The sequence below is a fragment of the Cicer arietinum genome, chromosome 6 (assembly GCF_000331145.2).
Source record: "Cicer arietinum cultivar CDC Frontier isolate Library 1 chromosome 6, Cicar.CDCFrontier_v2.0, whole genome shotgun sequence".
NCBI lineage: Eukaryota > Viridiplantae > Streptophyta > Magnoliopsida > Fabales > Fabaceae > Cicer > Cicer arietinum.
Window position 1 is genome coordinate 24,137,650 of NC_021165.2, and position 70,917 is coordinate 24,208,566.

At 30.8% G+C, this 70,917-nt stretch overlaps 5 protein-coding genes across 8 annotated transcripts in view; 3 read left to right on the forward strand and 2 right to left on the reverse strand.

Annotated features, from left to right (window-relative positions):
• The window catches only part of LOC101510247 (uncharacterized), a 4,564-nt gene extending 2,609 nt beyond the window's left edge, over positions 1-1,955 (reverse strand). Inside the window, exon 1 of the mRNA XM_012711835.3 lies at positions 1,727-1,955. The gene's annotated coding sequence lies outside the window, so the exon portion shown is untranslated. The remainder of the gene's footprint in view (positions 1-1,726) is intronic.
• Positions 1,956-3,952: 1,997 nt separating this feature from the next.
• On the forward strand, positions 3,953-5,301 carry LOC101513361 (uncharacterized). Its single transcript, XM_004515478.4, has one exon. The coding sequence runs from the start codon at positions 4,111-4,113 to the stop codon at positions 5,089-5,091; it is 981 nt and encodes a 326-aa protein (XP_004515535.1). The 5' UTR covers positions 3,953-4,110; the 3' UTR covers positions 5,092-5,301.
• Positions 5,302-28,827: 23,526 nt separating this feature from the next.
• On the forward strand, positions 28,828-32,674 carry LOC101508967 (F-box/LRR-repeat protein 16-like). Of its 4 annotated transcripts, none has more exons than XM_027330875.2 (2): positions 28,828-30,709; positions 30,963-32,674. In XM_027330875.2, exon 1 carries the CDS (start codon positions 28,942-28,944, stop codon positions 30,661-30,663), a length of 1,722 nt encoding a protein of 573 aa, XP_027186676.1. In that variant the 5' UTR covers positions 28,828-28,941; the 3' UTR covers positions 30,664-30,709; positions 30,963-32,674. The 4 variants fall into 4 exon arrangements, with proteins under 4 accessions (XP_027186676.1, XP_027186678.1, XP_004515522.1 ...); XM_027330877.2 differs by having other exon boundaries at positions 32,090-32,674; XM_004515465.4 differs by having other exon boundaries at positions 32,112-32,674.
• Positions 32,675-32,971: 297 nt separating this feature from the next.
• LOC101509925 (transport inhibitor response 1-like protein Os04g0395600) lies at positions 32,972-35,206 on the forward strand. The gene is made up of 2 exons (XM_073370531.1): positions 32,972-33,179; positions 33,398-35,206. The coding sequence occupies exons 1-2, from the start codon at positions 33,123-33,125 to the stop codon at positions 35,075-35,077; spliced, it is 1,737 nt and encodes a 578-aa protein (XP_073226632.1). The 5' UTR covers positions 32,972-33,122; the 3' UTR covers positions 35,078-35,206.
• A 22,140-nt stretch (positions 35,207-57,346) lies between these two features.
• LOC101508650 (pectinesterase-like) lies at positions 57,347-59,821 on the reverse strand. Its single transcript, XM_004515464.4, has 2 exons — positions 58,642-59,821; positions 57,347-58,461 (listed from the first exon to the last, which is right to left on the reverse strand). The coding sequence occupies exons 1-2, from the start codon at positions 59,654-59,656 to the stop codon at positions 57,725-57,727; spliced, it is 1,752 nt and encodes a 583-aa protein (XP_004515521.1). The 5' UTR covers positions 59,657-59,821; the 3' UTR covers positions 57,347-57,724.
• Between the last annotated feature and the right edge of the window lie 11,096 nt (positions 59,822-70,917).

The window sequence follows — 70,917 nt, forward strand, 5'->3', positions numbered from 1 at the left end:
ATATATATATATATATATATATATGTTCAAACACACACATAAATATATACAGAATTATGTTTAGCTTTTAGCAAATAGGAGCACATGTGTTGACAATGTTAACAACAATGCAGTTCTCAACGATATAAAAAACTTGTAAGAGATAGCTAAAAGCGAGTGATGCAGCATCACTGGGTATTACAGGGGGAAAATAATTCCATTCGAGTGTGCGGACAAAAATTATGTGAGTTTAATAGCACAATTTCTGCCAATGTAGGACTCAATCCCAGAAATCTGGGGTACAAAGACAGTGTTGCCCTCCCCATGTCTCCTAAATATTGAAATATAAGGTATATTGTTTAAGAAATAAATCAAGTTGAGTTATCAGATCAAAAGCAATATAACATTCAAGAACAAAAACACTATGAAAAGAACTACAGAAAGTTTCAAAGTATACATAAACAGAAAGACTAGCCAATTTGTTGGTTAAATACGCGAATCAAAATTAACAGTGAAATTCACCTACAAGTTAACCTAATCCCTTTTTGACCTAAAGGATATGAATAACAAAATATCAAAACCTCTCTAGACCTAAAGACACATACTCAAAATGAATACTAATTCATGCAGTCATATATTTATGAATATAAATTACAAACCCATTCAGTAGGGTTTAGGGTTTAGGGTTTAGGGTTTAGGGCTAAGTGGTGTATCATTTTTTGACAATTTTGTGACCCAAGGGATATCCAATTTTGTGAAGGGGTGAGAACGCATGCAAATAGACCACCACACACACGCCGCCGTCCGACTCGACTCGGTCGGTCTGGGTTAAGGCTAAGTGGTGTATCATTTTTTTAGAATCTAAAAAATTAAAAAATTATTTAATTTTAAATAAATGCGTGCATTTGCCTCTCATTGATACGTTATACACGTATCTGCCCTCCACCGAGTCAACATCTGGTTAGTGGATTCGTACATCTGATCAGTGGATCGGGTCAATTCCTTCCTGAATATGCGTTTCATTTTTTAATTTTTGCTCTGATCAAAACCTAGAAATTTCGTAGTGCAGTTTTTTATGGATCCGGTTTGATGGATTGCACATTTTTCTGTTCTTCAATTGCAGAGTTTCTATATAAATAGAGGATTCTATTTAGTTGAAAAAACACACAAAAAATTCTCCGAAAATCAAAGACTGTTCTCTGCTTTCTTTCGAGTGATCATAGTACTATATTACGAGTGGCAACCTTATTGAGTGTGTAATTCTAAAACAGTATTCTCCAGTGCAGTGTAACTACAATACAGTTTGTCTGTGCTGTTTTGTTTGGGGGAGGTTCATGGTTCATAGTCTGTCTTGCACGATTTGGGCAGTACCGCAACTCAACCCAGGTGGCATAAATTTATTTCGAAACTATAGTTGAAACTCAAAAACAACAAAAACGAGGCCAATTAACCATAAACCTACTAACCAAATCAAAACGAAGAGAAAATAATCCTTTATATCAAACACTTCATATGCATTTTTAATAACGCAGAGTCAGCATAAAAGCCATTTGTAGGGTTTAAGAGGGAACTTGAAATTGGACATTCCATCAATGCAACCAAATGAATTAGCAATTTCAATATTCAATCGCGTGAATGAAAAGCAAAAAACAGATTATGATTCATACATATACCCAGGGTTTTTCTCAAGAGCAAATTGTGAAAAAAAATTGAAAACGTAAATAGGAAGAAGAGAAAAAACCGACACATGAAGAAGAAGGAGGCAGCGGAAGCTTGGACTCCGTCCGCCGGCGGTGGAGTTGGACTCAGAACGGTGCTGGCCTCGCGTGGCACGAGCTTGGGAAGTTGAGAGAGAGAGAAGGCGGCGCCGGTTATCGACTGTGGGAGAGAGAGGGTCAGAGAGAGTGTCTTTGGAGTAGGAGGTGCAAAAACTAAAACTAACACGCTTTTCACTACTACCTTTCCATCCTCTTCTTCGCCATAAAATAAATCAATTTTTGTTGTAACAAAATAAATCAAATTTAAAAGCAAAGTAAATGAAATTTTAATTTTTTTTATTTGAAATGGGTTATAGGTGATTTAAAATTCTATTATTTTTTTTAAAGTATAAATTCAAATAAGACTTATATATTGATGTTATAGATTTCGAATTGAACTCTAATAGATAACTTTTATGTTAAGAAATTTTTTGTTGAATTAAGTGTTATCCTCTCCGATTGTTGAGTGTTTTTTCTTTATTTTTAGAAATTAAATATTAAATTTTTATAAGACAAATTAATGAAATATCTTATTTTTAAGTAAGAATTGCCACCCAGCCCAAAAATTTTATTAATATTCTTTTTATGAAACTTTTTCTTGATATATTAATTTGTTATAATAATCTTTTAGTAAAAAACAAAACTCGACATTTATATACAGCATTTCTTTATTTTTCTGAGTTATTTTCGTAATCTATTTCAATAAATAGGTGATATATAAAAACAGAGGTATACAAAATTACATAGATATTCCATATATAATGTTTAACAGATTGTTAAAAAAAAAAAAAACAAATAAATAACAGATGTTGACGAAATACAACTAACTAAATATATAACTACAGAAACACAAGTGATTTTTTTTTTTAAAGTTTTCGTGAAAGAAAGGTCCATAAACTAAAAGTAATATATCCTTTAAGATTTCCAATATATTACTACAGGTCAACACATCAAATAACTATAACTAAATTAATTCGTCAAAAGAGCTGGTATGTTATGATGGCCTATAGGCTATAATCCATATTCTTTTAATATTTTTTTAAAAAATACAAGAATAAATAAATATGATTTTGTGTGTATTTTTATACATTATTTACATATAAAATAATAATTTTATCTGAGACGCGTCATATATTAAATATAAAATTTCTTTTAACATCTAACTGATCTAAAACATTAATATTATTTTTTATATACTTTTTATTGGTTACTTTCATAAAAGATAATAATTATATTTAAGACGTATTCTATATTAAATATATAATCTTCTTCCACCAATCAAAATTTTATTTTATTTTTAATTTATCTTTTATAAAATTATATTTTTAGTTAGTAAGAAACTAAAATATTCCAGTTTTTAAAAACTTACCATGGAATGGGTGAGCTGGAAAGCATAATAAAATTATATTTTTATTTAGTAAAAAACTAAAAATTTTGTAAAAAAAAAAGCATAATAAATCCAAAATTTAGAATCCGTTTGTTTTAGATTTAAAAAATAATAATTTTACTTTTATATTTTTAAAAATTATTTTTATAAAAACTAATTTAAAATTAATAAAAATCATTTTAAATTCATTTATTTTAACATCCAAAATTTGAAGTCTTTGTTTGTGGAAACAACTTCATAATTGTATACATTTTCTAAAATCAAGCACTAACATATTTAAGACTGGGGATGTATTTGCAGTACAATAAGACATTATTAACTGATTTGGAAAAACAACGGCGCTTCATGGTGGAATTTACAAAAGGTGGTTTAATCTGTCATAATTTTCTATACAGTAAACTATCATTTAATTGGCACCGAGTCTAACGAGTGTTTGGAAAATACACATAACAATAAACATACAAATTGCAACTTCTATGATCACAAGAATGCTACCTACACACATTGTTCTTAATATTAAGTTTAATAATTATAATACAAATAAAATTTGAATCATTACCATAAAACTTTCAAAATATTACCAAATGCATCTATCCATCATCCAATTCAATAAGAGTTTCATTTGGATTCATCATTTTTAATGCGATTTTGAATTTATATTGTTATTAATATGCTCTATAATTTAAATTAAATTATAATTAAAAAAACTAATATAATTTTTAGTGAGTTTTTAAAATTTGAGGGTGTAATTGAGATTTTAACATAGTTCAAAGGATGTGAATGTAATTTGCCTTTCTTTTTTTTTACATCACACTTATTGAATCTAACTTCATGTCTTTCAATCTTCATTTCTTTGATAACATTTAACAAAACCTACCCCTTCAAAAAACCCTAACCCCTCTTTCACAGATCGCAGAACAACCACCACCGCCGGCATCGATAACATAACTCACCGGAAATCTAAATCAACACCGACTTGATTCAACAATGAAAAGAAAAAGAACCTCTCTCCAATCCTCCCAACAATTGCCTTCTTCAATGTCTACAGATTTTTATTTACCTGATGAATGCTGGGAATCTGTCTACAAATTCCTAATCGACGCCGATACCGACGCCGACAACAACCGTCACTACTTGAAAAAAAGAAAAAGAACCTCTCTCAAATCTTCACAACAATTGGTTTCATCCACAAAAACAACTATAGCTACAGATTTTTATTTACCAGACGAGTATTGGGAATGTATCTTCAAATTCCTCATCGACGACGGCGACAACAACAGTCGCTACTTGAAAACTCTCTCCCTCGTTTCAAAGCAGTTTCTCTCCATCACTAACCGTCTCCGATTCTCTCTCACTCTCTATCATCCAACACGCTACTTGAAAAAATTCACCAATCTCACTTACCTCGACCTCACGTGCTTCTACGGTGACCTAAACAAAATTCTCCTCAAAATCTCTCGTTTCCAATTGAAACTCAAATCACTCAATCTCTCCAACCAATTCACTATTCCTCAAAACGGATTGCGAATTTTCTCCCAAAATATTAAAACTTTAACCTCTCTCATTTGTTCCAACATGAATTCTATCAATAGCACTGACCTCTTCCTCATCGCTGATTGTTTCCCTTTCCTCGAAGAACTCGACCTCAGTAACCCTTCAAACTTCAAAGATGATGACAGTGACTGTCTTCACGGGGTAGAAATTCTTTCATCCACACTTTTGCAACTCCGCAATATTAATCTCTCTAGTCATAATTATATCAACAACCAATCGCTTTTACAATTGTTTAAAAATTGTGAGTTTCTTGAAGAAGTTACCATGTTAAACTGTCGTAACTGCAATGGCGCAACCATTGACATTGCTTCTGTTCTCGGTGAGAGACGATACTTCATATTTAAATTATATCTCGGTGATGGTATCTTCAAGGCCATTATTGATAGAGATTATGGCTCCTCTAGCAACAGCTAGTTTGTTGAAAATTGAATAGCATGATTTAAAGTTCATAATATTCTTGTGATAAAAAAAATTGAAAAAGTTGTCTTTCAAGTGGCTCCCCTACCTAGAAGAAACTCAGGTTGGATTAGATGATACATCTTAAACTCTGATTTGAAGTTCATTTTGATTGTATGTTCTTCTTGCACTTGTCTAAACTTTGTAACAATATAAGTTGATGTTTAACGAGTCTTTGCAGTTATAATATTGCTGGTTAACAGAAATAATATTCTCATAACAGGGAATTTAGCCGAAAAACCAGTTATACATATATTGTAAATTTATATAATTATAAAGTTTTAAGTAAAAAAAAGAAAATAAACAAGTGTTTTGTGGAAGGATTCTTAGATATCCTTTAATTTTGTATTACATTCCAAACTTTTGAATTGATTTTATTTGCAGATGATTTCGATATAGTCTTTATCATTAGGAATTGGATCTAATGTAGTGATGGGATTGAGCTGGATTAATTTTGATGGGCTGTTCTATGTTTTAATATTTCAGTTAACCATATATGGGTTACAAAACATTTTACTATGATAAATTTGGTTCTATGTTTTAATATTTCAGTTACCATATATGGCTTACAAAACATTTTACTCTGATAAATTTGGGTGTACTTTTGAATTGGAAACTTGATTTAATTTTTTTTCTTCTGCACTTTGTTATTTAATGTTCTCTCATTTTGTGTTAATTGCTTTTTATACTCCTTGCATTTCTTGTGCATTACATCTGCTTATTAATTTGTATATTTATATGCTTAAGATTTTGTATATTTATATGCTGCTAAAAGAATAAATAGGTTACGGATTTATTTATGACACCGCGTTAAAACGAGACTTAAGTTATATTTTATTTAAAAATGGTTTTATTAACATCTAAGTATATTATTTGAGTCTCTAACAGTAAGAAAAGAATAACAAACACAAATAATGTCCCCAATAAATTTCAACGATTATTTGTAATAACTTTTAATTATTACTTGTAATAACAAAACAATAAAGTTATTGCTTAATTTATCTGGGATGAATCTTGATTTTTTCATTATGTGAAGTCTTTGTAAAGTAGTGATCTTTGTAGCAATTCATTTATGAATCTTGATTTTTTCATTATGTGAAGTCTTTGTAAAGTAGTGATCTTTGTAGCAGTTCATTTCACAACTTTTAAATGCATGTTAAAAATTTATTACAATTGTAAGTTAATTTTAGAGGTTTAGATTCTAAGAACTCATTATTGTTGAAGAGGATCAAACGATATATAATGTGTGTCACAGACTAAATAAGAGAAAGAAAAAGAAAATTGGTTGGTAAAAAAAAATAAAGTTTTTAAAAGAATTGTTTTGAAATTTCTTTTTAAAATGTTATATAAATTTTTGTGATTTACTTTTTAAAATGTTATATAAACTTTTGTGATTATTGAGTTATTATTGTCCAAATGTATATTTGAACTTATGAGAAGGTATCATGCTTTCTTGTTTCATGAAGTAAAGTAACATGCTTTTTTGTTACATGAAGGAAAATAACATGTTTTCTTATTACATGAATTAATCTGACTAAACATTATACATCATATATATTGTTATGTGTAGAGTATATCAGGTATATTAGTGGATGTATGATTAAAATTTATTTTGTCAATTTTTTTAATTATAGACTTAATTTTTAATATTAGAACAAATAAAAAAAGAAAAACAAAAAAACTAAAATATTATTTAGTGTTTCTAGAGAATTATCAACCAACCTAGTTAGTACCAGAAACCTCTATTTTGGTTTATCCATCAACATTTTCCCATTTTCTTTACAATTCTTGAAAGGATTTTCTCATTTGGATTCGGTAATTCCGTTTTCACATCAAGTAATGGCTTCAATTTCACAATCAATGATGGCTGCAACACTTCGTCAATGACTTCGTTTTCACTCAATTGATGAATGAATTTTAGAGTGATTACATAGTTATATATTATATACACAGTCAGACGCGGAGTTATCTTCTAGTCTACCTAATTAAACTCAAATTAGACAATTCAAAACAAAGTCAATAATATTAATATATTGTGAAAAATAAATATAAAAAGAAGTAAGAAATTAGAAAGCGTTGATTTAACTGGTATATGTAAGTAGGGGTGTGCAAAATATATATAGTTAATTAGAAGATATATTGTATTGCATTAAAAAAAATCAAATCATTTAAATAGTTCATAAATTAAACTATGTATTTAAAACAATTTAGTTAATCAAATTTAATTCAAAAATAACTTTAACAATTTTAAAATACTTTTAACTTCAATTAAGATTTTTTTCTTACAAAATTTTAAAATTTGTTTTTCTAAAAATAAATATACAAAACATCGAAAAAAATATTTTCAAAAAAAAAATTTAATTATTTTTTTTGAAAACCTTTTAAGAAAAAAATCGAAAACATTTTTTGCCTAAATTTTTTTTGATTTTTTTTTAAATAGAAACTTTTTATTTGAAATATTTTATCGGAAAATTTTTTACATCTATTTTTTTCTCGAAAAATAATAAAATAAAAAAGTTTCTATAAAATTCAATATTTTTTTATCAAAAGAATTTCAAAATTCTTTTTCCGAATAACTAATTTTAAATTGATTTTAACTAAAAATTTGTTCAAAATGTTAAACTGGTTTATATTTATAAATCAGTTTCAAACCGTTTTAGAACGGTACTGAACTTGATTTGAAAGTAGTTTTCAATAACTAAATCAAACCATTAATGTAGTCCAACGCGGTTCAGTTTTTGCACCATAAAATTTGTCAAACGGGTTGTCCGACCCATATAGGACTGGCCCTAACGAGTTGCGGACTTCTTCGGACCAGGCCAAAAAGCCTGTTTTAATATGGATAAAAAAAATACTATCCGAGCCCGACCTTAGATGGGTTGCGGGATGCGTGTGTAATCCTCATATAGTTTATAATTTTTTTTTGACTCATTATATTTTTAATTTATTTGCCACTTATGCTATTTAAAAAAATTATGGTATACTACTTATGCATTAAGTATGAATCAATATGAATGTTCACCCATTAAAAAAATTATGATTTAGTCTTTATGCATGGATTAAATGTGGATTTTCCAACTAACACAAACTCAATTCAAAATTTTCAAAACAACACGTGATGACTCTTCATCATATGTATATTTTTCATTGTTTTTAGTTTTATTTATCTTCAATCATTAGTTAATTTAAGGAGTTATTTGATATAATTTGTTGATTTTAGTTCTTAGATTTAATAAAATGCTTATGTTCTTATTTTCTTATTTAAGTAGAGATTTTTCGTAATTTTGCGTGGTTTCTTTGTATTAGTGCAGTGTTGAATTTTGGTTAGAAATCAACATGATCTATATGAAGTATTTCAGCCATATATGGAGTTGTAGGTGTCCAATTGGAGTAAAACTAAGTGAAAATGAAAGCTACAATTCATAGCTACAACTTTCATGAAGACAATTGAACCAAATTCGGACTCAAAAGAGGAGAAAATGCACTAAACGCCAAACAGAAGATGTTGTGCGCTTGAAGCGCGTCTGAGACGCATTTCTGCATATATGAATCTGCCATAATACGCTTGAAGCGCGCCTGAGGAGCCTGGAGCACATTAAAATGTGTTTTTCTCACTTCCGAGGCATCTTTTTGATACTGGGAAAGTTTGGAGACTTGTGACATAGCATAGAAACTTAGAGACGACTATTTATAACACTATTAGAGGAGTTTTATCAAGAATTATTCATTAATCATTCTTGTAATTCTTCTTTAATCTTTATCTTTTGTATCTCTATTGTGAGTAACTAAACTCTAATTGTTAGGGATGAGTGAAACAAGATGAAATCCTTATTTGTCTGATTTGATTTTTGATTATATGAATGCGTTTATTGAATTATTTTTCACATCTATGTGCTTAATGTTTTTTATTGCTTGATCAACTTTAAAATATTTTACGATTCGTATTTTGAAACAGAAGTGGACTTTACGAATGCTTGAGATGAGAAATTCATGATATTGTAGTCTAGGGATACATGTATGTCATGAAACCAATTGAATTAGTTGTAGAGGTAGTAAATTAATAAGATAATTATTATATTTTAAAGCTTACTTCTAATCTTAAATTCACGAATTATGGGTTACTTTAGAATTAAAGGTTTTGTAACTAAGACACTAAGGCAAGAATAATAAAGAGAATTCGGTAATAATTCAATAAAGATCCGTTTGGTAGACATGTTAAGGAGACAAGATATGATACACTTATTCTTTAATCTTTTGTTTGATACATCACTCGGATATGATACGCTAATCAAAATTTTAAACATATCTTGTTTCAGCCTTATTTTGTAATCCTTAGTTTAAGGTAGGTTAAAACAATTTGTTTTCAAGTTAACAAATATTTTCTCATTTTTTGCCTTTCTCTATTCACGTTGCTCTCTCCTTCTCCACCCTAACTACTCGTGTTCATTTTCCCTCCCTTTCCACCGTGCTCTCTTTTATTTCTCCTCTCCACCGTACTCTCCCTTCTTCTCCACCGCCACCATTGTGCTCCTCCCTACTGTCGCGCTCTCCTAAGGTACATTTTTTTTCCTGATTTTTTCTCTTTTCATATTTGCTCTAATTTCTTTTGATTTTATTATGTTGATGAAATAATTTTTTGATTTCTTCTGATTTTATGATTGTTTTCGTCTGTTGATATTAGGTTGATTTTATAATTGTTGACGTTGGTTTGATTTCCTCTTTTCAAATATAATTGTTGATGTTGGTTTGATTTTCTCTTTCCATATTTGCCTTGATTTATTTTATTCTACAATATGATAAAGTTATGATTGTGTTTCTGATTGTGTTAATATTAAAAGTTTGAAAAAATAAACTTTGATACAGAGGATTTTCGATTGTTTTTTGTTTGTTTGTTCATATTTTCCCTTTTCTCTATCATATTTGATGTTTGAGTTTTATGTTTTTTTTTATATATAGTTACTAATAATAAACTTTGATTGATGTTTCAACAAATAAATTGATGGAGTATAATTATTATTTTCCCCTGCCATATATATTCTGTTATTATGTATTGATATTCTATTTTGTCTTGATGGATAATAATAATAATAATAATAATAATAATAATAATAATAATAATAATAATAATAATAATAATATTGATACTTTTTTATATAGGTAAATATGAATTCACGAGAACAAAATGATGTGATGCTATATTTAATGTTAGAGAAAATGTTTTTAGAGATATATGGTTGAACTTTGTTTAGCAATGTTTATGATAGTGAGTCATTCTTCAACGTGGTTTTATGAAAATCATAGCATTAGAAATCGACTAATGGATAGAGAGGGATTAAGGGGGCGAATTTTTAGAGAGTTTAATCAATCGAGATGATGTTACATGTGTTAATCAAATTTTCATGGATATTAGATTATTTTGAAAGTTGTGCGTTCTCTTGCGTACTGAGGGTAGGTTGAGAGAAGATGGACTAGTAACTATTAAAAACAAGTGACTATGTTCTTACACGTATTGACTCATCTATCTAAAAATCGTGTTATTAAGTTCTTATTTAAACGAACAGGACAAACAATTAGTAGGTATTTTAATTTAGTGTTGAATGAGGTTTTACGGTTATACAAAATTCTTCTTAAAGCACCTGATCGTGTCCCAGAAGATTGTTTGGAGGAAAAATGTAAATGGTTTAAGGTAATTTTATAGAATAAATTTATATCTTTGTATTTTTGTGTGTTAATTTGGATGAAACATTCATGAATTTATTTGGATATTGCTTATAGAATTGCCTTGGGGCACTAGATGGAAAACATATCCAAGTTAACGTGCCAACTATTCATAAAGCAAAATATCGTAATGGAAATTTTAATAATGTATGTTTTTTAATAACTTAATTTCAATTAACGTTTTAGTCTTTTATTTTTTTTCCCCGATTTGGTCTTTTATTTTAATTTTAAGTGAAAATTTGATCTTTTATGTTTTAAAACATCAACAATGTTATCCTTTTTTTTTTACCAAAATTCATAATTTTATCAAAAAATTTAAACAAAACCCATAAAATTAATTATATTTTGTAATAAAAAACAAATTTAATCAAATTCGTAACTCAAATCTTCAAATAAACTCATATTTGTCATTCTTTATTTGATGTTGTTGGAGATAAAAATATGAGTCTATTTAAAGATTTAAGTTATGAATTTGATGAATTTACATTATATTGAGGATGATAATTAGTTTTATGAGTTTTGTTTTAACTTTTTTATGAATTTTTGCAAAAAATAAGGATAATATTGTTGACATTTTAAAACATAAAATATCAAATTGTCACTTAAAATTAAAATAAAGGACCAAATCGGGAAGAAAAAAAAGATAAAGGACTAAAACGTTAACTGAAATTAAGTTAAGGGACCACGGGTGGTATTTAGCCTATATTTTTTGTTTGTAGCGCAAACAATTTTTTTTCCATAAATTATTTACATTTTTTAGCATCTTTTATTTATTTATAAAAATATATATATGAATGTTATTTTGAAAGAAAAAAATGAAATAGATTAAAAGGACAAATTTGTCATTTTATCAAAATATAAATCATATATATCATTTGGTTATGTGTTGTGTATCAAACACTAAATATGATAAACTAATTTTATCAAGTTTGTTATCATGTGCACATCAAACACATGACATGATAACCCTTTATCATGTCCATATCCTATCATGTCTCTATCTGCTCTTTATCTCTATCGTATTCGGTCCATCAAACGGGCCCTAAATGAATTCAGTAACTATGATCAAATTTAAAACCAAGGTTGGACTCAAAGTGAAACTCATCCCTAACATTTTTCTCATTATAAAAGTTCAATTTTATTATCTTGTTATTTCAAATATTATTTCAATCAATTCGGAAACTTTTGTTCAATTTTAGTAATTAAACATAATTCGATAGTAAAACGCAATCCTTGAGTTCAACACTCAATACTACCGTTTTAATTATTACTTCCAACGATTCAGTACACTTGCTGAAACGCTATCAAGTTTTTGGCGCCGTCGCTAGGGATTGTCATATTACTGTTGAGTTATAATTTATTTTACTTAATTTGAAATTTTTGCTCTCCAATAAAATTTTTGTTTTTCTTTTATTTTAAATTTTGAAAAAAAAAAAACAATTTTTTGGTTTTCTATTTTTATTTGTTGAGCTTGTTAATGTGTGTGCTAGTGGTTTGTTTCTTCTTTGTTTAAGATAATTATCCGTTGTAGAGCATGGAAGATTGTAATGATGATATTCTACTACAATTATTGGAATACTGTGATACTTGTCTCATATCTGTTGAATTACACATAATTGGGGAACAAATCTTGCACTACAACAAAACCAGGAATTTGTGAGGGCCAAAAGCCCTTACAAAGGGCAAAAAACAGCCACAAATGGGCTATTTGTGAGGGCCAAAGGCAGCCACAAATAAGCTGGTCACAAACTTTTGTGAGGGCTTTTGCAGCCACAAAGTGTGGAAAACATGTTGGCATTTGTGAGGGCTTTTGCAGCTACAAAAGGCTGCCTTTGTGAGGGCCTTTGCAGCCACAAAAGTCTGCCTTTGTGAGGGCATAGGCCGCCACAAAGGACAGACTGATTTTAAAAAATTTAGCCTTTGTGAGGGCCCAGGCCGCCACAAAATCCCTCCTTTGTGAGAGCTTAGGCCGACACAAATTACCTCCAGATTAAAAAATAAATATTTTGTGAGGGCTTAGGCCGCCACAAAATATTACGTATATTAAAAAATTAATTTTTTTAAATTCAAAATTAATTATGTATTATAATTTTATGCTTCCTTTGTGGCGGCCTATGCAGCCATAAATGCCAACGTACACTTGCTTTTGTGGCGGTCTATGCAACCACAAATGCACATCTCACTTCAGTCATTTGTGACGGATTTCCCCTCACAAAAAATGACATTCCATTTAAAAAAAACAATTTGTGAGGGCTTAGGCCGCCACAAAATATTACGTATATTAAAAAATTAATTTTTTTAAATTCAAAATTAATTATGTATTATAATTTTATGCTTCCTTTGTGGCGGCCTATGCAGCCATAAATGCCAACGTACACTTGCTTTTGTGGCGGTCTATGCAACCACAAATGCACATCTCACTTCAGTCATTTGTGACGGATTTCCCCTCACAAAATTTATTTTTTGTGGCTGTAAACGCCCTCACAAAATTCTTAAAAATTTAACTGGATTTTGTGGCTGCCTAAGCCCTCACAAAATCACAACGTTGTGATTTTGTGAGGGCTTAGGCAGCCACAAAATCCAGTTAAATATTTACAAATTTGTGAGGGCTTTTTCAGCCACAAATAAAGACCATTTTCAATTTTGGTATTTGTGAGGGCTTTTTCGGTCACTAATTTGTGAGGGTTTTATTCGGCCACAAAATATTTATAAAGTTGGCCACAAAATAGTGTTTTTCTTGTAGTGTTGAGAGATACATTTGTAAAATATAACCCTCAAATGCGACCTCTTAGGTGTGACATTTGCGGATAAGAACATATGAATGACACTTGTTTTGATTACTATGTCAAACACATGTCAAGACTACTCAAAATAATACTCAATCCCAAGAAGCCTAACTAAATGTCCAAAGAAGCAAACAATATCAAGATCAATCTCCAAATTGATGAGCTATGAGCAAAGACAGCTAGGACAATAAGGACACTGTTGTTGTACCTTTTTCAAAAAACATATCATGCTTATGAGATAAAGGACTGACATTAGATGACTGTTAAATCCTTCAACCACATTTTTTTATATACTACACAAATCCAAGAACATTCTAGTTTGCGAAATAAAAAATTTCTCTTTAAATCAAGATCATTTTGGGTTGCGAAAAAACTATCAATCTTCATCACAAATTATCAGCCTTCATTATGAAAGCAACAAAATTATATACAGAAGATCATTTTGGACATATTCATTCAAAGAGGATCACCAAAGGCAAAGCAAAACATCAAGAACAAACAACAAGATCAATCTCCAAATTGATGATTAAAAAGTAAAACAAAGACAAAAATACCAACACTACATCTCTGCAAAAAACAACACGCGTACAAAGCAGAAAAACATGATAGACAACAGCTGTCAAAATCCAGCACTCATACAAAACAGAAACGAAAAATGTTCTAGTTTTATAAAAGAACATTTTAATTATTCTCTTTTAAAAACAGAATTAAAACAAATAATTTTTCACAATCTAAACCACAATTTAAAGAGTATCAAGACTGCTCAAATAAGTGGTGAAGCTCATAACTCGAGCTGAATGCCCAAGAAGGAAAATAACCTCTATATTGATGACAAGATTGATCTCCAAATTGATGAGTTGTGAGCAAGGATACAAGTACTTTGTACTTACATTATTCTGTAGAAAACTCTGTATAATTCTGATCTAAAAACAATACCAATTGACATTTGACAACCCATTCACTCACTCATTCACATTTCCATCAGACTCAAAAGAAAAAACATTCTTCGTTTGTCAAGAACGTTCTGGACAACAATATAATTACATGTTTAATTATTTTAAAACATATCTACCACTTGGGAAGTGTCTCCAACGACTATATTCATTTTAAATTGAATATTCAAAGCATTTGATCATCTATAAATTGAAGATCAATTGGAAGATAAAGGTAAGAGTTCAATTTCAAATCTACCAACACTTGTTCAAGTAATAACAAGTCAAAAACTCTTCAAGCAAACTTCAGCTCTCTTCACTATATCTTTGGATAATCATATACTAGATTTGTATTTCATTTATCTCAAACAAGTGTTGAGAAGTTTTAAGATCCCCAACACTTTTACCATACACATCATTTGTAACTCAAATCTATATTTTATGTGAAATTGAGTGTGTTTGTAAAAATTCTTTCAAAGTTGAAAGGTGTTTGTAAAAATCCTTTCTAGGTTGAAACATGAAGATTGTAATTGATCAAGGTGTGCTCAAGAGAAAATATGTGAAGTATAACATTCTTGGTTATGAAACACAATGAAAATCTCGCGGTTGTGAGTATTGGACTAGGCCGAGTAGGGTGAACCAATATACTTTTTGTGTGTGATCTTTATATCCCTTATCGTTAATTATTTGCACACACAAATCACACTTCATTATAAATTAATTTATTTTTTATTTACTTCTAACTTATCTAAAGCATTTTGGACATTTTGTTTCAACCAAGATTGATCTTGAGTTAATTTAAATTAAGCACATGAATCAAAATTTTAAATGGCTCACAATTCAAACTCCATTTTATTGTGATTGACATTACTACTTCATATACTAATCTACCCTCTTTTTTTGGTATAGTAGGAAGTTGCCATTTGCAAATGAGACTTTCAAAAGGAAATCTACTTTTGCAATGACGATTTAGTGTTGATTTATTTTTGTTTTTGTTTTAAACATAGAAGTCGCCTTTTGAAAAATGGACTTATACATCCATTTTTTTTAAACTTAATTAAAAAAAGTATATTAAGATTCACGCATAAGAAACAACAACACAAATTTTACAAAAATTGCCATAAAATTAATGTCGAATGTAGCCTTTAGTACCACATTGCTGAGGTTTTCTCATACGTATGGGATTTTGACGATGTCTTGGTACATTATGAGTTTGTTCTTCTTTTGCATCTTCATCTTCTTGAGGATGTCGAGGGAGAAGTGCTACAAAAGAACTACTTCCACCTTGGGTCCAGTTGGATATTTGATTTAACGGAGTATATGCATTCCTAAAGCTTGGAATCTAGAAGCTTTGTTGATACATTTTATTAAGTAATTGGGTAGCTGACTCAAGTGTATTATAACAAGTATTGAATGTGTTATACAATAAATCCTCTTCACTTAAGGCAAAAGATAGTCAACAATTGTCTTCTTGTCGTGGTAGTCGGTTGCCAAAATTAGATTGTTCCATCGATGTGAACCTGTAGGATTGATGTGGTATGTGGAAATAAGTATGAGGATGCGGTTGAGGGCCAGACTGTATTGGTATATAATATTGGTTTATTTTTGTTCGAGGTTGGTTTTTGGAACAAATGTTGGGTAGATTGTGGTGGAGGTTTGAGTGGATTGACACGAGGATGAACCAATTGGTTATCTATAAAAATAAATCGTTTGGAATTTTGCAAAACCAAACCATGTATTCATAACTTGGTTTAAATTCAATATTTAGAGGTTGGACATGAAAAATATGACTCTCTCATTCATTTCACTATTGTTCTCTTTTTAGTAGAATAGTGCCCAACTATAGTCAACTTGTTTATGCAAATCTACCTTATGATACTTTTTTTTGTTCCTTTGTGGATGTGGTATTTCTTGCAGAAGTCCAAATTGTAGCTTCACTCTATCTGTTTGATGCATTTCTATTATGTAGAAACAAATCAAACATGTGTTGAGCCAAAATCCCAAATTAAGTGTTTTCAGGATAATCAAAATAGTTAATTCATCATTAATTATGACTCTGATCATATTTCTATTTAACTCGTGTTTTTGAGGGATTTATGCAAAGATATGTGATTAAATATATTCATGCAAAGATCATATGTCTCTGTGCGAAAGAAATCAAGAACATCATTGTGAAATAGCAATGTCAATTTACAAGAAAGGCGGTTTGAATAATAAATTCAAAAATTTAAAATTTCCTATTAAAATCTTTAGAAAATAACTCAAGAATAATCTTGGTTATGAAAACAGAAAACGGAGAACGTTCTTGGTTTTGGAAACAGAAAATGAGAACGTTCTTGGTTAGTTAAAATCGCAGTTTTAGTTTATCTATTTAACTTTATAATCAAAATGACCGAAAGTAAGTAGAGATAAGGAAGAGATACCACACAAAGATATATCCTAGTTCACTCAACTCGGGCTACGTCCAGTCCTTAGAACTGTGAGATTTTTCATTAAGTGTTCAAATAAAGAACGTTCTTGGTTTTACACAATTTTTGTTACGATCAACCTTGATCTATAACAACAATTCCTTTCCATCCATAACGGATTCAATCAGTCACCTATCAATATAGATAGGATTTTATAATTCACATTTTAACCATAAAAGGAATTTTACAACAATACTCAAAGTATAAACAACCCTTATAGTTTTGAGTTTACACACTAATGATTTAAAGAGATTGATTGAATCTGATTATGCTTAACTCGTGTTTGAGAATAGATTCTTGATAAAATAATTCAATAATACGATCTGGATATATTAGAATGAATTCATAACTGATTCTTTTGCAAATGAGAAGCTTTCATGTATGTAAGTGTATGTGATTGATGGATTTTCTTTAGCACTTGAAGTTATGCGTTTTCCTTGAGCTTGTGGTTCCTTTTATAGGCTTCAAATAGGTTTATGACAACTATTTGACCATTGAAAAGGAGCCTGATGTGATGTGTCATACTTGAACAAAGACTAGACTTTTGGAACTTTGAATGTTACTGTTTTGAACGTTTTGCATTTCTGCTTCTATGTTAATAATGTCTGATCTGTAGCTTCTCATTCTTGACTATGATTATTTTTTGTTTATGCATACAAACATCCCAGAGATGTGCTTAATCGGTTCATATTAAGAATTCCTTTTGATTGGTGCAAAACAAATTGGAGAATGATGAAATAAGGCTGGATAATGATGTAACAAAGCTGGAGAATGATGGTCAGTAAGCTGGAGAATGTTTGTATCATTTTGGACTGATGTCATCATACTGGAGAATGATGTTGATCATTCTGGAGATAGTTATTAATCATTCTGGAGAAAGATGTTTGTTGTTGAAGATCACGTGTAACATATTGGAGAATGTTTATCACTCTGGAGACCGATGTTACACTGCTTTAGAATGCTCATTTGACACTTTTGTTTTGAGTTGTGCCTTTGATCCTTTTGAGTTATTATTTTGCCCATGTGAGAGTTGTACATACCTAGTATATGATCTGGAAATCCATTCGTGATTTACAATAACTTTCCTTATATTAAAAACTGATGAGATCTTGCTTGTTGAAAATGACAGGAACGTGGAGAATGTTCTTGGTTAACATTCTTGGTTTAGTTTTGTTCATTTTTGGCTCTTTCTTTGAATTGATTTCTCTTTCATTTGCTTTGTAGTTAACTTGAATTATTACACCCAAAAGCACATGTTAAACTAACACATAATTTAGAATCATAATTAGAGTCCTTAATTACTTTATTATTTGTTTACATCAAAACATTAATTTGTGATTTTGCCTCAACAATCTCCCCATTTTTTATGATGAAAATTTTGTTAATTTAGATGTTTAATTCTGATTCTAATTTCAATCATATAGAGCTGAATAGCTCCCCCTCAGAATATGCTTCAATTTTATCAAAATATCATTTCATTAATTGCATCTAAAAGCAGATTTACATATAATCAGTTTGGCATAGATTCAAATAGTTTTGAAACATGCAGAAGAACAATTTACAAAAGGACTTTTTAATTACATATTAGATTAAATTGAAGCTAAACTGATCTCCCCCTTTGTCACATGAAAAAGGAATTGGAGAAAAAATGTAAAGTTAATCCTATTTAGAGATGGAGGGAGAAGATCCTTCAGATGACGACAATCTTGAAGGTTCTGGGACAACATGGAAGGAAGGAGGAGGAACCAAAGGAGGAGGATCAATCCCTAGCTTTGGAGCAAGCTGGGTTGTCATCCATTCCCATAAAGTTGCAAACTCCCTATCCTGATGGATTTCTTGAGCCATTATAGTATGTAGGGCAGTCGTGATAGATTGGCTGGTGGAGTCCTGCTAGACTTTTTGTCACTTAGCTTGGTTTTGTGAGTTGTCCTTGGGTGTTTTGGGAAGAGTGGAATGAGATGGAGCTGAAGTAGTGCAAAAGGATGAGAGAGTGGCAATGGTAGGAATGGCCATGAATGGTGATGTTGTTGGACGACTGGATGGTCCTGAAGTGTCAGGAAAGTTCAAAAATTGATTGATCTCGAAGATGGAGGAAGTAGTCTTTTGAGGGGAAACGAAAGTCTGTGACATGAGAGATGAAGTGTGAAATGGCAGTTGTGCACACATGTCACTGAGTGGGTTATAGGGAGGAGGGAAGTTGGATCTGTTTGAATATCCTCTTACGACAATGTATTTTGCTTTTGACATTTTTTCTTCTAGATTTTTTACTCTAGCACTTGTTAAAGTGTTTACTCTATAGAGACCTTACTCTGATGCCCATTGAAGTAGCAATGTCAATTTACAAGGAAAGGGGTTTGAATTGTAAATTTACCTATTTAAAAATTCCTGTTAAACTCTTTAGAAAATAATTCAAGAATGATCTTGGTTATGAAAACAGAAAATGGAGAACGTTAATGGTTTTGGAAACAGAAAACAGAGAACATTCTTGCTTAGTTAAAATCACATTTTTAGCTTATCTATTTAACTTTATAATCAAAATGAATGAAAGTAAATAGCGATAAGGAAGAGAGCCACCCAAAGATATATATTGGTTCACCCAACTCGGACTACATCCAGTCCTCACAACTGTGAGATTTTCCGCTAAATGTTCAAACGGAGAACATTCTTGGTTTTACACAGTTTTTGTTACAATCAACCTTGATCTGTAACAACAATTCCTTTCCACCCAGAAAGGATTCAATCAAGTCACCTATCAATCTAGAGAGGATTTTACAATTCACCTTTTAACTTGATGACTCTTCATCATATGCATATTTTTCATTGTTTTTAGTCTTATTTATATTTTATTCATTAGTTAATTTAAGGAGTTATTTGATATATTTTGTTAATTTTATTTCTTTGATTTAATGAAATTTTTATGTTCCTATTTCCTTGATTAAGTAGAGGTTTTTCTGAGTTTTGCGTTGTTACTTTGTTTTAATGCAATGCTAAATTTTGGTGAGAAATTAACATGACCTATATAGAGTATTTCAGCCATATCTAGAGTTTTAGAGGTCCAATTGGAGTCAAACCAAGTGCAAAGAAAACTAAGATTCATAGTTACAACTTTCATGAAGACACCAGAACCCAATTCAGACTCAAAAGAGGAGAAAAATGTAGAAAACATCAAACAGAAGAAGTTGTGCACCTAAAGCACAACAGATGTGCCTGAGGCGCATTTCCATGCTGAAGACTTTGTCGGTTCGAACTTTAAGTGCAAAAGCTGCGCCTGGGGCGCGTGACACTTGTCTTATATCTGGTATATGTCGCATGATTGAGGGTTAAATCTTGAGAGATACATTTTTAAAACATGACCCTCAGATCCCTTAGATGCGGCCTCTTAGGTGTGACTTTTACGGAGAATGACATAGGAATGAAACTTGTTTTGATGATTTTGTCGCACTATTAAAATATGAAGATTTTTTGGTCAAAGAAGCAGAAAACAAAGAGTGTTATATTAAAAAGATCAATTGGGAACAAATTCTATCTCCTAAAACTCTATCCAAAGAATCAGATGACAAAGACTTTCACATTACGAATGTTTTGGTTGAATTTATGAAGTATAACATGTTTTCAATTGAAAGATTTGAAAGTCAATGTGAGAGGTTATATGAGAAAGTGATTAAGTTTGAGAAGATGGCGGAGAAGTTAAAGATTGAAGATGATTTCATTGTTGTGGTAGAAGAAGATAAGCAAGAGGAAAATACGAACGAGGAAAAGAAAAAAGAAGAGATTGATGAAGTTCAAGATTCAATCGATGTCTTGTTCATCAATGTTCAATTGAGAAAGACATGGAAGCAACATTTTTTATTTATCAAGTTCATGGAAATTCTAGCAAATAAAAAGAAGAAGAAATATGGTGTGCTATTCCCGTTATATAATACACCTTGACAATGATTGAGGCGTCAAGCTAATGAATTTAAAGAAGCGTTTAGTGGGAGGCAACCCATAGGTAGAGGTAACTTTTATTTTTGCAATCTTATTATTATTTTTATTTGAATTTGTTTCTTTTTAATTGTGTGTAAACGTGCACTATGATGAAATTTTTTTAACAACTTGAAGCTAGTCTTAAACTATTTATTTCAGATTTTGAAATTTAAACTATATTTCTTTGCTCATATCATTGCTTAATTCGATAAGTTTCACTAATGCATGCATTGTTGATTACTCTTTGGTTGGCGAAGTCTCACTTGCCATTTTTTTAATAAAAAAACTATATAAATTTTGTAGTGGCATGTTTGACATCATTTAGATAGTTCATACTATTTCTTATTATCCTAGATGTGAACCTTTGAGCCTTAATACTTTAATTATTTGTTGTGTGATTATCCAGACATGTGTTATCTCTTCAGAACTTGCACTAATTCTCACTTGCATCATTTGTAATTTATGCATACACTAAGGCAATTTTTTTGGGTCATTTGAATCTTTCTAACTACCCTATGAATTTTTCATCCTTTGCTAGCCCCTTTGAGCTTTGCCTTTTTATTTCGGTTACTAGTCACAGTACAAGCCAATGATCTGCCTCTTCATCATATGCATATTTTTCATTGTTTTTAGTCTTAGTTATCTTTTATTCATTAGTTAATTTAAGTAGTTCTTTGATATATTTTGTTGATTTTAGTTCTTTGATTTAATGAAATGTTTATGTTCTTATTTCCTTTATTAAGTAGATATTTTTCATAGTTTTGCGTTGTTTCCTTGTTTTAATGCAGTGCTGAATTTTGGTGAGAAATCAACATGACCTATATGAAGTATTTCAGCCATATATGGAGTTTTAGAAGTTCAATTGGAGTCAAAGAAAGTGCAAATGAAAGCTAAGATCTATAGTTACAACTTTCATGAAGACATTAGAACACCATTCTAAATCCAAAAAGGAGAGAAAAATAAGAAAAAATCAAACATAAGAAGTTGTGCACCTAAAGCGCAATAGCTGCGCCCGGGGCACATTTCCTCCCTTTCGAATCTGCCGAGTCGTGCTTGAAGCGCAAATTTCGCGCCTGGGGGGCGTGGCACGCGGCTGAATGTTTAAAAATGAGTTTTTTTTTCTTCACTTTTTAGGGATCTTTTGGACTATTGGGAAGTGAGGAGACTTGTGCCCTAGCAAAGAAACTCAAAGACAATCGTTTCTAATACCGTTGGAGCAGTTTTATTAGGAACCATTCATGAATCTTTCTTGTAATTCTTCTCTTATCTCTATCTTTTTTATTTCTGTCATGAGTAATTAAACCCTATTTGTTAGGGATGAGTGCAACAAGATGAAACTCTTATTTTTCTGATTTGATTTCTAGTTATATGAATGAGTTTATTGAATTATTTTTCTCATCTTTGTGCTTAATGCTTTTTATTGCTTGATCAACATTAAATTGTTTTGAAATTCGTATTTTGAAATGGAAGTGGATATTACGAACGCTTGAGATGAGAAATTCATGAATTTATAGTCTAGGGATAGATGCAAGTCATGAAACAAATTAAATTAGTTACAACGGCAATAGTTTAACAAGAGAATTCTTGTATGGTAAGACTTAATTCTAATCTTAAATCCACTAAAGAATTAGGGGTTACTTTGGAATTAAAGGTTCTATCACTAAGACATTAGGGCAAGAATAATAAAGGGAATTCGGTAATAATTCAATAAAGGAATTCAGTAACTAAGATCAAATTAGACACCAAGGTTGAATTTGAAGTGAAACTCATCCCTGACATTTTTTTATTATAAAGGATCAATTTTATTACGATTGTTAATTTCAATCATTATTTGAATCAATTCAGAAACTTTTTATTCAATTCTAGTAATTTAATACAACTCGTTAGTAAAACGCAATCCTTGAGTTCGACACTCGGTACTACTGTTTTATTATTACTTGCAACGATTCAGTACACTTGCTGAAACACTATCAAGTTTTTGGCGCTGTTGTCGGGGAATTCCATATCACTATTGAATTTAATTTATTTACTTAATTGAAATTTTTTGCTCTGCAATAAAAGTTTTGCTTTTATTTTATTTTTAATTTTGAAAAAAAAATTATTTTTCTTTTATTTTCTATTTTTATTTGTTGAGCTTGCTATTGTCATGAGCTAGTGGTTTGTCTCTTCTCTGTTTGAGATAATTATTCATTGTAGAGCATGGAAGATTATAATGATGATATTCTACTAGAGTTATATGAAGAGTGTGATATGTTGTCTTATATCTGGTATATGTCACATGATTGATGGACAAATATTGAGAGATACATTTTTAAAACATCACCCTCAGATTTCTCAGATGTGGCTCCTTAGGTGTGACTCTTGCGGAGAAGGACATACGAATAAAACTTGTTTTGATGACTTTGTCGCACTAATAGAATATGAAGATTTTTTGGTCAAAGAAGTAGAAAATGATGAGTGTTATATTAAAAAGATCAATTGGGAACAAATTCTACCTCGTAAAATTCTATCCAAAGAATCAGATGACAAAGACTTTCAAATTACGGACGTTTTGGTTGAATTCATGAAGAATAACATAGTTTCAATTGAAAGATTTGAAAGACAATGTAAGAGGTTATTTGAGCAAGTGGTTAAGTTTGAGAAGATGGAGGAGAAGTTGAATATTGAAGATGATTTCATTGTTGTGGTAGAAGTAGATAAGCAAAAGGAAAAGATGAATGAGGAAAAGGAAAAAAAAAAAGATTGATGAAGTTCGAGATTCAATCTATGCCTCATCAATGTCAAATTGAAAAACACATGTAAGCAATATATTTATTTCTCAAGTTTATGGAATTTCTACCAAACAAAAAGAAGAAGAAGAAGGATGATGTGTTCTTCCTTTTATATATGCCACCTTAACAATAGTTGAGGCGTCAAGCTAATGACTTTAAAGAAGCGCTTCGTGGGAGGCAACCCACAAGTAGAGGTAACATTTATTTTTGCAATCTTATTTTTGTTATCTGAATTTGTTTCTTTTTAATTGTGTGTAAATGTGCACTATGATGACGATTTTTTAACAACTTGAAGCTAGTCTTAAACTATTTGTTTCAGATTTTAAAATTTAAACTCTATTTCTTTGCTCATATCATTGTTCAATTCGATAAGTTTCATTAATGCATGCATTGTTGATTACACCTTGGTTGTCAAAGTTTCACTTGCCAATTTTTTTTTATTTACTTAAAAAAAACTAAATAAATTTTGTAGTGATATGTTTGACACTATTTAGATAGTTCATACTCTCTCTTATTATCCTAGTTGTGAGCTTTTGGGCCTAAACACTTTAATTATTTGTTGTGTGATTATCCAGACATGTGTTATCTCTTCAGAACTTACACTAATTTCGACTTGCATCACTTGTAATTTATACATACACTGAGACACTTTTATTTGATCGTTTGAGCCTTTTTAACTATCCTATGCAAATTTTATCATTTGTTAGCCAATTTGAGCTTTGCCCTTTCTTTCGGTTACTAGCCACATTACAAACCAAATACCTAACTTTAATTCAATCACCTTACTTGGAGTTAGGTAGAAAAAAAATTTGCCTCGTCTTGATAAAATTCTATGTTTGGGGTCGCTAACGGGATAATCACCTTTTAAGTTTGGGGTGGTGGTTCTCAAAAAAAAAAAAAGTAAAAAAAAAATCAGTTTTTGTACTTTGATAAATAACATCTTCTTGGTTCTATTGTCAATGTTTGAGAATCTCCACAATAAAAATGTGAAGAAAAAAAAGTGGTAGAATAATTTAAAAATGTGTACCTAACTCCAAGTAGTAAAACCTACTATCTCAAAATGTCCTACCCTTACCTAAGTCACATTATAATCCGAAAGTCCTCCAAAAGTGTATGTGTTTGTTGCATTGTGATTGCTAACTAGAATTTTTTCAAGCCTATGGTAGCGTGATGCATGTTCTAGGATTTGGGTGATAAATTCATAACCCTTGCTAAACACTTGAGAGAAATTTTGGCGAGATTGTGTGAAGAAATAGTTGAACTTTATGAATGTATGCTAGTGTACAAATTGTGTTGTTTTTTTGTAAACAACCATGGAGTATGATAAATGTTTTGTAATAGTTGGGACTTTGAAATTGAGTTAGATTTGATTTGAGAAATTGAGTTTAAATTTGCTTTTAACTGTACCAAATTTGAAATTAATCATTGCTTGGGGACAAACAATATATTAAGTTTGGGGTTGTGATGACTCTTCATCATATGCATATTTTTCATTGTTTTTAGTCTTAGTTATCTTTTATTCATTAGTTAATTTAAGGAACTATTTGATATATTTTGTTGATTTTAGTTCTTTGATTTAATGAAATGTTTATGTTCTTATTTCCTTTATTAAGTAGAGATTTTTCTCAGTTTTGCATTGTTTTCTTGTTTTAATGCAGTGCTGAATTTTAGTGACAAATCAACACGACCTATGTTGAGTATTTCGGCCATATCTGGAGTTGTATAAGTCCAATTCGAGTCAAATCAAGTGTAAATGAAAGCTAAGATCCATAGCTAAAACTTTCATGAAGCCACTGGAACCCCATTCAGACTCAAAAGAGGAGAACAATGCATAAAACGTCAAACATAAAAAGTTGTGCGTCTGAACCACAACAGCTGAATGTTTAAAAACATGTTTTTTTTCCAATCTTTTGGTTCATTGAGATGTGGGGAGACTTGTGCTCTAGTATAGAAACTCAAAGACGTCCGTTTCTAACACCATTGAAGCAGTTTTATGAAGAATCATTCATGAATCTTTCTTGTAATTCTTCTCTAATCTCTATCTTTTTTATCTCTGTCATGAGTAACTAAACCCTATTTGTTAGGGATGAGTAACAAGATGAAACTCTTATTTTTCTTATTTGATTTCTAGTTATATGAATGAGTTTATTGAATTATTTTTCTCTATCTCTGTGCTTAATGCTTTTTATTTCTTGATCAATATTAAATTGTTCTAAGATTCGTATTTTGAAACGAAAGTGGACTTTACGAATGTTTGAGATGAGAAATTCATGAATTTGTAGTCTAGGGATAAATGCATGTCATGAAACCAGTTAAATTAGTTGCAAATGCAATAGTTTAAAAAGAGAATTCATGTTCGATAAGGCTTTATTGTAATCTTAAATCCACTAAGGAATTAGGGGTTACTTTGGAATTAAAGGTTCTGTCACTAAGACATTAGGGCAAGAATAATAAAGAGAATTTGGTAATAATTCAATAAAGGAATTCAATAACTAGGATCAAATTAGACACCAAAGTTGGATTCGAAGTGAAACTCATCCTTGATATTTTTCTTATTATAAAGGATCAATTTTATTATTGTTGTTAATTTCAAATATTATTTCAATCAATTCGGAAACTTTTTGTTCAATTTTAATAATTAAATACAACTCATAATCTTAAATCCACTAAGGAATTAGGGGTTACTTTGGAATTAAAGGTTCTGTCACTAAGACATTAGGGCAAGAATAATAAAGAGAATTTGGTAATAATTCAATAAAGGAATTCAATAACTAGGATCAAATTAGACACCAAAGTTGGATTCGAAGTGAAACTCATCCTTGATATTTTTCTTATTATAAAGGATCAATTTTATTATTGTTGTTAATTTCAAATATTATTTCAATCAATTCGGAAACTTTTTGTTCAATTTTAATAATTAAATACAACTCAATAGTAAAACACAATCCTTGAGTTCGACACTCGGTACTACTGTTTTATTATTACTTGCAACGATTAAGTACACTTGCTGAAACGTTATCATAACCATAATAGGATTTTTAGAACAATACTCAAACTATAAACAACCCTTATAGTTTTGAGCTTACACACTAATGATTTAGAGAGATTGGTTGGATCTAATTATCATTGAAAACTAATCTAAACAACATATGATTCTTCTTTTAATTTTGGGGAAGGGAAACAAAGGATACATATGTTGGGTTTTTTTTTTAAATAATCATTTTTTGAAAACTATTTACTAATACATTCTCTTTTCAAAACTATATATTAATCTATCCAATTTTTTGGTATAGTAGGAAGTCGTCATTTGCAAATGAGACTTCCTAAAATGAAATCTACTTTTGCAATGACGATTTAGTGTTGGTTTGTTTTTATTTTTGTTTTTGTTTTAAATATAGAAGTTGTCGTTTGAAAAATGGACTCATACATCCATATTTTTTTAAACTTCATGAAAAAAAAAATATAATTATATAATTCGTTAAAATTCACTCATAAAAAATAACAACACAAGTTTTACAAAAGTTGCGAAAAAATTATTGTTGAATGTGGCCTTTAGTAGCACATTGCCAAGGTTTTCTTATATGTACAGAATTTTGACGACGCCTTGGTACATCATGAGTTTGTTCTTCTTTTTCATCTTCATCTTTTTGTTTTTGAGGATGTCGAGGGGGAAGTGCTGCAAAAGAACTACTTCCACCTTAAGTCTAGTTTGATATTTGATTTAGCAGAGTATATGCATTCTCAAAGCTTGGAATCTAGATGCTTTATTGATAGATATTATTAAGTAACAGGGTAGTTGACTCAAGTGTATTATAACGAGTATTAAATGTGTTATACAATAATTCATCTTCACTTGATGCCAAAGATAATCGACAGTTGTCTTTTTGTTGTGGTTGTCAATTGTCAAAATTAGACTGTTCCCTCAACGTGAACTCGTATGATCGATGTGGTGTGTGGAAATAAGTAAGAGGAGGCGGTTGAGGGTCAGACGCTGTTGGTATATAATATTGATTTGTTATGTTTAACATTGGTTCTTGGAACAAATGTTGGGTAGATTGTGGTGGAGGTTAGGGTGGATTGATACGAGGATCAACCAATTGATTATCTACGAAAACAAATTGTTTGGAATTTTGCAAAATCAAACCATTTATTCATAACTTGATTTAAATTCATTATTTAGAGGTTGATCATGAAGAATATGATTCTCTCATTCATTTAACTAATTGTTCTCTTTTACCGTAGAATAGTGTCCAACTATAGTCAACTTGTTTATCCAAATATAACTTATGATATTTTTTCATGTTGCTTGGTTGATGTGGTATTTCTTGCGGAACTATAAATTGTAGCTTCACTTTATTTGTTTGATACATTTCTATTATGTAGAAACAAATCAAACATGTGTTGAGTCAAAATCCGTTACCGGCGATGCTACCTCATGACCTTCTAGCCCCCTATCCATCTAGTGGAAATAACAAGTTTTTGCCTTCCGTGAGATTCAAGCCTGATACGCCATTACCGTTACCGGTGCTACTCATGATCTTCTCACCCCTATCCACCTAGTGGAAATAACGAGTTTTTGCTTTCCGTGAGATTCAAGCCCGATACCCGGGAGATAAGTACCGCCTCGTCCACTACCAATTGAGCCACAAAAAGAAAAAGAAAAGTATAACTTTTTCTAAAAAACAATTTGATATTTTTTTTTTATTTTTGAAAATTAAAAAACAAATATAGAATTGTTTGTAACTCACTTTAGTTTCTCTTAATTTTATTTTTCTATTAATTAGGTGAAAAATATTATTAATCGATTGTGTAAAAAAACTTTATATTGATTATGTATATAAATTAAATTAAATTAAATTAAATTAATGAATTTAAATGATTTACTATATTTAACTATATTTTTTATAAACCAACTTAAACAAAAAATAATGATTACTTCTATAATTATCAACATAAATCACCTATTTTAAAGAAAATTACTTAATTATTATTATTTATTAAATAATGAATTAATGAAGTAGACAATTCTGGATCTAATATGAACCGGTGCCAAATGAAATGTCTCTTATTAATTTCAAAAGAAGAAAGATGAAAAGATAATTAAGAAGATGAGTGGAAGATAAATGGTTTGAAGTGGCGAGTGAAGAGAATTTCGCATTGACTCACAATGGCAACAACACATTTACAGTTACCCGATGAGTGTTGGGAATCCGTGTTCAAATTCCTAACTAACTCCGACGCCGGCGACAACAACCACCGCCACTTAGAATCTCTCTCCGCCGTCTCCAAACAATTCCTCTCCATCAGCAACCATCTGAAACGCTCCTTCACAATCTCCGATCAAGCTCTCCCTTTCCTCTCTCGCCTCTTCCACAGGTTCCCAAACCTCACCTCCCTCAACCTCACGCGCATCTCCAACGACACTAACCTCGACGCGCTTCTCATCCAAATCTCCAATTCCCCCTTCCCCCTTAAATCCCTCAATCTCTCCAACCAACACACCATTCCCTTAAATGGATTGCGAATTTTCTCCAAGAAAATTACGACTTTAACCTCTCTCACTTGTTCCAACATAACTTCTCTACGCAACAACGACACTCTCTTCATTTCCAATTTTTTCCCTTTTCTCCAACAACTTGACCTAAGTAACCCTAAAGATATCCAAATTACTGATATTGTTGTAAATTCCATGTCAATTAAGCTTCCTAAGCTTCGCAAGGTTAATTTCTCAGGTCATTACTATATAAACGACACATTGTTTTTTCATTTGTGTAAGAATTCTGAGTTTCTTGAAGAGGTTGTGATGTTTAAATGCTCATTTATAACAAACCATGGCATTGCTTCCGCGATTCGCGAGAGACCGGGTTTGAGGTCTCTCTCCTTTAATAAATTGAGGTTATTTGGTGGAAATGATAATTTTTTTGACTCGTTGGTGATTTTGAAGGGTTTAACTTGTATTGATTTGTCGTATTCGTATATATCGGATGAATTTCTTTCGGCTGTCGCGGAGAAAGGTCTTCCTTTGAGGAAGCTTGTACTCCAAGGTTGCTTTGGCTATAGTTATGTTGGAATCTTTTGCTTATTGTCTAATTGTCGATTTTTACAACATTTGGATCTTCAAAATGCTGAATTTTTGAATGATTGGCATGTGGTTGAGTTGTCTTCGTTTCTTACTGATTTGGTGTCTATAAACATTAGTAAATGTAGTGGACTCACTGATTTTGCTTTGTTTACATTCGTTACGAAATGTGCTTCACTTAGTGAGGTCAGAATGGAATACACGAGTATTGGGAAAAAGTGTGTCGAAAATTCTTATACTTTGATGAATTTTGTTGTGAATCCTCAATTAAAGTCTCTCCGTTTAGCTCATAATACATGGTTGAGGGATGAAGACATCAATAAGTTTGCTTCCATTTTCCCCAATTTACAGCTCTTGGATTTGAGTTCTTGCAATGGCATATCTGAAGTAGATATTGGTCAAGTTTTAAGGAAATGTAGTAAGATTAGACATTTGAACCTAGCCTGTTGTTCAGGACTGAAGCTACTTAGAATGGACTTTCAAGTTTCCACGCTGGAGGTGTTGAACTTGTCAGAGTCTGGAATTGATGATAGATCACTCGACATGATCTCAAAGAGTTGCTTTGGGCTACTACAACTTGACTTGGCACGTTGTTTTGATGTCACAGAAAAGGGAGTGAGGCAAGTTGTAGTAAACTGCACAAAGCTGAGAGAGATAAATTTGCATGGTTGTTGTAAAGTGGCTGCTGATGTTGTTGACTCAATTGTATTTATAAGACCTTCATTGAGAAAGTTAACGGCTCCGCCTGGTTTTCATTGTAGTGACAGCAAGAGGAAACTCTTCTTGCGTCATGGATGTCTTGTTTGTTAGTATGTTGGAAGTGCTCTCCTGAAGTTTGAACTCTGAACTCTGAAAAGTAAGATATTTATGTTTTAGGAATTACTTATTTGAGATTTTTTCTTTGAAAATGTCAATATACATTCATTGTATTTCTTATCTCTCTGTGCATCATAATTGCCTAAGTAATTGTCTACCGTAATATTTTTATATAGTGCACAATGTAATGCAAGTAGTTAGGTGTTATACACAATTTTAAATTGCTTTGCTTTTCTTTGCTTTCCCTTGAATTATATCACCTGGATTTGATTCTTGTGTCACACTTATTGCAGCCCTCATCAGAAGCTTGGTTTTTGCCCGCTTGTCATAGCACACTATTCTCTGATGTTATTTTTTTGAGTTTACCATAGGTCATATCAACTTTCAAAAACCTACTTTATGTTAATTCTTTTTGGACAAAACTTATAAACATCAACCATATACTCTTTCAGTCTTTCTACTTTTTCTCTGTCATAATATCACCTTGGGATTATGTATTCCACGAAGCAAGTAGGTGTATATTGAACCCATTTTCTTACATGCAAGAGTTTTCTGTTTTCTTAAGAACTTGTGATATATGTAAGAGAGTAAGAGGTAGTGTGGGTGTGCATGTGATTATGATTTGAAATCATGGACATTTTTGGTTGAACTAAACTAATTGACTACTAGATTTTGTAGATGAATGTGGATGTGGTGGTCTTTGGTTGGAATTGTTAGTCAAGCTTGATCTATATTTTGATTGAACCTTCAAGTTGTCAAAATTGGCTTTGCGACTTTGGTTTGATGTTGATATTATTCTACAAATTTAATTATTGATTTTCCCCTTCCTTTCATTAGATACTTTAGAAAATATCCTCTTATACTTATTCATGCACATTTGTGTATGGATCTTGTTTCGTGTTTAAGATTAGAAGTTAGGATGCATGCCTGCACAGTGTAAGTCTGTAAGTCCCTAGTTAATCTTACAGGAAGGCAACAACATGGTCCAAAATAAAATGGATGGTTTGCCATTTATTGTTCATTGTGCAGAAAGTTCAATAGAAAGTTGATTGTTGTTGTTGTTGTTATTAAAGGCAAAGAGAGTGTTTAATTCAATTTCAAACCCCAAAGCACAAGGTGTGCACATGGGAGAAATTATCACAATTCACAATAACTATATTGCATGACATGACACTCCCAACCCCACCATAAGCACAATCAAAAAATGAACCTGCTATTGTTTCTTTTTTGCTTTCATTTTAGTGTTTAATTAATTTTAATTTTGTCAATAACAAGATAAAATCTATTACCATCCTTAAGTAGTAGATAATGCACATTAGTTAAAATGTATCAGAAAATCTTTTTGTTTTGAATTTACATGCCAAACTTTTGAAATGATTCATTTATGCTAATACTGAATTCTATGTTGTCATGTATTAAGGAATAACTCCTGTATTCCCCAGGTTGTAAATCAGTATGGAATAACAAAATGTAAGGAATAGTTGTAAATTGTTCATGGCTGGGATCTAGTTAGAGGAACTTGCAGTGGAGCTGTTGGGCTTTTTTGTGTTGTTGCTGTTTAGATTCTGATTAATCTTTGTTGTTGGTGTTTGATTCTGCTTATGGCGACTTGATTTTTTATTATTGGAGGTTTTTCATAATCTGTTCTATGCACTGAATTGAAATTTATGACTCCTATTGACATGAGAGCTGGGACTCAAAATCCACTGGAAGAATTTTGAAGGACCTAAAGGGAATTAAAGATGTAGAAGCAACTTTGGTTTGGTTTTGCTGAAGGACCTAAAGGGGGCGCAAAAAATTAAAACAAGATATATATATGATAGCTTTTCACCTTCATTCGTTCATCTACTACCGAAAATAATCAAATTTAATGTCTTTAACTCCTCATTGCTCATTATTGTTGACAAATCTTTAACTCTTTGTGTATGTATTTGAGATCTGTCTAAGGACACGTTAACGTGTATTAAAGTAAATAAATTTTTTTATAGGACATTTGTCTGAGTTACTAGACATGTGTCATACGAGTGTCAGACATCGACTTGTGTCAGATACAGTGACACGTGTAATTCAAAGGTATTTGCGTTTCATAGACAAATTATTATATAATGACATTAAAATGAATACAATTGCTACCAGGTATGTTTTTCCTTTTTGAAATTACTTTTTGCTATCTGATTTTATTAATTCTAAATTACTTTATGCAAAGCATGACAGATTTTAAAAGCTGTGTTCATGAATCAAATATTCTTGTACACAAAGAAGTCATGCGTTGCACATTCATAAATGTCTAAAAAAATGGATAAGGTTTGAGTTCCATGTAAGAAAAAACACATTTAAATTTAGTTTCTTCAAATGAAAAATGTGGGGTTTGTTGGGTGGTGGAGTATTTTATTTCATGGCACCCCACCACAATGTGAAAAGCCTCAAGTGAATATTACAGATCACCTTGAAATATGATTTATGCCAACCTAACAAGCAAAAGGCCTTCTAGAGTTTCATGCTTTGAACAGGTACTGGTCAATTACAATACATGGCCTCCATTTCTTCAACTTCATCAGCCTGCCATCTTATCTGACCATAATCCAAGACTTTCACTAATTGGATTGGTTTATTGTGTTGATGAATCATTAAATCATTAATGTTTTTTATCAGTTACATCTTAACAATAACTTTTGCTTCTTGTTCCAAGCTTGGTTTGCTAAGACTTTTGTTTCTTTCTTCTTATTAGATCAATATGTCAGTGAAAGATTTTCCTGAAAAATGCTGGGAATTGGTCTTTAGATTCCTTGGTCAAGGACATGATTTGGAGTCTGTTTCTATGGCCTGCAAGAAGTTCATTCCTATTACAAACCGGGTTAAATTTTCTCTAACACTACATGATCGAACAGTTCTATTCCTTCCTCGGCTACTCTCGAGGTTTTTAAGGCTCAAAGTCATAGACCTCAGTTACTTCAATGGTGAACTAAAAGGCTTGCTTCATCAAATTTCACAATCTGAGTTAGACCTTGATTTGGTTAATCTTTCCAACCAAAGAACACTTCCTATTGATGAGTTGCGTGAACTTGGTTCAAAGATGGTAAATTTGAAGGCTTTGATCTGCTCAAACATTGGTTATTTGCATGATAGTCATCTAGTATTGATAGCTTATTGTTTCCCATTTCTTGAAGAGCTTGACATTAGCTTTCCATTGGATTCTCAAGCATCCGATTTCGGGATAGTACGACTATCTTCCATGCTTGAGAATATACGCAAGATCGATCTTTCCGGTAATCACTTGATCACTGATAAATCACTTATGTCTCTATGCCAGAACTGCAGATCAATGGAAGAAATTTCATTCTTCAAATGTTTTAAGATATCCCAAATTGGCATTGTTTCCGCAATCCGAATGAGACCAGGTTTGGCTTCCATTTCTTTTAACATTGAAAAGAAAAGAATACATGGTCCTGGTTTGACACCCCTACACATTAACTTGGATTTGATTGACTCATTAACAACCTTGAAAAGATTAAACACAATTGATTTGTCAAACTCTTTTATCTCGGACGAGTTTCTTATATCAGTTGCAGGGGGTTCGAGCGTTTTTCTTAAGAAGCTTGTTCTCCAAGACTGTTGCAACTTTACATTTTCAGGAATCTTTTATGTGTTATCCAAATGTCAATATGTCCAATGCTTAGATCTTCGAAAAGCCGACTTTCTAACCGATGAATCTATCAGCAAGTTATCTACATTTCTTCTTAACTTGACATCTATAGACCTTAGTGGTTGTTGTCAGCTCACGGACTCAACCTTTTTCATACTCACAAGAAACTGTCCTTTTCTCAGCGATATCAAAATGGAGAGAACATATATTGGAGTACAAGGCGAGGAAGATTCCAATTCCATGTTTAATTTTGCTATCAACCATCAAGTGAAAACAGTTTATTTGGGTGATAATATTTTACTCAAAGATGCAAGTTTAATAAAATTTTCTTTCATTTGTCCAAGTTTACAACTTCTTGACTTAAATGCTTGTGAGGGTATATCTGGAGAATCCATTGTTGAGGTTATGAAGAGATGCTCTGAGATAAGGCATTTAAACCTTGCCAATACAATAATTGAAAGGTTTGAGATAAACTTTGAAGTTTCAAAATTGGGGATGTTGAATTTGTCAGGGTCAAGAATTGAAGATGAAGCACTCTCAATAATCTCAAAGTGGTGCAGTGGGCTATTGCTTCTAGATATCCAAAATTGTTATGTTACGGCTAAGGGGGTGAGAGAAGTAATAGAAAATTGTAGAGCATTGAAAGAGGTAAATTTAAAGAACTGTAGTTTGGTTGATGATGATTTTGTTTCTGAGCTAAAAACCTTTACAAGGTCATCATTGAGAAAAATAATCACACCTTATGGTGTCGGTGTTTATTATTGAGAATAGAAGCAAAGGAAACTCAATGTGACACATATCCTTTCTTGTTTATTCGGAATAATGTGTGTGTTGATAGCTGTCCAATGAATTTTGTATGAGATTTTTAATTGTGAAATATTGCTTGCCTTCTAATGTACTTTGCATTGCCAGACATATTTAATGTGTTTGTGTCCAACATGTCTATTGTTTATGGATAAGATATCAAATATAGGACAGATTAAATTTACTATGAACAACATTTAAGGGACATTTAAGGGATGGTTTAATTGTGAAAATATTTTTTATTTATTTTTTCTAAAATTTGTGTTAAAGAGTTAAAAAACTTTTGAAACGATAAATTGTTTATATTTTTAGAAATAAAAAAATGTCAAAAATTGTTTTTATTATTTTTAAAAATTTATTTTCATTTACTAGTATTTAATTTGATAAGGCATGTATAGGTACCTTTCAAAAGTTTATGGATTGCCGGTATGTTCCAAAACATGGAAATGCAAAAGGAACAGTTTCTAGCATTGCAAGTCCAATATTTAACTATGACATTTTAAATTTAGTTCTCAACAAAATTATTTGATTTTAATCTCTATTTTAATTTTATAGAGATTTTTATGAGAGACTAAAAGTGTCATTTTGTTACAAAATTTTTGAATAGTGTTTAAAAGTAAATAAATTGTTTTTGAAGGACCAAATCATGAAAAATAAAATTATAAGAATTAAAAATAAAATTTTAAAATTTTATAGAAACTAAAAATTTATGGATTTTTGTTTAAATCATGAAGGCAAAATCAGAATCACTCTATGACATCAAATTAGTTTGCAAATAGAGAACTAAGATATGAAAAACAAATGAGTAAATAAACTAGACAAATGTTAATAGTGTTGTAAAAGTATCTACAATGGAGCTCTAACTCTTTTATTTGAGTGTTTAAGCGGATTGTGCATGTATACATCACTCATTTTTTAATGTTAATATTTAATAAATTAAATTTATTCAATCTAACTTTTCAAAAACTTTTACTAAATAAGTCTTATCTAAAACTTTTACTATATTATTATATTTCTAAGTTATTGATATATAACGATACAATTTATTAAGTGACACCGACGAAAAATTAAAAAAAGATAAATATATCTATTAACATCATTCTCTATATATGCACCCAAATATTTGACTCTATAATGAAGGAGTCTATTTACCTTCTTGCTAAATAGGTGAAACACATACCATTCTTGATGTTCTAAGGCCTTTGCCGAAGTATCTGGCTAACAAATGCCTTAAGAACACATGTTAAATGATCAAAATATAGAAATTGTCTTAAAACAAAAAATCAATTTCTAACTTTTTGAGAAATTAAATATATAAATTTCAAGAAACTATTTTTATTTTTATTCCTTAACATGCGTCTTTAGGTACTTAGCATCTTCTATTTTTTAAAAAGTTAAAACTGTTTTTTAATACAAAATCTTTATTTTTTTAATTCCTTAATGTGTAGAATTAGATGTTTGACAGCGAAACTTGATAATATTTTCTTTAGAATGAAATATAAATAAAAATGATAATAAAAAAATTGATAAACTTGATTTTAAGACCAACTATATCAATGTTTCAACAATTGTTTTGGATTATATTTTATTTTTAGTGTGACAATTATCAATAATATTTAATCTTTTTTATTTTTCTAAACAAAATGGTAACCTGAAATATATGCTTCATAAATAATAGTTTATGATCCTTCTTATTATTTTGAATAAGACAATAACTTAATTGATGTTGATTAAATACGAGGTACATATTTGTGTTTTGTATTGTTATCGAATCAATATTATTTAAGCCATTATCTCAGCTTCAAAAATAAAGGCAACCATTAACATTTACTTCTAAGAGATGATGTTTGTGATCGTTGAAGTTTTAAACATTTTTTAAAATTGGTCCATGGCGGACTATGGTTCATATTAGAATTTTCAACAAATATATATATCTTTTTTTTTTAATTTTCTTTTTACAATGTTATAGAAACAAAGTTTCCATGGTAAAACTGATTTTTCTTGGAGAGGCATTATTCACGGCTAGATTTAATATGATTCAATTGGGTCATTTTCTAATGTGCATCTTTAACCTCTCATCCACAAGGTCAATTATTTTCTCCTGATTGTTTTGCAAACAAGGGTCATTCTAACCCATCCTTTAATTAAGTTATAATAGATGTTATTTTCTCTTCTATTAACATTATCTTAAATGAAAAAGTAAGAGATACTGTGTTAGCTTGTTTAATTCTGTAATCTTATTTTCCTTTTCAAAGATAATAACAATAATGTTTCACTGTTTTTTTGGTGCATGGAGTTTTTGTTGATTCTTTAACACAAGACTATATTTATTGCACCAAACATATAACTATGTTGAATGTTCACCTTTCCAAAATTACTACACAAGTAACGACACAATGGCTTTTCACAAAATTAATTACAATTTAAGTTATTTCAACTCAGTTATTTTATCAAGTGTTTGATGCACATATATAGGAATAAACAATTTAATCATATTTGTTGTCATCGTTTGAAGTGATATCCCTCAAAATGAAACGATTTGTTAAAGTTAGAAGCAATAGAGCTACAACTAGTAATCTCTTCGGTAGACATGACAAAAAGATACATATTAAAATTATTATTTTCGGATCAATAAACTGTTTTTAAAAATAATTTTCAACCTCCGAAGATATTACTGAGTTGAGTCGCGAACTAGGTCGCTCTCTTTAAGACGTTTCAGAACACTGACCAAAATTGTGCAAACAGACTATCAACCACGACGTCCCAAAATAAAACAATCCAATTACAATTGTATCGGTAATTTTTTGCATTGTAGAAAATCGTTATAGAATTACACCATCAATATATAATGGTCACTCTAGAAGTATGGTACTAAGACCACTCATATTTCAATGAGACTACGACATGAAAATCGCTATAAAACCTAAAGGATAGTGGTATTTAGGACCACTCTAAAACTATCAAAGGGACATACAGAAATGGGAGAACTGCATCGAGCAGAAGAGAGAGAGAAGAGAAAAAATTGAGAATTGCATCTAACTTTGGTGTACTTTTCTCAAGAGCTTGACACTCTTTATATAGTAAAAGAAGTTATCCTATATATTAAACTATCCAATATCCATTGTGGAACTTTAATATTTATAGAGTTAAAAAATAACTAACATACTCTGTATGTTTCAACCGTTTCTATTGATAAAGGAAAATATAAATAGAACCAAAACGAAAAATGCATGGGATATCCCTTCTTATGCATAGGAAAGTGAATAATTACCATATATTTTCCTTTTTGGTACCACAACTTTCCAAGCAAATAAACAACATGAAGCTATTAGGATTCAAAAGTCATACGTTAAACGACATTGCCATTCCATCAAGGAATGCTAGTCGAAACTTGGTAGAAAATTAAGCATAACCAATGTAGGTGTGAAATACAACTGAAAGTTAAATATATCTTAAAATTAGATGAAAGTGGTCAGAAGATAATTATAATTAGATGAAAGATAATCATATTAATTAATTTAGAAATATTATATCAATTATCTCATAATTATTAACACTATCATTTTAAATTTTATATTATTCTTTAATTATTTATCTTTTTCTTACTGTCAACTATAATTATCAATAGTAATCACATGAAAGCATATGTTTGTCGGGAAGCAATATGCCAACAATCACATATTCATTCTTCACCCCCAATATATGTCAAAGATGAGTAACATAGAGAATCTAATCGAGTCAATAGAGATTAATCTAGACCTATTAAATCATTTTTGTAGGTGTAAGACCCACTATCATTTGTCTAGAATATAATAATTTGACCCATACACCTTAATAAAACAGAGGTAATTAACAATAAATAATAAATTAGAATCACCATCACAACTGAAAACACATTCATAAATATAGTTTACAACTTGTTTAGTAGATTCATAAAATATTATATCTTGAAAACAACTACGATTGACTGATTACATCATAAAACAAAATATTAAATTCTAATTTCACGAGTTTGGAGCTGATCTTCTGATGCTAATTTCATGTCTCATGTTCCTCCAGCTGCTAAATAAAAATAATAATAATTGGGGTGAGATAAAATATCTCAGTGAGATCTAAAAATAAAGGGAAAAACAATCTCAAGGAGTTTCTTTCATAAAAGTGTATAAAACGTAAAAAAAATAATTATACATCTCATGATAAAGATATTATTATTATTATTATTATTATTATTATTATTATTATTATTATTATTATTATTTTGAATTAAGGACTTAGGATTAAGGACTTAGGATTAAATTATTATGAGTTTCGTATATTGCCTAAAGTTATTTATAATTGTTATGAATGAAAAAATGCAGTTTATATATGACATAACAGGTGCACTTCATACAAAACATTTCAAGTTTGTACAATATCATTAATCAAATCATGCATGGCCTTACTCACGGTGGGACATTTAGGTTATTCCAGGCATGGAATAATAGGTAAAGGAGAACAATCAGGATGCTGATTGGGGTTTGGCCAGACCACCTTTACCAATTAGCACTCAATTATTTTAGTGACCCACATTAAGATATTGGGCGACTTTTCCTTATTCCAAAGGAAAAGATTTGAGGTCATGCATATGTTTTTGCACAATATACACACATATATAGACACGTATAATAATAATAATAATAATAATAATAATAATAATAATAATAGTAATAATAATAGTAATAATAATAATAATAATAATAATAATAATAATAATAATAATAATAATAACAATAATATTTTTATCATGAGATGTATAATTATTTTTTTTTCACGTTTTATACACTTTTATTAAAAAAACTTCTTGAGATTATTTTTCCCTTTTATTTTTAGAGCTCACTGAGATATTTTATCTCACCCCAATTAATATTATTATTATTTTTATTTAGCAGATGGAGGAACATGAGACATAAAATTAGCATCAGAAGATCAGTTCCAAACTCGTGGAATTATAATTTAATATTTTGTTTTATGATGTAATCAGTCAATCATAGTTGTTTTCAAGATGTAATATTTTATGAATCTACTAAACAAGTTGTAAACTATATTTATGAATGTAGTTTTTAGTTATGATTGTGATTCTACTTTATTATTTATTGTTAATTACCTCTGTTTTATTAAGGTATATGGGCCAAATTATCATATTCTAGACAAATGATAATGAGTCTTACAAAAGACCTCTTTGCTTTCTTATGTAATAGGGCTGTTTAAATGCCTTATACAACGCTTATTGCCAAAGCGCTGTAAAAGACCTCCTTATTTTATTTTTAAAGCACCGTAAAAGACCTCCTTATTTTATTTTTAAAATTTGGAAAGCATATTTTTAAAAGTCTTTTACAGTGCTTTGGCAACAAACGCTTTAAAAGACCCTTTTAACTTGGTATAAAACAAAGTTCTGTGACCTCCTTATTTTTTTTAAAAGAATTTTATAGCGCTTATGGACAAAAGCGCTGTAAAATTACGAGTTATATTCAGTTCAGTTCAAGTAAAATACCTAGATTTGGATTTTTTTTTCCAAATAATTATTTAACTACATATATATATCAATGCTAAATTACATGATCAGCTCATATTGGGATGATCAATTCAAGTTCAAGATAAATTCTCAGTACTCAAACAAAGCTTTTTCAAGTTCAATATAAGCCGAAAATCAGTTATGGCAAGTCAAACATACACTTAAATTACAGGAACTTAGTATCAAATACAGTTCAAGCTAAATACTAAAATGCTCAATTCTAGCAGGTCAAACAATTAAATTAAATGAACTCAGTTCAGATTACATGACTTATACAAAACAATTAAACACATTAAGATGCCCTTCTTCTTTTCCTAGTGGGATTCACATTTTTTTGTCCATTAACGATACGAAACGATGGATTAATCCAAGTTCCCTCATCATGATCATCTCTAAGATATAAACCATCATCAGTTGAATCAATTTCATGTGGTTGTGATGTTGCAAATAAAAGATCATTACCAACATCTTCATCATTATTGTTACCATCACTTATTTTATTGGTAGATAGGACAACAAACCATTTATCATCAGCATGATCAGTGGCATAAAACACTTGTTGAGCTTGCGACGCTAAAATAAAAGGCTCATATTTCTATCCCACCCTATTAAAATCGACAAGCAAGAACCTTGACTCATCAATCTGGACGCCATTATTATTATCGACCCACTTGCAACCAAATATGGGAACACAAAACATTGTGTAGTCTAACTCCCATATGCGCTCGATAACCCCAAAATATGATATATTTGCATATATTGGGTTTTTGTCTTTTGCACTTGAGACATGCATTGCTTAAGCTACGAGAGTGACTCTGCTATTTTGCATAGTGGTTTGATCATCTTGTTCTTTGGTATAAAATGTGTAGCCGTTAATTACATAACCGGTGTATGAAAAGACATATAAACTCGAACCATTTTCTAGCTACCTCAATCTCTGTGAAATTGATTCGAGGTCTATATCAAGCTTTGACTTTACGTGATTATTTAACCATTTATAAAACTTCGATTGTGCTCTCGAGTTATCCAATTTTGATTCATATTCATGTTCAAACTAGATAACTGATCCATGTGTATTTGAACATACGGTTGAACCTCATCATCATTGTGCATAACATACAATCGTGCCTGCTCCCATTCTGTCCTTGAAATAGTCATTAGTCTCTTTCCAATTATCCATTCTCTTGATATTCTTCCCGAATGACGAGACATGGGAAGCCCTATGGATTCAACATTTGACAAATATTCAGTACAAAATTCAGCAGCTTCTTCGACAATGTATCGTTGAGCAATACAACCTTCTGGCCGACTTCTACTTTTTACGTACCCTTTTAATATTTTCATATATCGTTACATCGGATACATCCATCTCATATAAGCTGGCCCACAAAGTTGTGTCTCCTTAACAAGATGAACAGTAAGGTGAACCATTTTATCAAAACACGAAGGTGGGAAATACATTTCAAGCTCACACAAAGTAACAACAATTTCCCTCTACAATGTCGGTAATTTATAAGGATCGATCACTTTACTACAAATTTCTCTGAAGAAGAAACATAATCTAGTTATGGCTCGTCGAACTTTTTTAGGTAAAATGGAACGTATACCTATCGGTAGCAAATGCTCCATTAGAATATGACAATCATGGGTCTTCAAACCTTTTAACTTGAGGTCTTTCTTACAAACTAAATTTATAATGTTTGAAGAGTATCCTTCTGGAAATTTACATTAAACATTTTTTTCCTTTCTAAATAGAGTATGCGCGACTGGAGGTAGATATGTGCGATTTCCTTTCTTTACGTGACCCAATTCATTTCTTATTCCCATATCGACCAAGTCCAATCTTGCATCGATGTCATCTTTAGACTTTCTTGGAACATTGAGTAACGTGCCAATAACAATATCAAATACATTTTTTTCAATATGCATCACATCGAGGAAATGTCTTTTATACAATGACTTCTAATATGGCAATTCAAAGAAAATTGAATTTTTCTTTCACCCAGTTTTGACCAGCTCTCCCGCAAAAGGTTTGCCAAATTTATTGGTCAAACTTTGTACTTTTTCAAGTATTTGATATCCAGTCGGTGCTAAAGGAGCTTTACATTCCTTTGATTTTCCATTGAATGCATTTCTCCACCCACGATACTGATGACTATAAGGTAAAAATCTACGATGTCCAAGAAATACATTCTTCCTACAATGTTTTAACCGCATCCAATTTGTACTATCTTCACATATAGGACATGCACACTGACTGTTAATGCTATACCTTGATAAATTACCATATGCTGGAAAATTATTAATTGAGCCGAACAACATAGCCCTCAAATTGAAACATTCTTTCTTATATCCATCATAAACTTCCACACCAGTCTCCCACATATTTTTTAAATCTTCAATTAAAGGAGTCAAGCACACGTCGATATCATTCCCCGGTTGTTTGGGTCTAGAAACTAACAGAGACAACATCATAAACTTACGCTTCATACATAACCATGGAGGTAGGTTATAAATCAACAAAATCACAGGCCACGTGCTGTGTGAGATGCTTTGAAGACCATGTGGATTCATTCCATCAGTAGAAAGTGCAATTCGTAGATTTCTTGACTCTATCTCGAATTTAGGATACTCGTGATCAAATTTAGCCCATTGTGGAAAATCTGCAGGGTGTCAAAACTTTCCATCTCTAATTCTTTCATCTGCATGTCATGTCAAGTGTTTTGAATCTTCTTCACTGCGATACGTGCGCCTAAATCTTGGTATTATAGGAAAATACCACACGACTTTTGTTGGAGTAGATTTTTTCTTCTTATATCGAGAGACATTGCATTTCGGACACGCCATTAGTAATTCATATTGGTTTCGAAATAAAATGCAATCTTTAGGACACGCATGAATCCTTTCGTAACTAATGCCAATAGAGCACAAAATTCGTTTAGCCTCGTAGGTTCGACTGGGAAGTTCATTATCATCTGGCAACATATCTTTTAAGAGTGTTAATAATTATGTGAAGCTTTTATCAGACCATCCATTACTCGCTTTTAAGTTGTACAACTTTAATATCGCCGATAGTCTTGTGAATTTAGTACAACCATTATATAATGGTTTCTCTGCATCACTCAACAAACTCTCAAACATTTTAGGACAATCCCGAAGATCTTCTTCAACTACTTTTGCAATCTCCTCAACTCGGTCCGGCTTATATGTATATGTGTCGAAATCAGTTGAAGCATATGTCGAACCATTCTCAAAATTAATGTTTCCCTTTTTTTCTTCTCACCATGTCTTATCCAACATGTATAGCTTTGATCAATTTCATGCCATAATAAATGTCATTCCAATTCATCTTCTCTAACGCGTTTTCCAAAACAACATTTTAAATAAGAACAAACGACTCTATTTGGATCTTTTACATTCTTCACTGCAAACTCAACAAACTCATTCACTCCATTTTCATACTCTTTTGACAATCGATTGGTAGACATCCATTTTCGGTCCATATTATATGACCTATATAAATGCAGTTACACAAATAATAAGCTACTGATAACATTATACCAATATATAGTACACATATCTAATATTGGAAAATGGAAACCAAGGTCCAAGTCTGATTTCAAAACATAACAGATCAACAAATTTTAAAAAAGAATAGATTTTATATGATTTATTATGTAACTATTTGTTAGTTTTAGTGACAACAACAAATTAATAAATACAGTATCTGAGACAACGTATCCAATTTTTTTTAAAGGAGGAGCAGTAGATGGTCGCACAGTACGTAGAGGAGATGAGGGTTCCCAGAGTAGAGGAGATGAAGGTTCGTAAATTTGTTTTAAATTTATTTTTATTTATTTAAAGTAAATGATTTTTATTTAAACCGAATGATTTTACCGCACTTGTGTAATAAGCGCTCTAATAGGTCCTTTAATTATGTGAAAGTGCAAGGCTTTTACAGCGCTTTCACAAAAAGCGCTTTAAAAGCCATGTAACATAAGGTGGGGGCACTACATTTTATAGCGCTTGTGTTTAAAGCGCTCAAAAAGAGTTGTAGAAGCTATGGGAGAGCGCTTCAATTTACAGCGCTTTTGCAAAAAGCGCTGTAAAAGGGTTGTAAGCATTATGTGCAAGCGCTATGTGACCCTATATGACCATACAACAGCGCTTGTCAAAAAAGCGTTGTTGTATCCTCCGTTATTTTTTAAACAAATCTACAACATCGCTTGTATTTAATAAGCGCTTTAAAAGACGTGCTATAAAATGTTATTTTTGGTGTAGTATATATTAGTTTTTTGAGTGAGTGGTTTGGTGGAGCAACGAAATATATGGTTTGCCGAGTTTAAAAATCATTTAAAATTCTAATAATAATCAATGATACTTTTTAAAAGTAGAAGATCACTGTTCTATTCGTTTTGTGGTTATGACATCATTCATGTTAGTTTGGACAATTTAGTTTACTGGGAGTATATTTGTGTTTTGTTGTTTTTATGAAACTAATCAACTCATTTTTTCAACTGTGAGAATGAAGAGCATTATGAACTTCTACTTTTGATGAAACATTTTTCGTCTTCATTGAAGTTTGGAACACTTTAAATATATATAGTGCACTTAGAATTTGCCTAATATTTTAGATTGTAACTAATTGGGTTAGTTAGAATCATTAGGGTTATTAGGTTAGAGTTAGTTCCTTTTATATTGTGTAATTTGTACTTTATAGCATATGTTAACGTATGTTATATATATATTCATATTAAGGATAACGAGGTTAATAAATTTAACAGCACTTTTAATCCTTCTATTTTTACTAATTTATAAAATTGGTTCTCTTATTTTAAAAGTTAATAGGTTTGATCTCTCGTCTGATTTTTTTAATTAAAAAATAATGACATGTGATATTTTAAATAGTATAACATATAATACGGTTAACACCCATGAAATTGAAATAAAACATCGTAAAAACATTGATTTTAACTTCGAATTTTTTTTATATTTTTAATTAAATTAATGACATATAAATAATTAATGCATCTAGATGGTTCTATATCATAAGTTTGTACGTCAAATCGTCAAATCGTCATTTTTGGTTCAAAAATATGAGAAAGAGAACAAAACTCTCGAGTTTAAAATAAGATGATCAATTTCGTGAATTAGTAATAATAGAGAGCCCAAAACTACAATTAAACCTTATTAATATGAAATCTTTTTAGTATAGTTATATTGAAATATTTTTAGTGACAATTTTAACATTTGGATATTCAAGATTAAGGTTTTAAATAAAGGAATGTCACGAATAAAACAACTGACAAAACGGTATTGGTAGCCTCTGTTACCGTTATTCTCGATTTTAAAATAGTAAAAAAGTCGAGGAAAACGGCCACGACGAAACCTCTTTCAGAAAAATTATATTTAAAAATCTTGTTTGTTCCAATCCATAGGATATAAAAGCATCTTTTCAATATAGATCATCAAACCATTTTACCTCCTTCTTCGATTCTAACTTTCTCTCATCTTTCAAATAGCATTATACATTATATGATGTCGAATAAGTTTTGTGCAATGTTATGATTAATTCATACCGCAACAATTACAATTCACATTGCAATATATATAAAGGCCAAAATCACAAAATTAATCCTTTACACGATCGTAACTGCGACAATTATTTAAATATGTTCAAGATCAATATTTTTTTAAGTTGCATTTCTTTCTTGGCAATATGATGTCTATCGACGATAGGTTTGTAAGATGCTTATAGATTTAGTCTTGTGTGCAATCATGGAAAATAAATATGCTTCTTACTATTTGTTGAGTGTTTGGTATAATGCATATTGCTTCTAATTTGATTTTTCAGTTTTGCTTCTAGTGTCATTATAATGATCTAAAAAAATATGTAGTATCAGTTGTACACTTTTCATGCTCCTAAATAATGATAGAACTCAACTTAAGACTATAAACATAGTATTAACTCCACAATAAATAAAAACATAAAAATAAATGCCATTGAATTTGGAAGACATATTCACTCCAGATAGGAACTATATATTGAAGTTATTTATATTGCCTACACAAGAAGTCCATAAACAATGGATCAAAAATGCATGGCATTCATTAAACATCCTTATAATGACACACTTAAATAAACTTAATCATTTAATTCATTGATGTCTTCCATAAGAATGAGAATGAAGGCATAATGAGAATGACATATCAAAATTAGGATGGACGTTACAATGGACTACCTTTATAAATGATTTACTGTAGATCAATATTTAAAAGTCGTTTGAAACTCTAATAACTATCAATGACACTCCTCAAAATTGGGTCTTTATGGCTCATAAAATGACTTGATTGATGCTAGTTCGATAAAAATAAGATAAACGAATGTGTCTCCCAAAACTCAATTTGTTAAACCGACACCAACCAGGTCACCGTCTCAACCATAAATATGAAGAGAGCTTGTAACTTATACTTTTGAGAAGCGTCGTTGATCATCGATAATATTTGGAGTGACTTCTAAGCATTGATCTATGATGGACCACCTATAATAGAAGCAAGTGTAATCATTGGTATTAAGGTTATTAGATCAAAAATATGAATTTCTTTAAATCAGCCTCACTATGTTGAAAAGATCTTAAAGAAATCTGTCTGCACATCATATGATCCAAGTGTCAAACTCTTCAAAAACATTGGTAAGTGTGTTAGATAAATTGAATATGCGAGCATCATTGGCAGCCTCAAGTATGCCATTGATTGTACCATATTTGACATTGCCTACAACGTGAGACCATTGTTCAGGTTTATTAGTAGACCTAGTATAAAGCATTGACAAAATATTGACAGGGTAGTGAGATGCCTAAAAAGAACCATGAACCTTGGATTACATTATAAAAGATTTTCCATTGTCCCTTAAGGATACAATGATGATGATTGGAACACCTTATCAGATGACTCTAAAACAACCAATGTCTATATATTTAGCATAACTAAGGTGTTGTATCTAGAAAGTAAATAAACATATTGATTTGTCTCGGTCCAATATAGAGTATGAAATGATAGCACTAGTAACCGTTGGTGAAGAAGTTAATTGGTTAAGATGTTTGCTAGTAGAGATTCCTTTGTGGGAAAAGTGATATCAGTTGTGTTGATCCACTGTGATAGTACTATGGTTATTGCAAAAAGTTGAGTATCGTTACTATAACGTAAGAGACGAAAAATATGACATAAGCACAATATTGTTAGAGAGTTACTCTTAAAATGAAGTCTAAGAGCGAATCATGTACACATTGATGAAATCTTAGATGTTTCTTTGACCAAAGGATTAGCTAGAGAAGTCATAATCACATCTAAAAGGATGAGGCTATTGCCTTTAGATCAATGAGTCACTTATTATGGTTATTCAGCCTAAAAAATTAGAGAGGTTTAATGGGTAATAACAAGTTGTGAAGTGATATGAACATTCTATTATAAATCAAAGAAGCATGATTCCTAAAAAGGGCGAAAGGACGATGTAATATAAACTCTTAATGAGATATATACTCTATGTGGACTAGAGTGTCTAGATACATGAGTATTATTGATAGACTCACCTATGTGAATGTGGAAGTGGGACCGCCTCTCGTGGAATATCATGACCTGCATTTATCTCTATACTACCATATTATGAATTTCTCATCTCAAGTATTCGTAAAATCCATTTCCGTTTCAAAATACAAATCGTAAAGAAGTTTAAAGTTGATCAAGCAATAAAAAGCATTAAGCACATATATGAGAAAAATAATTCTATAAACTCATTCATATAACTAGAAATCAAATCAGACAAATAAAGGTTTCACCTTGTTTCACTCGTCCCTAACAAATATGATTTTATTACTCAAGACAAATATACAAAAGATAGAGATTAAAGAAGAATTACAAGAAATATTTATAAATGATTCTTGATAAAAATCTTTCGTTGGTGTTAGAACCAACCTACTATGAGATTCTCTACTAGATCATAAGTCTCCAAACTTCAAAATAGCCAAAAAGATTCATTGAAAGTGAGAAAAACACACTTTTATGCATTCTGCAGCGTGTCGTGTGTCCTAGAGCCGCTTTAGCGCTTCTGGACATAAGTAAAATGTCAAAATACTATAGAAATTTGCCCCAGGTGCCAGCGTTTGCGCTCCAGCACACATCATCTGTTGTCTGACTTTAACTGGATTTTCTCCTCATTTGAGTCCAAAATTGGTTCCAATTGCACTTGATTTGACTCCAATTGGACATCTACAACTCTGGGTATTGCTGAAATACTCCACACATGTCATGTTGATTTCTTACCAAAATCCAGCACTGCCCTAAAACAACAAAACAACGCAAAACTACGAAAAATCTTCACTTAATCAAGGAAATAAGAACATAAATATTTCATTAAATTCATGAACTAAAATCGACAAACTATATCAAATAACTCCTTAAATTAACAAATGACGAAAGATAAATAAGACTAAAAACAATTAAAAATATGCACATGATAAAGAGTTATCACAACTTCAAACTTAATCTATTGCTTGTCCTCAAGCAACAATTAAATTCAAATTGGGTACCAATTAAAATAAAGCTTTAACTCAATTTTTCAAATCAAGTCAAACTCAATCCTAAAAGTTCATGTTACTTTCATTCATCATGCTTAAGGGTTGTTTAAGATATCAAAACACATAAGTTGGAAAATTAGAACCACACATTTAGAATTCATCTATTAAGTTCAACTCTCTATTCAAACAATCTCACGGAAATTTCTCTCAAGTGTTTAGCAAGAGTTATGCATTTATCACTCAAGTCCTAGAACATGTTTCAACCTACCATAGGCTTGAAAAATTCTAGTTAGCAATCACAATGCAAAAAACACATACATTTTATGAGGACTTTTGGGTTGTAATGGGACTTAGGTAAAGGTATGACATTTTGAGATAATAGGCTTTACTACTTGGAGTTAGGTACACATTTCAAATTATTCTACCTTTTTTTTCCCACACTTTCATTGTGGAGATTCCCAAACATTGGAAAAAGAACCAAGGAATTGATATTCATCAAAGTACACAAATTGATTTCTTCTTCTTCTTCTTCTTCTTCATTTTCTACATCCCCAAACTAAGAAATTTACCAAGACGAGACAAAACTTTTACTACCTAACTCCAAGTAAGGTGATTTAATTAAAGTCATGTCTTTGGCTTGTAATGTGGCTAGTAACTGAAAGAAAAGAGTAAGACTCAAAGGGGCTAGTAAAGGATAAAATTTTCACATAGTATTTATAAAGGCTCAAACGATTAAACAAAATTGATTCAGTGTATGCTTAAATCACAAGTGATGCAAGTCATAATTAGTGTTAGTTCTGACGGGATAACACATATTTGGACAATCACACAACAGAGAATTAAAGTGTTTAGACTTAAAAACTCACATCTAGGATAACAAGAGAGGGTATGAACTATCAAAATGATGCATAAGTGAAACTCATCAAATTGAACAATGAACATAATCGAAGAATTATAATTTAAAACTTGGAATCACAAAGAAATAACTTAAGACTAACTTTAAGTTGTTAAAATTTTTACATCATAGTACATGTTAACACACAATTAAAACAATCAAATTCAAATAACAAAAATAAGATTGCAAAAATAAAAGTTACCTCTACCTATGAGTTGCCTCCCACGAAGCGTTTCTTTAACGCCACTAGCTTGATGTCTCATCCACTATCAAGGTGGAATATATAACACAAAGAAAACATCTTATTTCTTCTTTTTGTCCCTCAATTATGCGTAATTCTGTAGATATAAGACAGGTATCATATTTTCCAATACTTGTAGTAGAATATAATCATTAAAATCTTACATGCTCTATAGTGGATAGTTATCTCAAACAAAGAATAAACAAACCACTAGCAGACGACATTAGCAAACTCAACAAATTAAAAAAGAAGAAAAAAATTAAAAAAGATGAGTTTTTTTTCTAATTTAAAAATAAAACAAAAAACAAAAAATTTATTGCAAAGCAAAAAAATTTAAATAAGTAAATAAATTATAACTCAATGGTGATATGGCGATCGCCGACAACGGCGCCAAAAACTTAAAAGCGTTTCAACAAGTATATTGAATCATTACAAATAATAAATAAAACGGTAATACCGAGTATCGAACTTGAGGATTGTATTATACTATCGAATTACGCTTAATTAATAAAATTGAACAAAAAGTTTTTGAATTGATTGAAATAATTTTTGAAACTAACAAGAGTGATAGTTTTGAACTTTTTCAATAAGAAACATGTTAGGGATGAGCTTAACTTCGAATTCAACTTTGGTTTCTAATTTGATCTTAGTTACTAGTTTCCTGTATTTATCTATGAATGGATTCTCTTTATTCATCTTGTCCTAATTGTCTTTATTGTTCTTGCCCTAATTCCTTAGCGGAAGAACCTTTAATTCCAAAGTAACCTCTAATTCCTTAGTGGATTTAAGATTAGAATTTAAGTTTTGCAGTGCAATTATTCTCTTATTAAACTATTGACTCTTCAAATAATTCAATTGGTTTTATGACATTCATCTATCTATAGACTACAATATCATGAATTTCTCATCTCAAGCATTCGCAAAATTCACTTCCGTTTTAAAATAAGAATCATAAAAAAGTTTAAAGTTGATCAAGCATTAAATACACAGATGAGAAAAATAATTCAATAAATTCACTTATATAACTAGAAATCAAAGCAAACAAATAAGGGATTAAATAAGAATTACAAGAAAGATTCATGAATGATTCTTGATAAAACTCCTTCAATGGTTTTGGAACCAGTCAGTCTCTTATGAGTTTCTCTGTTAGGGCATAAGTCTCTAAACTTCAAAATAGCCAAAAGGATCCCTAGAAAGGGAGAAAAACGTACTTTTATGCATTATGCAGCGCGTCATGCGCCCCAGTGCTCCTAGACATAAGAAGAAAGTCAAAATATTGTAGAAATGCACCCCAGACTCAAGCATTTGCGCTTTAGCATACAATATCTGTTGTTTGACTTTTACTGAACTTTCTCCTCTTTTGAGTCTGAATTTGGTTCCACTCTCTTCATGAAAGTTGTGGCTATGGATCTTAGCTTTAATTCTAACTTGATTTGACTCAAATTGGACATCTACAACTCCATATATGGTTGAAATACTCCACACATGTCATGTTGATTTATCATAAAAATCCAACACCTCAACGAAACAACGCAAAACTAAGAAAGATATCTACTGAATCAAATAAACAAGGACATAAACATTTCATTAAATTCAAGATTTAAAATAGAAAAAAAATATATCAAATAATTCTTTAAATTAACGAATTATTAAAGATAAATAAGATTAAAAACAATGAAAAATATGCATATGATTTAGAGTTTTCAACACCCTACGAAAATGTTGTGTGTGAGTTTGATGTCAAAGATAGAGTTCAAGACTACGAGTCACTCTAGTTGAATCTGAATTTGAGTCTTATTGGTTTTGCACAGGTTCGATTCAGAAGACACACTTGTTGGTGCACAATCATATAGAAACATTTTACGCTACTTCAAAAACTATTTTTTAAATTTAAGTGGGGAATTGTTGGAACTTAAGTATGTGCGAATTGAAAAAAATCTAGAGTGCCATATTAGAAAGTGATAAATTTATTTTTATAGGATTTTAAGAGGGTATTTACTCTCAATTTTATTTTATAGTTTTGATGTCAACTTCTTCTTATTTATTCATTTATTTATGATATTTGCAGAATTTATCATGAGATGATAAAATAAGTCAAATTGGTAAAATCTACTAAGTTTTTAGTGCAAAAAAACTTATCAAGTTTATTCCAATTAATGAGTACAAGAAAGAGGTTTGTTGCACACTTTAAAGGTTGAATTTTATGATAACAAAATATTGCTAAAGAAAGGAGGAAGGTTGTTGCCTAAGAAGGGGAAGGTTGTTGCAAAAAATTATGATATTCTTGTTATTATAAAGAGGATAAATGAGAAACAGAAAAAGAGAGGAGCCATACACTAGAAATAGAATCGGAGAAGCAGAAGAAATTAGAGAAAGAAAATAACAACAAACATTTTGAAAGTTATAGAGTGTTTGGAGCTGAAGTAAAATGTCTCAAATTTTGGAGCAATTTTGAATCTTAGACTTGGAGTAAAATGTCTCACACCCTTTGAGGGTTTTATTTCTTTTTCCTTTAATTGATGAACATTTCTATTATTTATTTTATCTTATATATGTCAATGAGTAACTAAGCTATCTTCTAGAGTCTTTGGTGAATCTTGTGATTAAGATACCTTTTTAATATGTCTTAGTTTTAAATTCTAATTTTATTTGAGATTTTTGTTATTTATCTCAATTAAATTATTCTATTGTTTTATTTACATGTTTGGGATGACCAACATTTTCATGCCTTAATCAATCAATTGACTAGTGACCAACTAAAATTAATTGGTAGATCTATAGGATAATTGAGATTAGAATTCTTGTATGATCAAGCATAGATACTAATCTTTCAATCATTCAACCTCTTGGTTCTTTATGCTTTCTCTTAATTAGATTTTTTGTATGATCAATCACAGAATTAATTTAGGTAAAAGAATATTACATTGAATGAAGAAATTTTTTTAATAGTTTTACTTTCAAAGTAACCCCTAATTCCTTAGCGACATAACCTTTATTTCCAAAGTAACTCCTAATTCCTTAGTAAATTTAGGATTAGAATTAAGCTTTACAGTACATGAGTTCTCTTATTAAATTATTGTCTCTGAAAATAATTCGATAGGTTTCATGACATGCATCCATCCCTAGACTACAATGTCATAAATTTATCATCTCAATCATTCGTAAAGTACAATTCAATTTCAAAATATGAATCATAAAACAATTTAAAGTTGATCAAGCAATAAAAAACATTAAGCATAAACTCATTCATATAACTAGAAATCAAATCACACAAATAAGGGTTTCATCTTGTTTCACTAATCTCTAACAAATAGGGTTTAATTACTCATAACAAAGATACAGAAGATATAGATTAAAGAAGAATTACAAGAAAGATTCATGCATGATTCTTGATAAAACTCCTTCAATTGTGTTAGAAGCAGCCTCCTCTGAGTTTCTTTGCTAGGTCACAAGTCTCCAAACTTCAAAATAGCCACACACACACACACACAAAAAAAGAAACCTAGAAAGTGAGAAAAATATATTTTTATGCATTTTGCAGAGTGTCATGCACTTGCCATGGGCGCTCCTGGCCAGAAGCAAGATGTCAAAATACTGCAGAAATGTGCCCCTGGCGCACACATTTGCGCTCCAACACACAACATCTATTGTCTGATGTTTACTGCATTTCTCTCCTATTTTGAGTCTGAATTTCATTATGGTGCCTTCATGAAAGATGTAGTTATGAATTTGAGCTTTCATTTGCACTTGGTTGGACTCCAATTAAATTTCTACAACTCCAGAAATAGCTGAAATACTTACCCTAATTTTGCACTACATTAAAACAATGAAACAACGTCAAACTACAAAAAATCTCTATTTAATCAAGAAAATAAGAATATAAATATTTAATTAAATCTAAGAATTAAAATCAACAAACTACATTAATATAACTTCTTAAATTAACTAATGATTAAAAATATATAAGACTAAAAACAACAAAAAATATACATATAATGAAGAGTTATCATAATCTATTTACACAATTATTGACACTATTGCAAAACATCGTAAAGAGAATGGCTTAGTCTACAACTCAATTTAGTAATATATTTAGTAGTTGAAACTTATTTTTGAAAACTTTCTTTTGATCCGAAAACAACCCTATATAAGATTAATATTCAAAATGCATAAAAATGATTACAATGTTGATGTGACCTAGGATATAAAAACTTCTTTTGGCCCGTAACTGGATGTGCAAAAATTCAATTTTTTGTTGAAAAGTTTCACCAATCTCAACCACATATTGGATAGAATCTTTTCGTGTCATTATTTACCATACCCACGTGAGGGTGAGGTTAAAGTCTTATATCATGATATGAATGAGTGGTTACTATCATTTGCAACAAACAAAACCACATGTAAACAAAGCGTAAATGAGGCCTAATTATCTCTCTAACACAACCGCTTCCTGAGATCAAAGTCTTAGTCATTTATTCGTTCTTTTTATGATAAAGTGGAAAATTAACAACAACAACAAAATAAAGAACTAATCAAGAGAGATCACTCTACGATCATCATCTAATAATAATTTAACAAAAGAAGATTAATCAATTCAGTCGAACTAAACTCTATCATGACTAATATTAGCCATTAATATCATCAAAATTCCACTAAACACAAACAATCCATATAAAAATTTATTTGTTGTATAAAAAAATTATATAACACGTCATTAAATCTTAATTCAACGGACAAATATCGATATTGTTAAGTTTGACGTTTTGTCTCGGTTCAAATTTGTGACTTTAAAGTTGGGTAAGTTAATTTTGATGAAATTTATTATCTCTTATATATATATAATTAAGTTTAATTTTTATGCACTCCTAACATTAAAAGTTTTATATTATCCATAAATTTTAATCAATTATATGCGTGATTTTAAAAATAATATTATAAAACTTGAATATTTTTAATGATCTATTCATCGTAAATGATTGATATTATAAAAATTATTTAACTTAATAGTATATATATATATATATATATATATATATATATATTGAAGAAGAATTTAATTGATATATTAGGTCAGTATATAGAATTTTTACATTGTCAATCAATTAAAATTATTTGATTATTAGTAATATTTAATTTTTATTATAACTATTTATAAAATTAAGATATTGATTATAATTTCGCGTAAAATTTAAGAACACCATAATACTATGAATAACAAAGAACCCCACGGCCCACACCATCAATACCCATCATTATTAGAAAGTTAGAATTCATACCCCTTAAATTCTATTTATACTTCCCAAAATGTTAAAAACTCAATTTTATCCTTATAATATTCATTCAATTAATGGTAAAAAAATATTATTCTAAAATCGTACTCCTCACTAAAATTTTCGATAAGTAACATTTTTCTCTAAAAAATTCGGTACACAATTTCTAACTAGCGCAAATTTCCTTTTTATAATTTATTTATAGGAAATTTCAAAGCACAAAATTTTCGCGATAGTATAAACCAGAAATTTCACCAACAAAACTTTCGGTACATTATTTATACTACTAGAAATTTTGTGCCTTGAAATTTGGGTAGTTACTTTATTCTATCAAAAATTTGTGCCTTGAAATTTCCGACAGTTACTTTATTTTACCGAAAATTTGTATGTTGAAATTTGAAATTTCTGTACGAATAATTTTTTTAATTTGTTTTTGAAAGTAGGGATGGAAAAAACACCACCATACATACCGGTGTTAATTTTTTTTTCCCTGATTTACTTTTATTTATAAAAAAAAAATATGTACCCAAAATTTCAAAGCACAAATTTTTTGTCGAAAAACAAAACTATCGAAAATTTCAAGGTACAAAATCTCTGGTAGTATAAATAATGTACCGAAAACTTTGCTGGCGAAAGTTTCGGTAAATAATTTATACTACTGGAAATTTTGTGACTTGAAATTTTCGGTAAACAAATTGTACCGCCGGAAATTGTGAAAAGGAAACTTCTGGTAGTTATAAATTATGTACATGATTTTTAAAGGAAAAAAAGTTACTTACCGGTAAATAATTTATACTATTAGAAACTTCGTGCCTTGAAATTTTCGATAAACAAATTGTATCACCAAAAATTATAAAAAGGAAATTTCTGATAATTATAAACTGTGTACATTATTTTTGGTCCTTTTTATTGAAAAATTTACATGTAATGTTTATTTATTGTTTATATTTCACCCTCAATTAAGGTTTCTTTTATGATAATTAATACACTGAGCTTCTTTTTTAATAAATTATTACACTGGGCGGAAGTTTATAATATTATTGAAAGAAATTATTTAATTCTCTATTGATTTGCATAATCACTTATTTTCGTGATAAACGACTAAATAAGAAAATAGTATAATCACTTCATTAATAAGATTAAGATTAGTTTGATTTTTTTTTAAGCAGATAATTAGTTTGATTTTTTTTAAGCAGATAATTAGTTTGATTTCGTCAAATACTGAAGAGAATTTAATGATTTTAGCTTGATACTTATTAAAACTGGCATAGTTGCTCCTGCAGATTAGATTAGATTTATTTATTTTACCTTTTTAATTAATTAAATATAAGTAAAAATATTTCGTTAATAACATATGATTTTAAAGAAATAATTATTTTAGTGACTATTTATTTGAAAATTTTATAATTAAATAAAATAAGTAAATTATAAATTTTTATTTTATCAAGAACATAAAGTGCACTTAGAAAAAAACAAATTATAAATTAAAAAGTTACTAAATAAAACTATATCAAAACTTTACAACAATGAAATACCAAAATTTGAATTAAGTATGACTTCTCTATTTAAATTGCCTATATGTTAAGTATAAATTTATTTACGTGTTTTCATGTAAAATATTTGACTATAAATATTATATTTTATTTATATTTTTAAATTTACATAGTTCCTAATTAATATAAATATGTAATATCCAAGGATAACAAAAAAAAATGAAAAATCAATATTACTTCCCGATGTTGCTCGAGATAGACATTATTGTACATATATCTTCAACATCAATCGAACTCTATACCATAACGACAAAATAACAAAATTAATAAATACATATAAAAATAAATCAATACATATTAAAATAAATCCCCCATTGTTATGGAAGGAAATCCACTTTATTTTTAAAAAGAAAAAATACTCCACAAAAATTTATTTACAAAATAAAAAGAGAGAAAAAAAAGTGTTTGAATGGTTCTTCAATTCTTCTCTCATTAAATAAATATTTCAAATTATTCCAAAAGTTCTACAGTTAATCATCGATAATAGAGAAAATCGACAATTATATTGAGAACACATCATCAAGATCACCATTTAAGCAGAGTCTCTTTGTGCCTATGATGATCGGGAATACCAGAAAAGAAAGGAATTCCAGTTGCCTCAATCCAATCACCACCATGGAAGAATTTGGATGGTGCAAACCAATGTGCAGCCTTTGCATTGAGGTTCCAAATACCTGCCCAATTTACACGTTTTGATTTGTCTGAACCAGGGCCAAAATTATGGTACTCAGCATAGAAGCAAGTGTCCATGCCAGAAGGTCCCTCTATTGTTTGCCATGGCAAATAGCCATCAGTATGAATCAAATCATCGATGAAAGCGTCCATTATGATAGTCCTAGAAAAGTTCTTCCATGGACGGGCGAGGTATGCCTTGTTGTCAAACCTCACTGGGTAGAACTCAGGATCAGATACAATGGAACCTCCTTGGATGACTATTGCTGATGGTTGGAATCTTTCCTTCCTTCCTTGTGCGGTCACAATGCATTGTTGGTTTGACATTGGCTTTCTGACAACAAATTTACAGTTTTGGAAAACAGCTAGGGCATTACCAAAGACAAAGTCAATGGTACCTGAAATGGTGCAATCACGGTAAAATTGACGCATAGTGTGTACATAAAGTGTGTCTTGATATCCATCCATTGAGCAATTGAAGAATATTGTCTTATCTCCTTGAACCCTTAGTGCCACTGCTTGATGTTTATGTGGGCCTGCTGAGTTCTCAAATCCCATGTTAATGGCCACAAAGTGATCTCCTTGAATAGCTGCAACCATATTCATAAACTACTCATTAGTTTATAATTCATACATCAAAATCTCTATAAAGTACTCATTTTTTTTATTACCATATAAGAATTAACTAACTTAAGATTATCAAGATTATAAATTGGAAGGAAATTAAAAGACAAAAAAGTTAGTAAGCATATGTATGAAAATAGACATACCAACAGAGGCGGTTCTATAGGTGTTAACGCCATCAATAAAGTTTTTGTTGCCAGTGATTATTGTCTTCTTCCCACCGTCACCAACAAACACAACGTGCGTCATATGTTTGGTAACTTCAACATACTCTGGGTAAACACCTTCCTTAATGTATATCACAAATGGTTTTTTGCTCTTCTCAGGTACCCGCGTCAATGCCTCATTGATGCTCTTAAAATCACCACTGCCATCTAAGGCGACAGTAACATTAGGCTTGTGTTTGAATACATTTTTCATAGCATTGTGCTGTTTATGATGATCAACCGAAGAAGGAGTCTCAGAATCATGAAGAAGGTGGCGTCTAAGAATATTTGTGGCATTCCAATCCGAGACCGTGTCGGCAAAATCTGAAATAATGGCAAGAGCATTGCTACTCATGTGTATGCTTGATGTTAATAACTCTTTCATCTTTGTACCAGCTTCACTAGTGGTGTTTTCAAATCCATCCAAACATGTATCCATATATGTAACAGCACCGTTAAGCCAAACCTTCAGATTCATAAGGATTTTGTCAATATTTTGTAGATCAAACTCATTAATTCCATCAAGTGACCTAGTGAATTCGTCGATTGAAAGATCCATAAGTTGTTTGCATGTATCAAGTGCATCCTTTGATCTAGGATCTTTCTCAACCTCGTGCAAGAGATCGGTTTCCTTAATTTTATCACCAATTCTTTTCATGGTAACATTAAATGCTATTTTGATAAGTTCTTTTGGATCAGTGACATTGTCAGCCTCAGCCTCTGCTATGAGGGTTTCCTCACATTCCTTCTTGTAATCAGTGGGATGACAAATTGTTTGAACTGCTTTCATAGTAGAAGCAACATGGTTCTTTTTGGTGTCTTCTATATTATCATCATAACCATTTTGATTGCGATATGTGCCAACGGTGACAGCAACAACCATAGCCACCAATAACACAGTAGATACGCCAATTATGGCGATTCTCCTTCCTTTATTTGTATCGTTTTCGGCCATAATATTGAGTCAATGAAGGTATTTCTGTTTTGCTAGTATATTATAAAACTATTTGAAATTAGTGAACAACAATTAAAATTGAAGTGGAGAATAGAAACAAGGTTGTAGAAACAATTGGAATCCTCCTTCAAAGTCGTTTGAAGAAGGTGTTAGACTTTTTTTTTTGTTTTGTTTACATTGATAAAAATAATGTGTTAGTTTGAAGAGTTTATAGTTATTTATTCAAAAAGAAAGGAAGGTGCTTTCACAAATTAGACGTTGATTAGGTCAAATGTGGTGAGGTTTAGCTAAAAGGTAGGTAGCTAGCTATATTTCCTTAAACAAACACAAAACACGGAGACAACACAATATCTATAATTTAGTATAACATTTTTTGATTTGTTGCCTAAAATAACTTTATATTTTTGTTTTTAGTATTGTTAGTCTATTTCTAATATATACTAAATTATATCTCATTGATCACCATGATGCCATTTTAGTATATAACTTCTTCCATACGTTCCTTTTTAATTACCATTTTAACTTATTTACACATGTCAATAAATCAATAAATATTTTTATTTTTGATAAAGTTATATTTTGTTTTTCTATTATACTCTTAATGATTTATTATCTCATTTCACAAATTTATCTCTCTATAATAAAATGTTAGAGAAAACTTGGAAAACACAATAATTAATATCATCTTAAATTTTTAAAATGACAAGCAATTAGGAACAGTAAATTTATTTAAAAATGACACTTTAAAAAGACCAAATAAACTAGTTGGTAAAACTTTTCTATATATATCTGAAAATTCTGATCGGAGTCTTTTATAAAACTATTTCACATTGGAAAATAATAAATAAATATTTTTTGCAGAGTTTATTAAGTAATTAATTTTCACTACGCGAAAAATGACATTTAACAGCGCCCATTTTACAGCGCTTGCTAAACACAAGCGCTGTTGTAATTATATTTTAAAAATAACGGAGCCTTTTACAACGCTTTTGTTCACAAGCGCTGTAAAACAAGCGCTATTGTAGGTCATATAACGTTTGCGCATAACGTTATAAGGCTTTTACAGCGCTTGTCATAAAAGCGCTGTAAAATGAAGCGCTTTCGCGTATCAGTTACAGCGCTTTTTTCACAAGCGCTGTAAACACATGCGCTTCCAAATATTTGAACTACCTAATACAGCGCTTTTGGCACAAGCGCTGTAAAATACATGCGCTTTCATTGAATTTAACTACCTATTACAGCGCTTTTTTCACAAGCGCTGTAAAATACATCTTTCAAATAATTATATACGTTGGAAACCCTCATATCCTCTACATCTTTCAAATAATTATATACGTTGGGAACCCTAATATCCTCTACGTACTGTGCGGCCATCTACGTTGTCTAAGGTATTTTTTACACATGATCTGTTCTGTTTTGAAATTGTCAAAAATTGTCAAAAACTCATACCACATGATCTGTTCTGTTTTGAAATTGTTAGTTGATATTGGTTTCTTTTTGAAACTTGTTGATATGTTTTGAAAGCTTATTATTTTTGTTACTGCATTTATATAGGTGGTATAATATGGATAGGAAATGGATTTCAGCCAATCGATTGTCAAAAGAGTATGAAATTGGAGTGAAGGAGTTTGTTGAGTTTGCAGTGAAGAATGCAAAAGATCCAAATAGAGTAGTTTGTCCTTGTTTAAAATGTTGTTTTGGAAAACGTGTTAGAGAAGATGAATTAGAAGGACATCTAGTATGTAATGGAATTGATCAAAGCTACACATGTTGGATAAGACATGGTGAGAAAAAAAAAGGAAACATTAATTTTGAGAATAGTTCTACATATGCTTCAACTGATTTCGATACAGATACATATGAGCCGGACCGAGTTGATGAGATTGCAAAAGCAGTTGAAGAAGATCTTCGAGATTGTCCTAAAATGTTTGAAAGTTTGTTGAGTGATGCAGAGAAAGAATTATATAATGGTTGTACTAAATTCACAAGACTGTCAGCGATATTAAAGTTGTACAACTTAAAAGCGAGTAATGGATGGTCTGATAAAAGCTTTACGGAATTATTAACACTCATAAAAGATATGTTGCCAGATGATAATGAACTTCCCAGTCGAACCTACGAGGCTAAACGGATTTTGTGTTCTATTGGAATGAGTTACGAAAGGATTCATGCGTGTCCTAACGATTGCATTTTATTTCGAAACGAATATGAACTACTTAAGGCGTGTCCGAAATGCAATGTCTCTCGATATAAGAAGAAAGAATCTACTCCAGCAAAAGTCGTGTGGTATTTTCCTATAATACCAAGATTTAGGCGCATGTATCGCAGTGAAGAAGATTCAAAACACTTGACATGGCATGCAGATGAAAGAATTAGAGATGGAATGTTTCGACACCCTGCAGATTCCCCACAATGGGCAAAAATTGATCACGAGTATCCTGAATTCGGGATAGAGTCAAGAAATCTAAGACTTGCACTTTCTACTGATGGAATGAATCCACATGGTCTTCAAAGCATCTCACATAGCACGTGGCCTGTGATTTTGGTAATATATAACCTACCTCCATGGTTATGTATGAAGCGTAAGTTTATGATGTTGTCTCTGTTAATTTCTGGACCCAAACAACCGGGGAATGATATCGACGTATACTTGACTCCTTTAATTGAAGATTTAAAAATTCTGTGGGAGACAGGTGTGGAAGTTTATGATGGGTATAGGAAAAAGTGTTTCAATTTGAGGGCTATGTTGTTCGGCACAATTAATGATTTTCCAGCATATGGTAATTTATCAGGATATAGCATTAAAGGTCAGTGTGCATGTCCTATATGTGAAGAGAGTACAAATTGGATGCGGTTGAAACATTGTAAGAAGAATGTGTTTCTTGGACATCGTAGATTTTTACCTTATAGTCATCAGTATCGTGGGTGGAGAAATGCATTCAATGGAAAATCAGAGGAAGGTAAAGCTCCTTTAGCACCGACTGGATATCAAATACTTGAAAAAGTACAAGGTTTGACCAATAAATTTGGCAAACCTTTTGCGGGAGAGCTGGTGAAAACTGGGTGGAAGAAAAAGTCAATTTTCTTTGAATTGCCATATTGGAAGTCATTGTATGTAAGACATTTCCTCGATGTGATGCATATTGAAAAAAATGTATTTGAAAGTGTTATTGGTACGTTACTCAATGTTCCAGGAAAGTCTAAAGATGGCGTCAATGCAAGATTGGACTTGGTCGATATGGGAATAAGAAATGAACTGGCTCCAGTAAAGAAAGGAAATCGCACATATCTACCTCCAGCCGCTCATACTCTATCTAGAAAGGAAAAAATTGTTTTATGTAAATTTCTACACGAAGTTAAAGTTCCAGAAGGATACTCTTCGAACATTAAAAATTTGGTTTGTATGAAAGACCTCAAGTTAAAAGGTTTGAAGACCCATGATTGTCATATTATAATGGAGCATTTGCTACCAATAGGTATACGTTCCATTTTACCTGAAAAAGTTCGACTAGCCTTAACTAGATTATGTTTCTTCTTCAGGGAAATTTGTAGTAAAGTGATCGACCCTCAGAAATTACCGACATTGCAGAGGGAAATTGTTGTTACTTTGTGTGAGCTTGAAATGTATTTCCCACCATCGTTTTTTGATATAATGGTTCACCTTACTGTTCATCTGGTTAAGGAGACACAACTTTGTGGGCCAGCTTATATGAGATGGATGTATCCGATAGAACGATATATGAAAATATTAAAAGGGTACGTAAAAAGTAGAAGTCGACCAGAAGGTTGTATTGCTGAACGATACATTGTTGAAGAGGCTGCTGAATTTTGTACTGAATATCTGTCCAATGTTGAATCCATAGGGCTTCCCATGTCTCGTCATTCGGGAAGACTATCAGGAGAAGGGATAACTGGAAGGAGACTACTGACTATATCAAGGACAGAATGGGAGCAGGCACAATTGTATGTTCTGCACAATGATGATGAGGTTCAACCGTATGTTACAATACACATTGATCAGTTATCTCGTTTGAACATGAATAGGAATCAAAATTGGATAACTCGAGAGCACAATCGAAGTTTTGTAACATGGTTAAAAAATCACATAATGTCAAAATTTGATATAGACCCCGGATCAATTTCAAATAGATTGAGGTGGCTAGCAAATGGTCCGAGCTTACATGTCTTTTCTTACACTGGTTATGTTATTAACGGCTACACATTTTATACCAAAGAACAAGATGATCAGACCACTATGCAAAATAGTGGAGTCACTCTCGTAGCTGAAGCGATGCATGTCTCAAGTGCAAAAGACAAAAACCCAATATATGCAAATCTATCATATTTTGGGGTTATCGAGCGCATATGGGAGTTAGACTACACAATGTTTCGTGTTCCTATATTTGGTTGCAAGTGGGTCGATAATAATAATGGCGTTCGGATTGATGAGTCAGGATTCTTGCTTGTCGATTTTAATAGGGTGGGATACAAAGACGAGCCTTTTATTTTAGCGTCGCAAGCTCAACAAGTGTTTTATGTCACTGATCCTTCTAATGATAAATGGTTTGTTGTCCTATCGACCAATAAAATAAGTGATGATAACAATAATGATGAAGATGTTGGTAATGATCTTTTATTTGCAACATCACAACAACCACATGAAATTGATTCAACTGATGATGGTTTATATCTTAGAGATGATCATGATGAGGGAATTTGAATTAATCCATCGTTTCGTATTGTAAATGGACAAACAAATGTGAATGCCACCAGGAAAAGAAGAAGGGCATCTTAATGTATATGTTTAATTGTTTTATATAAGCTATGCATGTAATCTGAATTATTGTGATAAATATGCATGTAATTTGAATTGAGTGTTTTATACTAATATGGCAGAATAGCAAATTAAGTCACTTATATAATTTTAATGGTTTATATCCTAGTTATAACATCTCACAGTTTGCTACTAATGTCACTTATATAATGTAAATTAAGTGCCAATTCGATTGGAATAAATGTCTGAGTTATAGTCATCCAAAATTGAACCCAAATAAAACCAACACAAAAGCCTTTTACAGCGATTTTTATAAAAGCGCTGTAAACGACCCTTTTGAAAATAAGTAAGAAAGACATTTTACAGCGCTTATTTGACAAAGCGCTGTAAAAAAGCTTTAAAAATAATATTCATCAGACACCTAACATGACTATCTCTAACAGGAATTTCTTCAAAAAAAGCGCTGTAAACGACCCTTTTGAAAATAAGTAAAAAAGACATTTTACAGCGCTTATTTGACAAAGCGCTGTAAAAAAGCTTTAAAAATAATATTCATCAGACACCTAACATGACTATCTCTAACAGGAATTTCTTCAAACACCTTGTACGCATCATGGGAATCTCCAAAAACACATTGTTAACAAAAACATCAGACTCAAACTCATTTTTCGCAACATGGCAATGAACCTGAATACCAATTTTCGATTTAAGACGAAAATAGAATGTAAAGAGATAAAAAGGGTGTCTTTTACAACGCTTATTGGGAGAAGCGCTGTAAAAGAGCCTTTTAAAAATTTAAATAAAGACGCCTTTTAGAGCGCTTTGCAAAAGAAGCGCTGTAAAAGGCTTATAAAAAGCGCTGTAAAAGGGTTACGTATATATAACAGTTACCTCTTCAGTTTCCTCTTCATTACGTAAACTTCACTATCATCTCAACCTTCATCGTTCTTCTCTTCTTTTGCAAACCCTATCATCCCGTCCTTTACGAACCTTATTTCCACGATCATCTCCTTCATTTCGAACCTTATTTCCATACAAGATCATCTCTCCCATTTCACACAATATATTTTCATTGAAATACGTAACCCTCATTACGTATTTCTTCAATACCGTATTTCTGTGAATCATATTTCTGTGAACTTTCTGCGTTCCCTCTTTTCTTCACATTTCATCTTTCTTCGAACCATTATTCAGGTATTGATGTTATAAATTTTTTGTAATCATTAAAATGCATGTTGAGCTTTTTTAAGATATACTGATACATGTTGAGGTTGTTTATAATAATGCATGATCCATGTTGAGCTTGTTGATGTTATACTAAACTGCATGTTGAACTTGTTGTAGTTAAATGGATACAAACAAAGATATAGAAGTTCAAAATGAAGAAGTTGGCACCTCTAAAACTTATGAAAAAGAAGTCAAACGTGGTGCAACTATAATGCAAAAGGTGATTAAAGCAAGGAGTAATGGCATTAAATTTGAGGTATACTATATATACTCTGTTTGCTGTGTGGTTTTTATCTTTTTTAGGGTTTAGGGCATGTACTTACTATATGAGTTTATTAGGTTGGCTGGAACGAGAGTGGTCAGCCAGTTGACCCCAACAGCTCCATGTTTGTAAGCTACATTGGGGCTGTTGTTCGTCAAAATGTCCCAATAACAATAGACAACTGGAGAGATAAGGCGTTGAAGGATGCCAAAGATATCATCTGGAATGACATTCAAGTAAATATTTTGATCTACTCTTTTGTCATTTATAATTTTTTTTCTGTAAAATACATTACTTATAATTGTTTTCATTGCAGACCACTTTTGTTCTTGATGAGGAACGAAAGTCATATGTTTTGAGAGTTGCTGGGAAAATCCATCGTGGATTTAGATCCCATCTCTCAAATTTCTATCTAAAAGATAGAGAAGGAAACACAAATGCTGAACCTCCAAAGATATATCAACATTATATATCAAAGGATGAATGGAGTGCATTTGTTTCCAAACGTTCTGACCCGGCGTTTGTCGTAAGTGATTAATTTATTAGCATTTGTGTTTTATTATTCATATTCGTAGCGTATTTTAAATTTTTACACAATTGCTATTTTTTTTTATATAGAATATTAGTAAGGCAAATCGCGAACGGGCAAGCAACCCAAAACACCCATACAAGAAATCACGTATGGGATATGCACGCCTTGAACAAAAAATTGTAAGTAATTAAACATCACTTGTAATTTGTATTATAAACTATAGTGTGTAACTAATTTGTATTATTTTGTTTATGATTTTAACGAATAGAGAAAAGACACCCAAGCCGATCAACCCTTGGGTCGTCATATCTTATGGAAGGAAGCGCGTGTTAACAAAGAAGGAGTGGTTGATAATGAAAATGTCAAGAAAGTTGTAGAACTTTGTGTAAGTATATTATCACTTTAATATTTTTTAATATTGTATTTTAAAAATGCTATTGAACTTATCTTTTTAATGTTACATGTATTTTAGGAAACTATTGAACAAAGTTCTGAAACTCAAGAGGGCAACAAGGATACGTGCAGGGACATTCTTGGGAAAGTGTTTAATGTCCCTGAGTATTCCGGTCGAGTGAGGGGGAAAGGATTTGGCGTAACTCCCAAAAGCTTTTTTCCTCAAGAGAAGCGCCAAAAACCTTCCAACGAGGAAGTATTAGAGAAGCTCAGAATCCTATCGGAGCAAGTGGCACTCTTGGTGAATACGAATAAAGACAAGCAACTTCCGGTTCAGCTCCAACCTGAAATACAAATGGAGAGTGAAACCGGGAGTTGCAACGTCGGTTTGAAGAGTATTCCCGAGGTAATTAATTACTTACTACTTACTTGCTTATGTAATTACTTATGTATTAAACAAACTTATATATTAACTGTACTTATGTTTTAACTATTGATGTAGGGTGTCACTACATGTGTCTAAAATGTGTGTGTGTGTGTGTTTTTTTTTTTAAACGCTGTAAATTAATTATTTGAAATGAAAAGCGCTTTTTAGCTTTTTATGGCATTTTTTTTAAAAAGCGCTGTCTTTTATCTTTGTATCCAAAATTATTTTGATCCAAAATCACTTCACAATCAGTGCACACAACAATAAAATATATTCAAATACCATAAGCAGTTCACACAATCAGTAGAACATAAATCAGAACTCTGTAACTTTTTTAACATATATGTAACTCTGTAATTTACAACCTAAGTAACTACATTCAGATACATATATACAACCTAATTTACAACCTAATTACCTACATTCAGATACGTATATATATATAACCTAATTTACAACCTAAACTACATTCAGATCCATATGCATGTTCATATATTGTGTCCTATGATCATTTACATATAATAACTAACAGAATATACATTATATGCACTAGCTACCATATAATATTCAGATCCCTTGCCCAGCAGCAAGCTATTTCCCAGAAAATCAAATAATTTTCATGTCAAGCACGTACTGACACCATTCTTCCTTTAATTCCATCAGATCTTCCTCAGAATATGATGGACTGGAATTGGCAAAGTACTGCAATATAAAAATTGAACATATTATATTAAGTTAGTATCAAATATATAGATAATTTATATATGAAAATCATATAATGCAAATACCGTACCGTTTCTGGGATAATAGTTTTATTCTTCTCAACAATCTCCTTCATGAATCTCAATATGTAGTACCCACAGTCGATGTTATTTGTTTGACGAGGGCACTTTATTGGGATCCATGTAATGTTATTAGACTTCTGCTTCGACACTTTAGCACCTCTTTGAGCTCGATAAACTTTTAAGGCACTATCGAATGAATAAATGTGATTATTAGAGCATGAATATTTATATATATATATATATATATAAATATTCATGCTCTAATAATCACATTTATTCATTCGATAGTGCCTTAAAAGTTTATCGAGCTCAAAGAGGTGCTAAAGTGTCGAAGCAGAAGTCTAATAACATTACATGGATCTCAATAAAGTGCCCTCGTCAAACAAATAACATCGACTGTGGGTACTACGTATTGAGATTCATGAAGGAGATTGTTGAGAAGAATAAAACTATTATCCCAGAAACGGTACGGTATTTGCATTATATGATTTTCATATATAAATTATCTATATATTTGATACTAACTTAATATAATATGTTCAATTTTTATATTGCAGTACTTTGCCAATTCCAGTCCATCATATTCTGAGGAAGATCTGATGGAATTAAAGGAAGAATGGTGTCAGTACGTGCTTGACATGAAAATTATTTGATTTTCTGGGAAATAGCTTGTGCTGGGCAAGGGATCTGAATATTATATGGTAGCTAGTGCATATAATGTATATTCTGTTAGTTATTATATGTAAATGATCATAGGACACAATATATGCATATAATGGATCTGTTAGTTATTATATAATGGATCTGAATGTAGTTTAGGTTGTAAATTAGGTTATATATATATACGTATCTGAATGTAGGTAATTAGGTTGTAAATTAGGTTGTATATATGTATCTGAATGTAGTTACTTAGGTTGTAAATTACAGAGTTACATATATGTTAATAAAGTTACAGAGTTCTGATTTCTGTTCTACTGATTGTGTGAACTGCTTATGGTATTTGAATATGTTTTGTTGTTGTGTGCACTGATTGTGAAGTGATTTTGGATCAAAATAATTTTGGATACAAAGATAAAAGACAGCGCTTTCTAAAAAAAATGCCATAAAAAGCGCTTTTCATTTCAAATAATTAATTTACAGCGTTTAAAAAAAAACCACATTTTACAGCGCTTTTTTTAAAAAGCGCTGTAAAATGTTGTTGTAAAGCGCTTTAATGGTGTACATGTTACAGCTAAAATGCACACCCATAATATGAAATTATGGGTCTGCATTTTACAGCGCTTTTTTGCGAAAGCGCTGTAAAATGCAGATCCATAATTTCATATTATGGGTGTGCATTTTACAGCGCTTGTGTTAAAAAGCGCTCTAAAAGCAAACCCATAACTCATATAATGGGGTGCATGTTACAGCGCTTTTTTGAAAAAGCGCTGTAAAATGTGCATAACAAGCGCGCGTTATATTTAGGGTCTTTCTTTTTAGTACCCTCTTTTTGAAAAAAAAAACACCAAAATACCCCCATTTGAAAAAAATATACCAAAATACCCCTTTTTTAAAAAATCAAGTAGGAAGTCGCCATTTGAAACTCGGGCTTCCTTAAGGAAGTCGCCATTCCAAATGGCGACTTGTAAGTAAAGAAAAAAAAAAATGGGGCATTTTGGTATATTTTTTTTCAAATGGGGGTATTTTGGTGTTTTTTTTTCAAAAAGAGGATATTATAAAAAAAAACCTTATATTTACATGTTTTATAGCGCTTTTTTAAAAGCGATGTTGTATCATTTACAGCGCTCGATTCCACAGCGCTTGTTTTTTTGAAAAAGCGCTGTAAATGGATTAAAAAAAGCGCTGTAAAATGCAATTTTTCGCGTAGTGTTTAAAAAAACAAATATCACTCTAAATAAGTTATATCTAACAACTAATCAGATACTTCAGTTTTTTTTTTTTTTTGTTATCTTATGAGATACTTCAGTATTTCATGTCATACTATGTATTTCAAAACTCAAAAAATTTAAGTGATGGGACCAAATTGTTATTTTTTATTAGATGAAATATAAAACTAGTTTACAATGACAAATTTTATCCTTTTAAGTCTTTTTATAAATAAAATGTTACTATAGTTGTATATTATTAATAGACTTAAATGCAAGCAACAAGTTGGAAAAGATATCATTTTAATCAAATAAAATGTTACTACGTATATATTATTATTATTATTAGACTAACCAAGTAGTTAACCAACTTTAAATAATGAAAAATATTACGTGTTTAAATTACTTACCAAATTATTATTTGGGTAGATTTTTTTTACCGTCAAAATTACTAGAACTCGTTATCTCAATGAACAAAGGGTTAACACCAAATAAATTGTTATTGGACTTAAAACTAACGCAACAAGTTGAAAATATAGAAATCTATTTTACCTTTTCCTAAAAATTTAAATGGTTAAATTAGATTATAAGTTGATGAAGTTTTAAGTGTATATTTAATTGATTATGTGGTAATTAAAATTGATTCAATGAAATTAATTCTAATTAAAAGTGACTTTGATGTAACGAGATTTATATTTAGATTTTTTAAACGAAAAAAAATCAATATTTAACAATATTTATTATTTAACAGGATATAAGTTTGATTTGTAGTTAGGGTAGGGAATGAAGTAATAAGACTATCGAGAATTTGATCTCCACCTTCAAGACAATACTAATAATATTAATAGTACTAAATTTTACTAACATTTTTTGTTTGACAAAAAAATATTATTAATGTTGGTTGTTTCAAAAATAGTATCATTAAATACAATTCTACATTGTTACTAAATATGACACGTTATAAAAAAATAAGTCACAAATTGAATTCTAGGGAAA

Coding starts and splice junctions, on each gene's coding strand:
- LOC101509925 (XM_073370531.1), top strand. CDS start 33,123: ATGATTTATGCCAACCTAACAAGCAAAAGGCCTTCTAGAGTTTCATGC. Junction 33,180..33,397: donor GAGTTTCATGCTTTGAACAG/GTACTGGTCAAT, acceptor TCTTCTTATTAG/ATCAATATGTCAGTGAAAGA.
- LOC101513361 (XM_004515478.4), top strand. CDS start 4,111: ATGAAAAGAAAAAGAACCTCTCTCCAATCCTCCCAACAATTGCCTTCT.
- LOC101508967 (XM_027330875.2), top strand. CDS start 28,942: ATGGCAACAACACATTTACAGTTACCCGATGAGTGTTGGGAATCCGTG.
- LOC101508650 (XM_004515464.4), bottom strand. CDS start 59,656: ATGGCCGAAAACGATACAAATAAAGGAAGGAGAATCGCCATAATTGGC. Junction 58,462..58,641: donor CTATAGAACCGCCTCTGTTG/GTATGTCTATTT, acceptor ATATGGTTGCAG/CTATTCAAGGAGATCACTTT.